Source organism: Rhinolophus sinicus, chromosome 2 (genome assembly GCF_057876585.1).
Source record: "Rhinolophus sinicus isolate RSI-liver-muscle chromosome 2, RSI-T2T, whole genome shotgun sequence".
Lineage (NCBI taxonomy): Eukaryota > Metazoa > Chordata > Mammalia > Chiroptera > Rhinolophidae > Rhinolophus > Rhinolophus sinicus.
The window spans coordinates 7,087,097-7,159,185 of NC_142502.1; the positions used below are offsets into that span (position 1 = coordinate 7,087,097).

General features: G+C 42.1%; 1 protein-coding gene across 1 annotated transcript; it reads left to right on the top strand.

Annotated features, from left to right (window-relative positions):
• Positions 1–14,086: 14,086 nt before the first annotated feature.
• Positions 14,087–27,287, top strand: SOD2 (superoxide dismutase 2). Its single transcript, XM_019749569.3, has 5 exons — positions 14,087–14,247; positions 14,657–14,859; positions 18,168–18,284; positions 22,312–22,491; positions 24,448–27,287. The coding sequence occupies exons 1-5, from the start codon at positions 14,225–14,227 to the stop codon at positions 24,591–24,593; spliced, it is 669 nt and encodes a 222-aa protein (XP_019605128.1). The 5' UTR covers positions 14,087–14,224; the 3' UTR covers positions 24,594–27,287.
• The last annotated feature ends 44,802 nt before the right edge of the window (positions 27,288–72,089 follow it).

Here is a 72,089-nt window from a genome sequence, read left to right on the forward strand (position 1 = left end):
AGTGGTATTAGTATTTGGTGTAGGATGAATTTTTTTTGTGTGTAGAAGTGTTCTGTGCATTTTAGGACATTTAGCATCGCTAGACCAACCCACGAAATGCCAATAACACCTCTCTATCTGTATGACAACTGAAAGCACTCTCTCTATATTTCCAAAACCCCTGGATTGTCAGGATGCCTCTGATGAGAACCCCTGGTCAATTCTGGGTACTGGGATCTTCTTTACCAAATCATTCTTCTTCCAGATGGAATTAGCCAGTTGACCAGTTCTGGCTAGGACCGGAGGAAATCTTGTGGGGTTTCTGAGAAAGATTTTCTTCTCTGATAAGAGAGATGTGCGTGAGGAGAAAGCGCTTTGTTCCCCCTCTGTTCCTTCTTGTCTCTTCACAGGCTAGGAGAGGTGGTGATGCTTGCGTCTATAGAGACTTATGATCATGAGGCACCAGGTGGGGAAACAGAAGCCAGCCTGCTGAGAAAGCAGAGTAGAGCGTGGAAATCCCTAATCCTGGTGACACTGTTAAGCTTCCAAACTAACCCTGGGACTGCCAGTCATTGGGCTTTTTATGAGGTAAAATAGAAATGTCCTTGTATTTTAAGCCACTGCCTATCAGGATTTCTGTTACCCGTGGCCAAACACCTTCTGACTTACACAGTTCGAGAAAAAAGAGTATTTACAAGATAAACAAGTTAAAGAAAATGGAAAAGTATCAGCAAAGCTGTGTTTTTCTCAGGAAAAAAATATATATAATAAAGCATTCACCTGCAGATAGTTGAATAGTTGAAGTCTCAGTATATGAATTGGTTTCCTTTACTGAACCCATGAATCAAAAATAATTGTTCTCCTTGTGGCATTTTGCTTTATTGTTTTTGCATTATATTATGATCACATCTCTTTGCTCAGCAATATGATAAAGCAAATATTTAAATACCATTATTCACTTCCAGAAAACCAAAGACCTAGCTACATTAAAAAGGTAAGGGGCTTGGACAATCTTGTTTTTAGAACTTTTCAAAATACTATTCTGTTTGCCTCTGCGGCTTGCTAAATGTGTTTAACCTAGCGTGCAACAGGTGAATTCTACTGGGTTGAACTCTCAGTGAAACCTCTTCTAATTTTTAAAACGGACAGCTCTTTATTCCCCGTAAATTAAAGGCCCACGAGCTCAGGAGACAGTCCGTCCAAAAGCCATGTGCCTGTTTCACCCTGGACGAATTGCAGGTCTGTACAGTTCAGAGAAGAGCACTGGGCTTCAGGCAGTTCTATTGAACATGCTGACCGCCTGCTAGAGACATCTGTGAGGAACAACATAAGACTTATGTTCATTGCTCTTTCTTGCCTTTACTAACCTCCTAAATATTTTCTTTGTCCTACTCTTCTGTGTCCAGTGCTACCAGCCACATCCAGGTCTTCATTTTTTCCCATGGGCCACTGCAACAGTCTTCTAGTTGGTCCCCTGCCACCCATCAAAACCTCGTTCCACACAGCAAGCAAACCTGCTCCTATTACAATTCTGGGAGGTTTCTAATTCTGGGGAAATGGAGTTCCTCTCATATAGCACATCCAGAAATCCTGGACGTTTTCTATGAAACAAGTACAAGGAGGCACACTGGCTAAGGACCCAAGGATGATGAGGTGAGTTCTCTGGGCTTTCTTTTTGCTTCATAAACCCAAGAAGTGGGCAATCTGGAAATACAAACACGCGTAGACAAAACATGTGCCCCAACAAAAGTCTAGTTCCTGTAACCAAAGGACCCAGGAAGGGACAGCCCAGCAAGAGAGAAAACTTTGGGCAGCAACCACTCTGTTTAGCCAACACAGGATTTTGGTCAAAGCACCGGTGACCCAGGAGGTGGTGAATCAGGGTGACACCAGGGCACAGTTATCTCACATCCTGGGCACCCTGAATCAGAGTCATTTGGTACACCTTTCCAACAAATTCCTAAACAGGAAGCACTTTATAGGACTCTGGGAAAGAGCACCTTCCAGTGATGGAACAAAAACGAAAAATGTAAATGCTGTGCTTCCGAGCCCTGGGTCAAATCTAAGACAAAATGGGCTCTTGGAAGATAACTACCCACACCCAGCCGGGGCCGGGAGACTGGTGTACAGTAAGCAGAAGGGACTGATGAAGCCCAAATGGAATGTGCTAGAATGTTCCAGGTCAAAGCTGGGCTCATCCCTCTTGAGGAGGGAAAAATCTAAAGACATGTCACCTAGTGGGGACTCAGGGAAATCTGAGGTCTCACTGTGTTTCTAGAGACAAAAAAGAATATGGAGAAAGGTGTAGACAGAAGGAGAGATGGGAAATGATGGCTAACACTTTGCTGGATAATTTACCTGTGTTGTTTCATTGCTTCTCACAACCAGGCATCTAAGGGAGTAAGGGCTTATATTGGTCCTATTTGACAAGTGGGACAGCGGAGGCACAGAGAAGTTGAATGACAGCAGATGGGATGGGGTAAAGCCTCAACTTGGATGAGTTAAACTTATTTCACAATCTAGTTTCAAACATACACGACAGTCTTCCCTTAGGGACACACGCAATACTAGAAACCTTTAGCAAAATAATGGTACAACTGCTGCAGAGAATGTGACTCAAAGGATGTTTCATCTCATCAGACTGATGTTATGATAAACACAAGTGTCCCTGTTTGTGATATCCTTATGTTGTACCCGTAGACCCTTGAGCTGAATAACAAGTCTCTCTCTCGGTGGGAGAAAGCTAAGACCCAGGGGCAGGGGATTTTGTCGTGTGCTTAGGAACTAAAAGCTCCATATAGCCAGAAGATCCAAGAAGTTTGAATAGCACTTCCGCCAGGAAAGAAGAATAACCAAATGTAACGAGGGCGAGTCTGGGTAGGAGGCAGCTAAAATGGGCTGCAGTGGCCACCGAGGCTTTCTTAATGAGGAAAATCACGCTGTCCAAGGCTATGTCCAGCAGGCATGGAAACTCCGGTGTGTTTAGGCAAACAAAAGTTTCCAGAGACGCTTTCCCTGAGCTGGACCCAGCAGCGAGGGAACCCTGGAGGTGCTACAGGATAGAGGTGGGGCCCTGTGGTGGTGTTGGCTAGATAAATCCAAGTAGGACTCCGGCAGGACGCCCAGCCACAGAGAAGGGGATCCAGCCCCTAGAAGGTTCTGGCGAGGGCCAGGAAGTATTCCAGGGCCTCAGACATTGAAAATAGGGAACGAGCAAGATATACTGGTTAATTGCCAGCAGATAAACATGCTTGTTCTGTGTAGGAATCTTTCTAGAAGGTATTAAAGAGATAATAAATATTTAATACTTTTATAAAGGATAAACCACTGTATGGCTTTGACCTAAGTATTTTCCAAAATTCACTGTGTGTGTGGCTTCAGCCTTGGCCTTTGGAAAAGCTGGAGTCACATCATGAGGGACAGTAATGACCTCAGTGGTAACCTAGCAGCTGACGTGCTGAGAAATTATTATAACCTCATGTTTAAAATTAATTTTAATCCAAACTACTACTACTAAATGTTGTAATAAGAGAATAATTTTATTTATTTTGACTAAAGCTTCAGATTTATTCTTGAATTTCTAAAGTTCATTCTGTAATGATGCTATTTGTCTTTGACCAAATATTCATCATACGTACCAATTGGCCATTTAGGCATTTAGCTAAAGTTTGCATTTATTGCGTTTCTAAATTCTTTAGAAAGTGACTGAAGGGGAACAGAATATGCCAACCCAAAATGTGCCACTTTGGCATGTAGATTATCCTGAGCTAAAGTCAATCAAGGCGCAGCAGGCTCGAGAAAAACTTTTACCTCTCGCTTATCTACTACCTAAAAGAATTTAGACAGGAGGCCTGGTCCAGAAAGAGAGCTATTGCCAGAGACAACTTTTTATCTGAAAAGCCTACCTGTATGGCAGGGCAAACATCTAATTACCAAACATCTCTTCTTATCATGCCGTGAATTACCCTCCTCCCCACGGAAGCCCCATTCCTTAGCTCAGGATGGCATATGAGCCTCGACTGCCTGCCTTGATCTTGACTCGCATATCTTTGGGCTTCCATGTGTATGAAATTATATTTTTTTCTCCTGTTAATTTGTCTTAGGTCAATTTCTGTATTAGACCAGCCAAAAGACCCTAGAAGAGCAGAAGAAACATTTTCCTGCCCTACATGACTAATAGACTTATGTCATCACATTTCTTGGTATCCTGTGAATATTAATTTGCATCTTAATATTTATTACAATCCTTAAATACACTTTGTCTTTTTTTGTGTGTGTGTGACTGGACTTGTTAAATGCTCACCAAGCCCATTTTCTCTTCTTCCTGGTCAGAGAGGTGAGCTACATGGTCCCACTTCTCTTGCAGTCAGATGTGGCCACATGGCTGAGTTCCAGATAATAGTATGTGAGCAGATGGGGTATATGACTTTCCAGGCTGGGCCCAAAACAGCCTTTCTCATTCTTTTCCTACCTGCCAGCTGATGGAGGGAAAGGCAGGGAACAGGCACGCTGGACTGTGATGGGCATGGAAACTCTGGAGAAGTGGGAATTTATCTGTCAAAGCAGCTAGTGTTCCTCTTAACACTCTTCTAAAAGAATTTCAAGAAACATTTGAAAACAACCCAGGAAGCCATAAAACGTCTACAAGAACCAATGTTATAACTTTGCTTACTATTTTCTAATTTTAAAAATCACATTTGTTCTGATTGGGGTTGGGTGCCCTTACGCAAGATGATGGCATAAGCTCTGAAATCCCCACTGAACTGACCCATGAAACAGACTCATAGGGGAAAAAAAAACAAACAAATTAGTGCTGGAAACCTGGTGGAATTCCATTCAGATACCAGAAATAAGGAAGAATTTCTGGTAAACGTAGTGTTGATGTGTTACAGTACATTAAGTACCAGTGATTCATCCATCATGGGATGTGATCACAACTTGACTTCCCTTTTGTCACCCACTGTCATTACATTGGCCTGGTGGGCTTGTTTTTTCCTTGCCCCTGGCCCAAAACGCTGGTCCCATGACTTTCTTTTTTTTTTTTTAATTTTTAAGTAATAAAAGGTCATATCATCTCTTTTAAGTCAGAAGGCAGGCTCAGTCTTAAAAGCCCAGTCCTACGTAATAAAACTCTGACTCTGATTTAACATTGAGACGTCTCCCGCTTCAGTGCAGCCCGAGGTGGGGGGGTTGGCAGGCAGCTCCTACCTTCCTGCCTTGTTCTTCCAGTCCTCTGCTTTCTGACTTTCCCAGGGGTTGAGCTGAAGGAGGGAGGAAGTGTGGGGTCACTGTCCATGGTAATGGCTTGTGGGGGTGCCTGCGGGGGGTGGGATCTTACTTTGACTACTGTTGTCTTGCCTGAGTTGTTTGAAGTGGACTCTTTGTCTCCTGGTTTTGGAGACCACTCTGTCACCGAGGGTTTGTCACAAGGAGTTCAGTCTAACAACTGGGAGACTACATTGTGCTCCAGGGAACCTTAAGAAGAGAAAACCAAATCTCCCCTTTGGACTTGAAAAGGTTACGGTGAAACTGAAAGAAAAGTAGGCCAATAGAAAGTCAAATTTTAACAAAAATAGACGTTACATCCAAAGACCAGGCATTTATTTTTTTTCCACTCTCTCACAATTTTGTCGACTATACCTCAATAAAGCTGGTAAAAAAAAAAAAAAAAAAAAAGATGGAGTAGCAGCGGTCTGCATATGAGTGCCATGGCCCAAGTGGAAAGACAGCTCAGACTGATCTGAGACACCACAGACCCCAGAATTTATACAACCAAGAGTTTTGTGTGCCAGCACAGACCAGACATTTAAACAGCTTCCAGGGTGTGCTCACGGAGATACATATTTGTTCTTCACTTAGCACTAAGAGACGACGTCTTTTTTTCCCTTGTGATCAAAAAAGTTGGAGTCAGAATAAAATGTCACATACTTACCTGAAACAATGCATTTTAACTTAAAACATGCAAATATATATTCATTCAATACTTTTGGGATGAAGAGCCAGAAAATGACTGTATCTACCTACCATCACCACACTCATAATGCATTATCTGTAAGTTACATTTTCAATTGTCTGAAGTGGGACCTTAAAGACACCAGCAAAGCAAGCTGATCCTCTAATTGTTTAATTATTTTCCCGATTTTATATATTTCTTTTGCCCACATCTAACTGAACACGATTATTTTTAGTGGCTTACCTTTATTGAGACTTTACAAAGCATTTCATTTAGTATTTGTTAAAATAACTTTTTTCAAACTCATTTCTTACTTAGATTACACAATTTCAGTAACAAGTAAAATTAGGCATAAATCTGTTTGGGAGACACCTACCTCTGACTCTTGGTAAGCATCCAACTCAACTGTTGGGGGCAGTAGTGAGTGACCAGGCCCTGATCATTGGAGGGCTATGGGCCTCTCTCAGTTCGTCCCACAGAGGACCTACAGTATGTCTGTTAATCTGGAAAGTCGTTGAAGTGGACTATGCATTAAAAAGCTTCAGGGGCGGCTGGCTGGCTCAGTTGGTTAGAACATGAGCTCTGAACAACAGGGTTGCCGTGTTCGATTCCCACATGGGTCAGTGGGCTGCGCCCTCCACAACTAGATTGCGGGACAACGACTTGGAGCTGACGGGCCCTAGAAAAACACACTGCTTCCCAATACTTCCCCATAAAAATTAAAAAAAAAAAAAAAGCTTCTACTATAGGTTGGTGCAAAAGTAATTGCGGTTTTTTTCAGTTATTTGTAACCTTTTAAACTGCAATTACTTTTGCACCAACTCAATATATTTATTCCGCCTGGAACAACATGGTAGGGTGGAAAAGCATGGGCCTTGAGATCAAGTTGACTTAGGTTTAAATCCTGTATTTGTTTCTAGCTCAGTGACTTGGGGGAAATTACTTAATCTTTCTGAATCTTGGTTTATTTGTAAAACTTGGCAAACTATTCATGAGGATTAAACAAAACCAATTAGTAAAGATTTTGGCATATAGGTATTCAATAAATAATAGCTGTTATTATTATTATTTTGTGTGTGTGTTGTTAATCTTCCTTCCCCCAATTGAATATCTCGTTCACTATTCTGGTTCACTATCCTGTTTCCCCCCTTTGCCCAATACCCAATATTTTGCACACAGCTGTTCAAACAATGCCTGACGAATGACATTCGTAATTGTTCACAACTGCATTTACCCTTTTGATTCAGAAAGTTGTGGGTGATGGAGTACATATCTTTTCATTTTTTTTGCAGGTACACAATTCTTTCCCAGATTGTTGTCATCATTCAGCCTAACTTTGTTATAATTTATTGGTTTTCACCAACTGTTTTTTCTTTGTAACAAGTTCTAAGCACTTCTTATTTTTCCTTAGAGGTTATTTGTCTTCCTATGAATCGTAAGCTCATCAGAGCAAACTTCAGGTCAGGACTGTGTTGAGGCTGAGTAGACTTGAACATGGAGAGCTGGAGTATTGTCACCTGCAGTGAGCAAACTGTGCCCCATGCATCACCCATCTGGCATGTCAGGGTGGAGCCAGACATTTCTCATCTTCTGCTGTTCCCTTCTTGGTCTCTGATCTTACTCCTCATTTTTGTAATAGTTTTACCTCTAGGACAGTGGTTCTCAGATGGGGGGGTGAAAGGAGGGGTTGTGATTTGGGGGGCAGGGGACATTTGGTAATATTTGAGACAGTTTTGGTTGTCAAAACTGGAAGTGGGTGAGTGCTACTGGCATCTAGTGGGTGGTGGCCAGGAAGATGGGTAAATATGCTACAATACACAGGACAGCCCCTGCAACAGAGAATTAACTGGTCCAAAATGTCAACAGTGCTGAGGTTGAAAAACCCTGCTCTCTGGGTTTCGTACTTTGAGCCCAGACTCCAGTCTTTGGGTGGCCTCAGGTCTTCCCGCCAGCACTCGCAGACACCACTATCCTTCCAGGGCAGCAGGCTCCCCGGGACTGTGACAGAGCTCCTGAGGATGGGAGTGATGGCTGGTTCTACACCTAACTCAGAACAGGCTTAGCACCCGGAGGATAGTCAGTACCGCACTATTCGATAAATAGCAGTAGAACATGAAGGCTGAAATCCTTTCTCATTCACCCTCCCACTTCAGCTAGTGGAGTCCCTGCTACTAAAGGCAAGATTATGGATTCCCCAAAGTCTGGCTCAAAGGTGGAGAGGCTCATGTTCTGGATAGGCTGTGCTTTCCCTTCAGGAAATATGGAAGGGGGCGATGGGGGCGAAATAAGAGCTGTCTGAGGCTTTACCAGAATGTTCAGCTCGATCCTTTCCCATTTTGCTCCCCTCTCATGCTCTTGGAGAAAGGGAGTCACAGGACCTCTGCACCCTGAACATTAGGGGTGAATTTGGACACTGGTGTCCCCTTTTCATCAGGACATTTCTAAGGTAGAGGCACAGCTGATCTTAGGGGTTACGGTGAGGAAGCATGAACGAGGGTGCCCCAGTGGCTGCACAACTGACCAAAGGAACCTGGCAAAGGGGCAGGCGCGCCGAACAGAGGCATGGACACACCTAGACAGGTGCAGGGGGTCTACATGACAGAGAACCTGTTGGAGTGAAGCTGAACCAGACCTATCACCTGTACAAAAACTCCCACACGTGGGTGCCATCAAAAAGAAGTTGAGACAGATCAAGATAGAACATAGCTCTTCTCTCTTAGTCCCTGACTATGGCTAGGGCTTGTGTCACTAGTACCTGGGGCCCGATGACTCCAAAACAGGAGCCAGCTGAGAAGGGCCATCTCTCCTGAATGCAGACCCCTCGTCCCCTCCCTGCAGGTGAGTACCAGCAAGCCCTTGGAAGGAGCTGGCTGTGGGGGGCCGTGCAGTGGAGGAGGTCCCAGGAGGGAAGCAGACCCTGTGATTCTGATTATAAACTCAACAGTGGCTGACATTTTGATAACCGGATTGGATTATAGAAATCACTGAACTGCTGTATTAGTTTGCTAGGGTTGCCATGACAAAATACCGTAGACTGGGTGGCTTAAAAAACAAATTTATTTTCTCACCGCTCTGGAGGCTGGAAGTTTGAGCTCACAATGTTGGCAGGGTTGGTTTCTCCTGAGGCCCGTCTCCTTGGCTCGCAGGTGGCATCTTCCTGCTGTGTCCTCTCACCTGTGTGCATGTCTATGTTCTTATCTCCTTTTAAGGACACCAGTCACACTGGTTTGGGACCTACCCTAGTGATCTTATTTTAACTTAATTACATTTTCAAGGCTCTATCTCCCAAATATAGTCACTTTCTGAAGTATTGGGGGTTAGGATTTCAATATATGAATTTTGGGGGAAACAATTCAGCCCATAACAACCAGATTTAGTTCTAAACTGGTCTGGGACAAAACTAAGATGTCTGCTCAAGGGGGCCTGGAATGTTCAGGGTCAATGTTGAGATTAAGAGAGCTTCTAGTTTGTACATCACCGATAGGACACTTCAAACACAATACAGGAGTAATCAGTCTTCTTGCATAATTAATCAGAGTACGTTGTGCCAACATATAGCTGATACTCTTAGGGTAAAAACACGCACAAGCTTGTGTTAGATGATTTTATCCAGTTTCCCACCCAGGGCCGGTACAGATATAAGCCAGCACCAGAGAAGGGTAACGTGGGCCAGGATGGGCTGTGTTCTGGGACATGCCTGAGATGGGACCCAATGTCCATACTGTTCCCAGTGGACCGAGTTCTGGCATGAAGCTCCATGGTATATGAGCCTACGCCTCCTGCATACCTACTCTGTTTCCTCAGCGTGGATCTCGTGATGTGGGGTGCAGCCCCTGGCATGGCTGGCCAGGAGATGTAGCCAGGCTGAGGTCCTTCTGCATGGTCACTGCTCTCAGGGGCCTGGATCAATTCAACTTGGGTAGCTCTTGAGAGTTATTCTTAGGACTGTACCCATGAATTCAGTCCCACTCTGTGATGAATCCTGGGAAACTAATTGGAATTTTTGGTATAATGACTGACAGACATCCCCACCCTTATGGAGAATGTATTAGCCATGTTATTTTTTACCTGGTATGATGGTTAATTTTATGTGTCAACTTGGGAGGGTGTTTTTGGATGAGATAAATGTTTAAATCAATGAATCTTGGTAAAGCAGATTACCCTCCATAGTGTGGGTGGCCCTCATCCAATCAGCTGAAGGCCTGCATAGAACAAAACCCAACCTCCCCTGAGCAACAGGGAAGGCATCATCCGATTGCCTTTGCATTGGAACTGCACCGTTGGCTCTCTGAGATCTCCAGTCTGTGGGTTCCACAGTGCAGATTTTGGACTTGCCAGCCTCTATCATCACGTGAGCTGATTCCTTATAATCCATCTCTCTCTGTCTTTATATACACCTCTGATTGGCTCCATTTCTCTGGAGAACCCTGACTTATATACCTGGAGTAGTAATGATGGTGGGCTTTTTGGGGCAGACGTTGCGGTCTTTATGGAGGGATCTGTTGGACTCTAAATATGGGATGACCTTTCTCTTTACCCTTTCTCTGTTCTGTTCTGGTTTCCCAGGTTCGTGGCCTGCAAGTCTGATTCTCTCCACAGACAAGGATGGGAAGAGTCAGTCAGGTGGGCCAATGCCAAGGGGAGCTCCAGGAAGCTGGGTCTTCACTGAGGCTGAGAAGCAAATGTGATTAAAGAGGCAAACAACCCAAGGTGAGAACTGAGGAGCAGTATCAGGCTTCAGTCCAAGGGTTATGACCTGGGTCATATGCAAGAGATGAAGCCAGAGATCAGTCAGGAGTTGAGAAGACAGGATGTGTTGGGAAGCAGCATGGGGGGAAAAGTTTCAAAATTTGGGCTATGGGTTGAGCTCAATTTTATTGTGTTCAAGGAACGTGGGAGAGCCGTTTAAAGGCACAGAGTGATGTCAGGGTAACAGAGAGCAATGCATTCAAAGCCCACCTCTGCTACCTACTAGTTCTGTGTGTGACCTTGGTCAGGTCACTTACTGTCTTTGTGCAAAAGAGGAATAATGAGCCATTTCACAGAGATGTTGTGTGAATTAAGATACAATGTAGAGTATTTGACCTGGGACCTAGCACATGTTGAGGGTCTAATCAATAAAGCTGTATCCACAAATTTATGGATACACCACACGTCTTGTTCAATAAAACACTTCGGTTCTGAGCCAAGCTCCCCTTTTCCTTTCCAGGAGTTAATGTGTTCTAATTAAAATTAGCCTCACGATGTGTGGAAAAAAGCTCACTTTGAAACCCTTGTTAATGATACGTATCTTTATCATCACTTTCTCTTTCAGCCTGAATCACTGATTTTATTTTAGCAATTTAAGTACTACTCTTGGTCCTATTAACAATCCAAGTTATGCAAAGGGAAAGTTGGTATAGCAATTCTCATTGAGATTCCTGCCTGGCTAAGATTTGTGATTCAAAGATGGAAAATGAAAAGAGAGAGGAAAAAAGAGAGAATGTAGCTAAGGTCATTCCAGTAATGGTCAGAGTTCATATCCAAGTATGTGGAAATAATACCTTGTAGAAGGAGGCATGGCCGAGACTGCTATTTTCCAACCCGTTACTCATTTTTCCTTTAGTTACAGAATTCCACTTTTTTTTTTTTTTAGATTAGAAATGTGCACGGCTAAATGAGTATGTTTCCCAACCTCCTCTGCAGCCAGGTGTAGCCTTGTACCTAAATTCTGAATGGCATTTGTTGGGCGACTCTACCACAAAGGATCCTTAAAAGGGAGACAGCTGGGGCCCAACCTTCTGTCCTTCCCTGATCATGGATAGGAGGTGAGATGGCAGGTGCTATACTCGTAGAAGTTGTCATGGATCGTGAGGCAACTCTGAAGACAGAGGAGCCTGGGTCCTTGAGGACTCGTGGCACTGTCATCCCCGCCTTGGACTGCCCACTCCAGATCTCTTTTACGTGAGGGAATACACTCTTCTGTGTTTGAGACACTGGGGCTGGATCTCTGATACTAGAATATAATAAACACAATTAATAACTGGCTCAAAATGATTTCACCTCAACCCACATTTTGCCTCCTCCACCAAGTATGTTGGCCTACACTGTGGTGAGTCTGAAAATGGCTGTGAAGTGACCTTCAGAAGTTTATTCAAGGGAAATCCACAGTCATGGAGTCCTGATATGGCCTGAGCTGGCTGGAGGAATTTGGGACAGACCCTAGTTAACTGTAATCTATTTAACTTCTTGGGCAAATTGAATGAGTACTGCTTACAGTGGCCACTTAAAAAGAAAGAGGTCTGTTTATTGGGTGTAGTAGACAAAGAAGCTAGGAAACTTTCTTCTCATTACCTCCTGTACCCACCAAACTCTTGGTCTCAGATACTCTCACAGTCGGGCTTGTTTCCTGGAAGGATGTAGCTGACGACAGGTATAATGTTAGAGACAATTCTACTTGACTGTTACTGTCAATTCCCTACTCCCTAATCTTTGCTGCTTGTTCAAAAGGGCATGTCCTGGGGGTCCATTTAAGTCTCAAAGTCTCATCCTCTGTACAAACAAGAAGTACATCAATGCAGCCTGACTGGGCTGTCTCCTTATATTTTGTCTCCTGTGATATTTTGTTCTCACCAGATGAAGCCCTTTTACTAGCGATGGATCTGTCACTGAATTCTGTTGTTTTATTCCTTTAAATCCTCTTTTCTTCCAAGTCCCATAGCTAGCACTCTAGAACTGGCTCTTGGTACCTCATGCTAGGATTCATGCAACAGCTTCCTAACTAGCCTGCCCCTTATGGTATCAATGCCAGACCACCTTGCCTGAAAAACTACTTTTGATGTGCTTCACTTCAGCTAAAAGGCTTCTCAATTTCCTGTTATCAACCATGTGTTTATTTTAAGGACATCCATAATTTGTTCCCAACTTGAATTTCCTCCTTCACCCCAACGCGCCCTTGGTTACATTCTCCTGACTGCCAGCAAGCCCCAGCCCTCTTGCTGGGAAGTCATGCTGGGTGATTCCCCCAGCTAGTCCCCTAATCCAAAGCCTAGTCATCCTTTGGGGGGGGGGGGGGAGGATAGCAGTGGGGGATGGGAATTGTGAAGCAGGTGGAAGAAAGAAACTGAAAGTATTAAGCACCTACTATCTGCTTCCTTTTATATTAATCTATTCAATAAGGGCCCAACTCAGGCCAATAACAAAAGCTTTCCTAACTTCTATATATAGGGAGGATTCACACAACTCAGAATTTTTTTTTTTAAATTGTTGAGAAAGGATTGGATATTTACAATTTATTGGACCATAAGACACTGGAGGAAAGAACCCTCTGCTGTACTTTTATATTCTCCCAGTGGTTGGTTCATGGAAGTCACTTCTATTAGGTTGGTGCAAAAGTAATCGCGGTTTTTGCAACTATTTTCAACCTTTTAAACCGCGATTACTTTTGCACCAACCTAATAAATACTCAAGGCTTGACTGGTAGGTCTTAGTGTTCAAGAAAGTATGAACTTTGGGTTCTAATCCTGATTTATTAACTGTGTGACCAAGGCAACCTGCTTAACCTCAGTGAACTCATCAACTGTCATCTGGAGTCGACCATACCTACCCTCAGGGTGAAACAAAGATAAATGTATGCAAACCCTGCAACGCGATCCGTGGCCCACCCTTAGTGTTCAGGAACACTACTATCAGGCCTGGAGGAGGTCCCAAGGCCAGTTCTCTCCGAACGAAAGGTCACTCGGGGCAGTATTTGAGGCGCACTGGTCCTACAGCTTCCCAGAGCCCAGGACCCACCTTAGGGACGCGGTGGCGCGTGCCAGGGCCGTTCTGGAAAACAAGAGTCTTTTCTCTGGGGAGTTCACCCCAACCACCTGCAGCCCTAGCACCGCCACCAGGAAGGTGTAGGGACCTTCCCGCGGACCCGGCGACCCCGTCTCCTCCCCTTGGCCGGGTTGGGCGGTGCCGACGCGGACGTAGCTGTGGACAGTACCATCTCGCACCGGAGGGGGGTTAAGGCCTTCCCTCGGGTGTCAAACCGGGAAGCACGACAGGTGGGCACCGCAGTTCCCTCATCCCACTGGAAAATGTCTCTTCAATCTCGTTTCTCGCGTTCCCTGGGCTGAGGGAGCGGGTCGGGCGAGGGTGGGACAGACCCCGGGGCCGCGCACCCCCCTGAGTGGGAGCGGCGAGCAGGGGGCGGAGCCTGCGGCGGGCGGCGGTGTCCTTGCACCGCAGCCTGGGTCGCGGCTTTATTCCGGGCGGTCAGCGCTGCGCAGCGTCTGGAATTCCGAGAGGCCTGCGGGTGGCGTCACCATGTTGTGCCGGGCAGCGTGCAGGTGAGTCGCCCGGGCCGCGCTGCGCGGCGGGGACGCGGTCCCGGCCCCACGGGCGAAGGGCGCAGGCAGCAGTCGGGCGGCGGGGTCCTCCACGATTCCCTCTCTCTCCCCGCTCAGCCGCTCCCGGGCTGGGACCCGGCGAGTCGAGGGCACTTTCGGGGCCTTGGTGTCGCGGGGCGGCGGCGGGCGGCCCTGCCCGAGGACAGGTGTCAGTTGAGCGCGTCCAGGTGCTGCCCAGGGGCAGGATAGAGGCATTAGTTTAATGCTTCAAACGCGGCCGGCGAGCGAGCAAACGATAGAAAGGCCCAGATGCGCTCCTGCTCCTGCAGCTTCGTCTGCGCAGACGGTCGCTCGCGTTAAAGCGAACTCGCGGCGTGAGCGGGTGGGTCTGTGTTTGCTCTCTTTCCAGTACGAGCCGGAAGCTGGTGCCAGCTTTGGGGTCTCTGGGCTCCAGGCAGAAGCACAGCCTCCCCGACCTGCCGTACGACTATGGCGCCCTGGAGCCTCACATTAATGCCCAGATCATGCAGCTGCACCACAGCAAGCACCACGCGGCCTATGTGAACAACCTGAATGCCACCGAGGAGAAGTACGGCGAGGCGCTGGAGAAGGGTAGGTGCGGGGCTGCCCGACACTGAGAAGCTGGCTGGAGGGAAACAGGAAGGCAGGCGGGTCTCCATAAAGAAAGGCTCCTCAAGGCAGTTTTTAGGTGTAACCTGCTGTCTTCTTAGGCCACCGGTGTTCTGATAATAAATGCTTATTCTATGGTTTAAAAAAAACACAAAGGAAAAAGAAAAAGAAATGCTCCTCTGGTCAGTAGAACCACTTCACGTGTTCCAGGCCGAAATTCACAAGGAAAAGACGCATTTTGTGGGAAACTGAAACAGGCTTGTGTTTATTTACTAATATTTACAATTCAATTAAAATACAATGTGGAGTTGCTTTTTTTTTTAAGAGCTCAGTTGACAAAACCAGTAAGTGTGTGGACTTTTCTGTGTTTTGTGTCTGGGGGTGTGTATGGGAATACTATGTTTTAATGTTTCTGTGCAAAAAACTTACACTTTTCAATGTACTAGTTAAGCAGTGTTTGCAGAGGAAATAATTGACAGTCGTGTTTCCAGACTAGATGTATGGCTTCATTGGCTACACAGTTAAAAAATGTGTTTTTTTCTTAATTATTCCCATTTTTATTGAATTTCAGTACTATGATATTTGTTGAGTAATTTTAAGACAGTGACAGGTTGTTGATTGGGGACATCTAGTGGAAAAATGTAAGAATTTCAGCCTGATTGTGTATGAGGTAAATGGCTAAAAACAAAAAAGAGGAGAAAGTTGCCACATTCTGGAAAATTTATTGTGACAGTGAGAAACCTCAAATACGGCAAAAGATTCTGAATACGGGAAAAGTTTTGGTGATTTAGGAAATAACAAATTCTGGAAGGATGTGGTAATAGTGAGGTTGGGGAATATCCCCAGTTGTGAAAGTGTTTCCTGCATGACAGTATCTGAAAACCTATGAACCTGTCTCTTCAATATTTTCAAAACAGCTTTCAATCCTTTTCTTGCGCAATTGAAGCTTTGCTTGTTTAACAAAAGCCGCCAGAAAAAAAAGCTTTACATTATATTCTACTACATTGCCCATAAATTAATAAGTATCTATGGAGGTTTCTTTTATTTAAAAAGTTATATTTTAAGAATTATTAAAGAGTTACATTTTCATGTTTGAAAATTTGGCAAGAAAGGAGTGTAAGTAAAATAACATCATCAATTTCATCATGTGTAAGTAACATAAATACTTTTCAAACAAAGTATTTAACACTTATTGCGTTTAACAGAAGAAAACACTGAAGTGAAACCAAAGGAAATGTGTTCAGAAAAGTGTTCTTAAAAGCAGATACTAAATCCCACAAGTTTCTATTAAAATTTAAAAATGAATAAACTTTAAGAAATTAAGATTATTAAACTATTTCTCAATAAGCATGTTTTTATTCAATTAGAAAAATTTAGTTATTGATTTATTAAAACACAATTTAATAAACCTACATTTATTTTTAGGGTTACTCGCCAAGAAAAATTAATGAGGGAGATACTGAACTGTAAGAAAATTATTTTGTAAACATAACAACAACATAAAGTTGGCATCTTAAAAAAACTCTCAAATATTATGTATTCAGATACCACGTGGTCCTCTCCTCCTTTCTGAACTGCTAACCGACTGGAGGTTTGGCCTTGTTTCAGAAAGCAATATTTCTTACGTATGTTCTTGCTGTGTGTCCTAAGAACAGAAGTAGAGAGCTTTTTTTATTATGTAAGCTCTGAGCAGAGCACTCGGTGGTTCTTTGTGTCCTTCTCTTTGCTGTTTGGTATCTTGTGAATAATAAATACTCAATATGTATTGAACAAGGGAATTCCCATTTTTCCTAACAGTTCAGTTCATCTGTAGCTTCTGGAAGGCATAGAAAAAATATTTTATTTCGTCTATTTTTTTTAGCAAGGTTGAAAAAAATGTCTTCAAACATGGCATTCTTTCTTTTGAAGTCTCATAGATGTCAGAGAATTCTTTACCTTAGAAACTACATTGAGTATATTCAATTATGTACTCAGCCAACAAACATTCATTGAGTACCTGCTACGTACGAGGCAGTATATCGGGCCCCAGGACATAGCAGTGCAGAAAAGTCCTTGTCCTCACCGGACCTTTCATTCTAGCCGGGAGACGGATGAACACATAAATATGTAGTGTGCCAGGAGTGGCAAGTCCTATGGAGAAAGACAAAGTAGGGGAGTTACCCATTTTACCCTGTGGTTAGAGAAGGCTTCACTGGTGAGGTTGACATTTCAGTAGAGACTTGAAGGAGAGGCGGAACGGAGCATGAGGCTGTGTCTGGGAAGAGTTCCCACACAGGCAGCAGGGGAAGCCCTGAGCTGGGAGCCTGCTGTACTTCTCATGTAAGTGCAAGGAGGCCAGTGTGGCTGGAGCCGGGCCAGCCGGGAGATGCAGAGGGTCACGACATCCATTTCTGTAGCCGATTGTAAGGACTTGGGGTTCACTCTGAGAAATGCAGCCATTGGAGGGGTTTGGCTAAAGGAGTGCCATGATCAGTTTGGGGTCTAGAGGAGCCCTGTGGCCACTGTGTTGAGAATAGACTGTAGGGGATGGGTATAGAAGCAGGAGACCAGTGCCAGACTGGCAGGAATGCAGGTGGGAGATGCTGCTGGTCTGCACAGGAGGTAGGAAGGAGGGATTGGATTCTGGATGTGTTTTAAAGGAAGAGCTGCTTTGCTGGTGGATATGCTGGTGGTTTAGACGGGGGGTGTGAGAGGAAAGGAGTCAAAAATGACCAAAATCTCAAAAATGTCCTGAGAAGACAGCTGGCACTTATGAGACAGGGAAGGTCACAGGAGGAAGCTTGGGGTTGAAAATCAGGAGTTCAGTTTCGAATATGTTGTATTTCTTGTTAATGTAGCATTGAAATATTTCCCGGTGAGTAGTTGTCTATCTGGAAAATGAGAGTTGAAAGTTTTCCATATAGCCCATATATAGAACCGTACAGTTTAGCATTCCAACATTTTCTTTCTTTTTTCTTCATTCTTTCATTTGCTGGAATTTTTTCTATTCAAGAAAACTGAGTTCTTGGAAGCTCCGCAGTGAATTTTCTACTAGCTTTGCCACACCTGCTGAGCCTCTCACTAGTTGTTTAACATGTTATTAATTGATCTGAAAAATCACTGGGGCAAATAATTTTGGGAGGGTTTTTTTTTTCTTTTGTAGGATCTTGAAAATGTGGAATTTTAGGACCTATAGGGATGTTATAGATAAGCTGATTCAATTACCTGACATTTTACAAAGAATAAAATAGTATATAGAATGGTTACAAAAGTAAAATTTTAAAAAATGTATTTGCATTTTAACATTTCAGGTGATGTTACAACTCAGATAGCTCTTCAGCCTGCACTGAAGTTCAATGGTGGAGGCCATCTCAATCATAGCATTTTCTGGACAAACCTGAGCCCTAATGGCGGTGGAGAACCCAAAGGTTGGTAAAAATTGGTGCATGCTTAGCTGCATTTTGTGTATGCTAAGAAGGACTGTTCATTTCCTTATGTTACTTTAATTCTCTCTGAGGTATCATAATGGCCTATTTTTCATAGCAAGCAGTACAACCAAGTTGTAACTGTCAGAGGGACATATGTAAGAATAGAGAACGCATTCAGGGAGTTGTGTCATCAGATTTTATACACAAACACAATATCATATACAGTGTCAATATCACATACTTTTCTACATTAGGGAAAGACAGAGAAACACTTTTTAGAAAAGATAAACTTTCACTTACTAGCTCTAGGACTTGTGAGATACTTAACCATTCTGTAGTTTAATTTCTTCATCTCTGATACAGAGATAATAATAAACTCTTTTTTTTTGTTTGTTTTTCTTTTTAAAAGTTTTTTGGGGTGACAATTGTTAGTAAAGTTACATAAATTTCAGGTGTACAATTCTGTATTACATCCTCTATAAATCACATTGTGTGTTCACCACCCAGAGCCAGTTCTCCTTCCATCGCCATATGTTTGATCCCCTTTACCCTCATCTACCACCTCCTTCCCCTCTGGTAACCACTAAACTATTGTCTGTGTCTATGAGTTTTTGTTTCTCATTTGTTTGTCTTGTTCTTTTGTTTTTGGTTTATATACCACATATCAGTGAAATCATATGGTTCTCTGCTTTTTCTGTCTGACTTATTTCGCTTAGCGTTATGATCTCAAGATCCATCTATGTTGTCACAAATGGTCCTATTTCATCTTTTCTTACTGCCGAATAGTATTCCATTGTGTATATGTACCACAACTTCTTTATCCATTCATCTATTGAAGGACATTTTGGTTGTTTCCATGTCTTGGCCACTGTAAATAAAGCTGCAATGAACATTGGAGTACACTTGTCTTTATGGATAAATGTTTTCAAATATTTTGGATAGATACCCAGGAGAGGGATTGCTGGGTCATACGGTAAATCTATTTGTAATTTTTTGAGGAACCTCCACACTGCCTTCCATAGTGGCTACACTAGTCTGCATTCCCAACAACAGTGTATGAGGGTTCCTTTTTCTCCACAGCCTCTCCAACACTTGTTGCTATTTGTCTTGTTGATGATAGCCATTCTGACTGGGGTGAGGTGATATCTCATTGTGGTTTTTATTTGCATTTCTCTGATGATTAGTGATGTTGAACATTTTTTCATATGTCTATTTGCCATTTGTATGTCCTCTTTGGAGAAATGTCTCTTTAGGTTGTCTGCCCATTTTTCAATTGGGTTGTTTGTTTTGTTGTTGTTGAGTTGTTTGAGTTCCTTGTATATTTTAGATATTAGCCCCTTATCGGAGGCACTGTTTGCAAAAATCTTCTCCCATTTGTTTGGTTGCCATTTTATTTTGTCGATGGTATCTTTTGCTATGCAGAAGATTTTAGGTTTGATGTAGTGCCATTCATTTGTTTTAGCTTTTACTTCCATTGCCTTTGGAGTCAAATTCATAAAATGCTCTTTGAACCCAAGGTCCATAAGTTTAGTATCTATGTTTTCTTCTATGCATTTTATTGTTTCAGGTCTTATGCTTAGGTCTTTGATCCATTTTGAATTAATTTTGTACATGGTGACAGATAGCAGTCCAGTTTCATTCTTTTGCACGTGGCTTTCCAATTCTCCCAGCACCATTTATTGGAGAGGCTGTCTTTTCTCCATTGTATGTTTTTTGCTTCTTTTTCAAAAATTATCTGTCCATATTTATGTGGTTTTATTTCTGGGTTCTCAATTCTATTCCATTGGTCTATGTGTCTGTTTTTCGGTCAATACCATGCTGTTTTGAATATTGTAGCCCTGTAGTACAAGCTAAAGTCAGGGAGTGTGATACCTCCAGTATTGTTCTTTTTTCTTAAGCTTGCTTTGGCTATTCGGGGTCTTTTGTGGTTCCAAACAAATCTGATGATTTTTTTTTTTTTTTTAAAGATTTTATTGGGGAAGGGGAACAGGACTTTATTGGGGGAACAGTGTGTACTTCCAGGCCTTTTTTCCAAGTCAAGCTGTTGTCCTTTCAATCTTAGCTGTGGAGGGTGCTGTTCAGCTTCAAGTTGTTGTCCTTTTAGTCTTAGTTGTGGAGGGCGCAGCTCAGCTCCAGGTCCAGTTGCCGTTTCTAGTTGCAGGGAGCACAGCCCACCATCCCTTGCGGGAGTCGAACCGACAACCTTTTGGTTGAGAGGACATGTTCCAACCAACTTTGTCAGTGGCAGCTCAGCTCAGGGTGCCGTGTTCAATCTTAGTTGCAGGGGGTGGAGCCCACCATCCCTTGCAGGACTCGAGGAGTTGAACCAGCAACCTTGTGGTTGAGAGCCCACTGGCCCATGTGGGAATCGAACCGGCAGCCTTCGGAGTTAGGAGCATGGAGCTCTAACCGCCTGAGCCACTGTGCCGGCCCCAATCTGATGATGTTTTGTTCTATTTCTTTAAAAAATGCCATTGGGATTTTGATGGGGATTGCATTAAATCTGCTTTGGGAAATATTGCCATTTTAACTATGTTGATTCTTCCAATCCATGAACACGGACTGTCTTTCCAATAATAGGCTCTTTTGAGAATTAAATAAGTAATTATATGTAGTGCATACAGTAGTACCTTTTGCTATTATTTTACCACTGTTGCTAACTGAAAAGAAGTCAGTTGTCCCGGAAAATCAGGTTTTCCGGGACAACTGCAGGTGATGAGAGGGGTACGGAGCTGATGGTCTGGCCTGCTCTCCTCATGTACTTGATTTCCTGTGTAGAGTGTGGAGGCCCAGATGACTAATTATCCTCCTCATCCCAGGGAAGGTATGGGGCACAGATACAGCTCCCTTCCTTTATTTCTGGGCTTCTGGAGTGTACCTTAAGTTTATGGGCTTTTTGTTTTTTTAAATTGTGTTCTAGAAGGCATCATATGCACTTGAAATAAGCAATTTCATTAAGAAGTAAAGATGGATGGGGGTGGGTAACATGGGAAGTTGGGCAATTTATTATTTGTGAGTTAGGTTTTCAGACCACGACCTATACTTTTTTTCTTTTTTAATTTAATTGGGGAATATTGGAGAACAGTGTGTTTCTCCAGGGCCCATCAGCTCCAAGTTGTCCTTCAGTCTAGTTGTGGAGGGCGCAGCTCAGCTCCAAGTCCAGTTGCCATTTTCAATCTTAGTTGTAGGGGGCGCAGCCGACCATCCTATGTGGGAATTGAATCAGCAACCTTGTTGTCAAGAGTTGTGCTCTAACCAGCTGAGCCATTCGGCTGCCCCGACCTAATACTTTTGAGGTTTTGTGAGTCACCAGAGTATCAGATACGCCCCTATTCAACCAACAGGTGTTGGTATTCTCTGCCTTCTTGTGTTATCTGTACCACTTTATTCCATCGTTTGTGCTTATAATATGATTACTTTTAAACCAATAGAATGAGAGAAATGATGTTTTTGGTCCAGTTGATTTGGTTGATGTGCTCAATCTAAAATTATAATTATATTCTGTTTTACTACAGAATAAAAAAGGGTTATGGCTCTTAAAGTGTACTCTTAGTTCAGAGAAGAAAATCACTCTTTTTAAAATGATATACTTGAGAGGGGAAAGATCTAGACTGCCTTGGAGAAGAACCAGATAGCAGCCATAGCATTTTATTCCCCAACTGAGACAGAGCAGGAAGGGTAGAAGTCAATGTAAAATTTTCACTAAGAGGACAAAAAGAAAGCTAATGGAAAATATTCTCTCTTTCCTGATGGCAATAGCACAGTGAGTGAAGAAACGCCCCCTAACATGCTTCAGTAACAAACATGTGAATTCACATTGTGAGACCTGTGACACTGGTGTCAGGGCAGAGTAACACAGTGCTATGTAGGCTCACTGGGTTTTGTTATATCTTCTGTATGATGTTGTCTTCTTGTATCTTGGGCCATATGACAAGATTATTTTAATACATGTACTACAGTATTTTACTGTAATTGTTGCCATCTATTCATTTATGGGTGTTCTTTGGATTTTTTTTTTCTTTAATAGGGGAATTGCTGGAAGCCATCAAACGTGACTTTGGCTCCTTCGCCAAATTGAAGGAGAAGCTGACCACTGTATCTGCTGGTGTTCAAGGCTCAGGTTGGGGCTGGCTTGGCTTCAATAAGGAGCAGGGACGCTTACAGATTGCTGCCTGTCCTAACCAGGATCCCCTGCAGGGCACAACAGGTGAGACTGCAAAACTGTTACACATTCATTTGGGAGAGATGGTTCACTCTAAAGCAGGGGTGTCCAAACTGCGGCCCGCGGGCCAACTGCGGCCCGCCATCCATTTTTAATTGGCCCGCAGCAAATTCCAAAAATATATTTAGTTTACTTAAATAAACCAGGTGAGGCAATACGTACTTCACCTCGAGTGAGTGGCCTGGCTGTTTGTGTATTTTACCACATATGGCCCTTGGTAAAAAACATTGAAAAACGTTTGGACACCCCTGCTCTAAAGCATTTAACTGGAAATAAGCAAAACCAGCAGTGTTTAAATCTATCATCTGCATATACTCATTTGAGCAAATCTTAACAGATATGCCCAGAGTCTTATGTGAGCTACAGTACTTTAAAAGTCCTTGGTATTTTGAAATCTTAAATCTTATAAAAAATAAGCACATGTAATTTTACAGATACATTAACAAAAAAATGTCTTAAACTCTGCTTCATTTGTCAGAGTTCATATCAGCTTACATGTTAGGTTGATGCAAAGGTAATTGTGGTTTTTGCAATTACTTTTAACCTTTTAAACCGCAATTGCTTTTGCACCAACCTAATAATTATATGCACTAAAAAAAACCCCTAAAGTTAGATAAACAAGAGTGAGGAAAAGATGTATGAGCTGAGTGTGACCAGACCTTGGACTCTCACTGCCTCTGTTGACACTTGTAGTCTAACTGGACGAGGGAGCTCGGGTTTCCAGAATTCTGCCTTCCTGGGGGGGTTTAGTCTATGAAAATATTTGGCTTAGAAGCATTAGGCTGGGCTCACCCAGTCCCTTTTCATGTTGAGCCAGATTGAATTAGAAGCTGAGTAGGAAGAAGAGTCCTAAGTTATCCAGCAGGTAGCTGGAACTGTGATCTTCAACGTGAAGAAGCCCAAGTGACACCTTAACATCGAACAAAGGTGGCTCTCAGCCACCTCTCTACCACTACACAAGTCAGAAGACTTGGTTCTGTGACTCACTTACCGATATACTCAGACTTTGCCAGCATCTAAATGGCTCTTTTAGGAAAGTGAGATACCACAGAATTTGTAAAAGCAACAAAAGACTTGTGAGCACTGGCTGCTGTAGAGAGTCAGGTACACCTGTGAAGGTACCTAACTGGAAAGGCTCTGATTTCCAGGTGAATCCTGGCAACATCTCCTCTCCCACTTGAAGAAAGCCCATGGGAATGAAAATAAGTGAGTCACAGCAATTTATTTGTGGGAAAAATCATTTGCAAATTTCACTACCTTAATAATTTATAATAAATTATTGGTGACATACCTCACAACTGATCGACATACTGGTTGAGAATTATTTTCTAGAGGAGAACTCTCATTTATTTAGTTTGAGAGTTTTTTTTAAAAAATGTTTTATAGATATAACTATTTCTTCATTTACACTATTTTGCTTCTGAAACCAGGATATCTTTTTCTTTAGTCCTATTCAGTTTTTCTGACTAACCTGTTCTTTCTATTAGTGTCTCATAAATGCTTTTATTCCCCAAGACTAACACTAGCCTTGCGGAGCAGCAGGGCAGGTTTCTCACAACCCCCTGTGGAAGGTCGTCAGTCACCCCCACAAACAACACACCCTTCCTGAGACCCCCAATGAGGATGGCTAAGAATGGGCTCTTGGATAAATCTGTTAGTATTTTAAGAACAGCTATTAAAATATTGTAGTTCATTGATTTTCCCAAGTCTACTTTAATTATTTTTACTGTTTATCACCTTTTCTTCCAAAGAGTGAAGTTTGAAATCTTTTTATAGGAATATTTATTCTTATGCTCATTTCCTATTTATATGAGAAACTGAAAAATGGATGAGAATGCTGTAAAGATAATTTTGTATGCATAGGATAAAGATTAAATTGAGAAGATGCAGTGTTTCAGATTGAAATTTATAGTTTTTGCTTTTTTCTCTTCTTTCCGATAGGTCTTATTCCACTGCTGGGAATTGATGTGTGGGAGCATGCTTATTACCTGCAGTATAAAAATGTCAGACCTGATTACCTAAAAGCTATTTGGAATGTAGTCAACTGGGAGAATGTAACTGAAAGGTACATGGCTTGCAAAAAGTAAAACATGAGCTTTGCACGGAACACATAAAGCTCTTTGTGACTACTTTTGTAGTAGTGCAGAGTACCCGATATACCCGTAAGCTGCTCTATTGTAGTGCTGAATGTAGCTTATTCAAATATTTGACACACATAATGTAGTGCTGTGAATCATTTCTTTGTTATTGAGCAACCGTTTGAAAGTGTTAAATGCTTTGTATGATTTAGTCTTTTGATTGAACATTTTCTTCAGAGAGCTGAAATACCTAGGAGGTTATGAGTGTCATCGTAAAGCCATCAAAAATATTGTATCCCTATTCTGTTGGGGCCTCTAGCAAAGGCTTTCTAATCCTGTTTTATTGCATTTATTGAAAATCTAGTCTTTTGCCCCAGTTGTGTAACAATAAAATATTAAATTTATTCCCCAAGAGATAGTTTTCTACTAAAAATTTATCTTTTTGTAAGTAATCCTCTGTTTAGGATATCACCCAGTGGTCTTTAATTATTTATGGTCACATGTTGCACAAAGTTAACACCATTTGTCGTTTAAAAAAACATAACTTGATTGCTAGTTGAGACTTGCTTTATTATGAGAAGGAAATAGTTGTGCATCTGAATTTTTTTATAGGAAGAAATACAAAGACCATTACATGGAATTTTGTCCTCAAACATATGGGTCAATTTGGGCCTAGTTGATGAAATCAGTGACAGGGATGAGGCCACCGGTCATTGGCCAGGTACTGGCCCCCTTCTTTCACGCCTGTTCTGAGCTGCCCTCTCAAGAGCACCGGCCTGGTCAGGCTCTGCCTTCCCAGTGACGAGAGAGGCAAAGCGGCTCCTAGACACGGTCAGCTGCGCCTCTCACAGTAACATTCATTGTCAAACACTTGTTTTAGAGTTACTCTATCCATTTGATGCTTTTTTTTAGAAAATGTACAATCACTTACAGGAGCTTTATATTGCTGAGTTTTTTCAATAAAGGAATACTATACGCGTAATACAGCGACACAGCATGTCAGATTATGTTCCTGTTCTGTTGTAAACGGAGCTCTTTCCCTGTAGCAGGGGGCCTTGGTGCACTTGGCTCAGTGTTCATCCCGTTTCAGCATCTTTCTCCTCACCTTTAATGGCTATATAATGTTTTATCAATTGGACATTTCCTACTTTATTTTACAGTTCTATTACTGAATATTACATTTGTTTCTAATTGTTTATTATAAATAATGCTGTAATGAGCAACCCACATAGGTTTTACTTTCGACTGGAATGTTTTTTCTAAATAGGTTTATTCTTAAACCTATTTAGTAACAGGATGTTTTCCCAAGTTTTTTATCTTTTCCCCACTTTATTTTCCTTTTTTTTTAAATGGAAAAATGGAGTAACTTAGCAATTTCAATATTGAAGACTGAAGTTTAAAAAATAATTAAATTCAAAGCACTTTTCTTTTAGAATTCAATTAGAAAAGCATTGAGGCCTTCTGAATTGTCAGGAGTATTGATGAAACTGATGATAACTGTGTGTGTGTGTGTGTGTGTGCGTGCGTGCGTGCGTGCGTGCGTGCACGTGTGTGTGTTTATGCTTATGGATTGAAAATACTTGAGAGACTTATCTTTATATACCAAAGTTAAATGACTTTCATGGAGGGCAAGTGGGAGTCATGTGATTACTGCTTACATATATAATATATATGCTTATATATTTATACATAAGGCATTGAACTCTTGAAACTGACCTTCTAGAAAAGTAGGACCTTTTGAAAGATGGGCTTTTGAATACAAGTAGTCTGCTAGATCATGGTTTGTATGGAACTGAGAAGTGCATAGACCACTGATTTATATAAAACTTTTTGACTCTTACTAAGCATTAAGATTGCAAAAAAAAAATTCAATATTGAAATTTCTATGGGGCTCCATTTTTGCTTTGGCTTTATGTTGAGGGAATGAGGGAAAGCACACTGTCCTCACTAACGTTTTGCTTTTTCCTCCCTGTCGGATAGATTTTAAGAGTCTAAGATAATTTACAGATTTTAATCATCCAGTGGAAAATGAGACCAAGATTCTGTTTAGCCCTGTGTTTCATAGTAGAAAAGAAACAGAAAAGGTGGAATAGCCGTTTCTTTTGAAAAGAGCATGTGTTGTTCATCCAGGAAGGCTACTTGTGACTGAATCAGCAGTGCCTGCTCTAGTCTAGATGTGCTTCACAAACCTTAGCATGATTTGCGCTGCAGGGGAACAGGACACCAAACAAACACGGTCTCTGAAATAGTATCTGTTGCTTGAACCATTGTGTAATAATTCAACTTTAATGTTGAGAAATTACAACTTGATTACACCTCAAATTCAGGATCTTAAAATGAGATTTGAATTTCTGTTGGGTACCTTTAAAAAAGTAGCATCAAAATTATAAAATTAAGATTGATGTGTGTTGTGAGTCATATCTAAAACTAGGTATAAACAAATTTTATTTCCTAAATTTCAAGGGTACTACTGTTTGGGAAACCTATTACATAACCTTTATAAATCACTATCACTCATCTTTAGTCATACCCTAATGATCCAGCAAGCTAGTGTCCTGTCTTCTAAGATACGCATAGTACATAATAAAAATCCAATAAGGTCCTGGATAGTTTTCACTTGATTATTCATTAAAGAAACATTTATTTTCCTATTGTAAGTGTGAAATTTTTTGATTGTTAATAAAAATCTTTCAACTGTCAAAAGAGGTCTGTGTTTTGCATGTGTGTCAAAACTTGAATCCTACATGCTTTATCATTTTTACTGTGGGAAGGGAATACTAAATGACAGGTAGTTGAAATTTTAGTCTTAAATCCCAGATAGGAACTCTATCTCCAGTCATATCTGTAGTAAGTCACCTGAAAATGTAATAGCATAATATTTTATTTTTTATTATTTTTTTACACTTTATTTAGACATTCAATATTATATTAGTTTCGGGTATACAGCATAGTGGTTAGACATTTCTATAATTTAAGAAGTGGGCCGGCCCGATGGCTCAGGTGGTTGGAGCTCCTAAATGGTTGCTTGAACCATTGTGTAATAATTAAACTTTATTACACTGAAGGCTGTGTACACTGAAGTCTATAACGCTGAAGGCTGCCGGTTTGATTCCCACATAGGCCAGTGGGCTCTCAATCACAAGGTTGGCAGTTCAACTCCTCGACTCCCGCAAGGGATGGTGGGCTGTGCCCCCTGCAACTAACAATGGCAACTGGACCTGGAGCTGAACTGTTCCCTCCACAACTACGATTGAAAGAACAACAATTTGACTTGGGAAAAAAATCCTGGAAGTACACACTGTTCCCCAATAAAGTCCTGTTTCCCTTCCCCAATAAAAAATAATAATTTAAGAAGTAATCCCCTTGACTAGTCTAGTACCCACCTGGCACTATACATAGTTATTACCATATTATTGACTATATTGCCTATGCTGTACTTTATATCCCATAACTATTTTGTAACTACCAATTTGTACTTCTTAATGCCTTCACCTTTTACACCTACCCCTCAACCTCCCTCCCATCTATCACCCCAATAAATCTAGTTCCCATCTGATACCATGCATAGTTACTAAAATATTGACTATAATCCATATGCTGTACTTTGTATCCCCATGACTACTGTGTAACAACAAATTTGTACTTAATCCTTTCCCTTTTTCACTCATCCCCAACCCACCTCCCATCTGGCAACCGTCAAAATGTTCTCTGTATCTATGAGTTAGTTTCTGTTTATTTTGTTCTTTGGGTTCCACATATAAGCGAAGTCACATTGCATCTTTCTTTGTCTGACATACTCCACTCAGCACAATACCCCCTAGTTCCCTCCATGCCACCACAGATGGCAAGAACCCATTCCCTTTGACAGCAGAACAATATTCCATTGTATACATGTACCACCTACTCTATCCATTCTTCCATTGATGGACACCTAGACCACCTCCACATCTTGGCCATTCTAAACATTGTTGCAATAAATACATGGATGCACACATCCCCTCGAAGTAGCATTTTGGGTTTCTTTGTATAAATACCCAGAAGTGGGATTACTGGGACCTTCTTTGTCTCTTGTTATAACCTTTGTTTTAAAGTCTATTTTGTCTGTTATAAGTATTGCTACCCCAGCTTTTTCATCTGTTTCCATTTTCATGGAATATCTTTTCCCCATCCCTTTCAATCTGTGTGCCTTTTGACCTAAAGTGAATCTTCTGTAAGCAGCATTGTAAGGGTCTTGTTATCTATTCAGGCTCCCTATCTTTTGATTGGAGCATTTAGTCTATGATAGATATGTAGTTATTGCCATTTTATTCATATTTTTGTTTTTTGTTTTTTTGTTTTTTTCCTTTTCATCTTAAGTCCCTCTAAGATTCCTTGTAATACTGGTTTGGTAGTGATGAACTTCTCTAGTTTTTTCTTGTCTGGGAAGCTCTTTATCTGTCTTTCTATTCTAAATGATAGCTTTGTTGGGTAGAATAATATTGGTTGTAGATCCTTGCTTTTCATCACTTTGAATATTTCCTGCCAATCCCTTCTGGCCTTCAAACTTTCTGTTGAGAAATCAGCTGATAGTCTTATGGAAGCTCCCTTGTATGTAACTAACTGCTTTTCTCTCGCAGCTTTTAAGATTCTCTCTTGGTCTCTAAATTTTGGCCTTTTAATTATGATGTGTGTTGGTGTGGGCCTCTTTGGGACTCCCCTTGTTTGAGACTGTCTGTGCTTCCTGGGCTTGTATGTATTTCCTTCACTAGATTAGGGAAGTTTTCCATCATTATTTCTTCAAATAGGTTTTCAATTCCTTGCTCTCTTCTTCTGGTATCCCTATCATGTGAATGTTGGTGTGCTTAACGTTGTCCCAGAGGCCCCTTAAACTCTCCTCAATTTTTTGGATTCTTTTTTTTTCCCCTCTCCTGATTGGGTTTTTTCTGCTATCTTATCTTTTAAATTGCTGATCGAACTCTCTGCTTCATCTAATCTATTTATTCCCTGTAATGTATTCTTCATTTCAGTTTTGTGTTCTTTATTTTTTTATGTTTTCTATCTCTTTGTTGAAGTCCTCCCTGAGACCACTGAGCATCCTTCTAACCAGTGTTTTGAACTCTGTGTTTGGTAGTTTGTCTCCATTTTGTTTAGCTCCTTTTCTGGAGCTTTTTTCTGTTCTTTTATTTGGGACATGTTTCTTTGTCTCCCCATTTTGGCTGCCTCCCTGTATTTGTTTCTATGTATTAGGTAGGGCTGCTATGCCTCCCGGTCTTAGTAGAGTGGCCTTATGTAGGAGGTGTCCTGTGGGACCCAGTCTCCCTTGTCACCTGAGCTGGGTGCTCCAGGTGTGTCCCTTGTGTGGGTTGTGTGTCCCCTCCCATTGTAGTTGAGCCTTGGTTGCTGTTTGCACATCAGTGGGAAAGACTGACCCTTACACTGATTGGTTGTGAGGACTGGCTGTGACTACAGTGGAGGAGCTGCAGTGCAAGGGCTGACCCTTCACAGCAGGGTTCACTTTAGCAGGTCTCTGGTGCCTGCCCAGTCTGCCCTTTGGGTGTGTTGTCCTTGGAGGTGGCTGTGTGATGCTATGCCTCGGTCCAAATCTGGCCACCAGGCATGCCAGCCCTGGGGCCTCCTGGGAGGGGACTTGCTGCAGGCCAAATTTAGCTGCAGCTTGTGCCCTGCCCCGGGCCACGTGATATGAGCCACACTGCGTTTGGAGGTGCCCGAAGAGGCCAATCTGTGAACTGAGGCTGGCTCTCACTAGTGCCGGTTTTAGGGCTGCTCAGCCAGAAGTACAGAACACACTGAAGCCAGATGCTGCTTGTTTGGGTTTTGTGAACCTTTGAGACATTTTAGGACAGTTCTGAAGCATGAGCTAAGACAGGTTGTTTGTGTGGAAAAGCCACTGGAATTGGCTTGCATGGCCCACTTGGGCGGGTCTCAGAATCACTAGCACGGGGCAGATGAAAGGTGATAGCCAGTTTGATGGAGACTCAGATGTGGCATCTATCTGCATCTGGGCACAGGGAGGGGGAGGGCTCAACAAAAAGCAATGGCTTCTGCCAGCTCCTCCCTCCGGGAGAAAGCTGCCCCTCTAGTCGTCACCCTGAAGTGAGACAACTCAGTCCCTCACCATATGTCCATGGCACATTTCGAGCTGTTGCCCAGTGCAGGAGTTCAGAGCAAGTGAGTCCGCCAGAGAGTTAAGTCCACATGTGGTCTGTTTAAGAGGAGCACCTGGGAGTGCAGCTGCCCTCCGTCTCACTCAGACACAATTTCTGCTGGTTTTTACAGCCAGAAGTTATGGGGACTTTCCTCCCTGACACTGAGACCCTGGGTTGGGGAGGGGTTGGGACCCCTTGCTCCTCTGAGGGCCTTCATATCTCTTTGCGTGTGGGACCAGCGTGTTTCAAATCTCTGCTCCTCCTACCAGCCTCAAGGTGGCTTCTTCTGTATGTGCTTAGATGTAGGGCTTTGGTTCAGCTAGACTTCCGTTGATTCTCAATGATGGTTGTTTTGTGATTTAATTGCAATTGATGTGGTCCTGAGAGGAGGTGAGCATAGCGTTTACCTACTCTGCCATCTTGACCAGAAATCTAGTATAGTGTTTTATATACTAAATTATAAAGTTATTATAACATCTTAGAACATTAACCAGATATAGAATATTGCCTTAACTCTGGAAAAAAAGAAGTAATCTGACTTTTATCACAAGATGTATTTTACATAAAGTTCTGGACTGGTGATATTTTGTTTACTCTGGTATGGGGAAGTACAAGCATACCTAGAGCCCCTTTCCCTGGACTGCTAGAAAAATGTCTTTGGAAAGCAAAGTGAGGTTCACCTGTGTTTGGTGAAGTCATGCTGTCTGCGGTTCCACGAGTGCTTATAAGAGTAAGTGCTTCTGCTCTCAAGATGCTTCTGAACACATTTTGAAAAATGTTAGTTTAGTTTGAAAGGGAAAGAGAATGAATGCTTTTGAGTTCCTGCTTCATGCTAGTCATTTTACTCTCATTGTGTCTCATTGTGGCACTCAGTACTTCTCTTAATGCACAACTTAGTGCTAATTCCATGTTCTTTTCTGCTCCCACTAAAATAAGCTTCAGAAAGGCCCTGGACAGAACGTTCTTGCTCGTTTGTGTGTCATTGGTACTGAGCACACAATTCTGGGCTTATATTCAAATACCTTTATTAAATAATGTGATTTAATATAATCATATAATATAAATAATAGGTACCCTTGAGGCTCAGAAATTAACATACCAAACCCACAAAGACATTTGACCACATAGCTGCTGTGACTGCGAGGGCCTTAGCTTACTCTTCTCCATGCCACTTGTCTTTACATGTGGCATGGAGGTAACCAGGAATTGGGTACTGGGAGGCCTGGGTCCTGGGCCCGGTGCTTTTACTCGGCACTGTGTGGTCATAATGCCTGATTTGGGTCCTATTCCGTTTATGTAAAATAATGGATTTGGAGCGAGAACCTTAGGTGCCAACTCTAGCTTTTTATAGATTTATTTGTGTATTGACTAAAATTATGGTGGATAAATACATACTGATGATGTTAAATGTCCATGTCATTTTAAAAAGGCGTTCAATTTATATCCTTTAAACAAGGGTTCTCCAACCAAGAGAATACTTACTGGTAGTGTTCACAGTTGGCTCCATCTTTGGGGCTCAGGGAGGAAAAAACCAAATGAATCTTTTTAGCTCCTAGTCCCCATCAGCATACGAGGGTTATGAAAAGCAGCTTTTCCTAATGATACCTCATGTGTGTTCATAGGGAGTGGCATAGCACAGGATGCAGAGCCAGGATGCCTGAGTTTACATCCCAGTTCCACTACTATTTTTAGTTAAGGTAAATGCAGTTGCTATACTGAAACTCCCCAAACAAATGATGCCTAAATGAATAAACTCTGGTAGAAGTAATTTCTCTCCTGTATAAAGCTCCAAGTGCTTTATCTGGTTGGTGGTCTACTTCCTTCCTATTAGTGATTCACATACCAAGCTTTCTACTGTGGCCCAACCATTTTCAGTATGTAGCTTCCAGGATTTTTGTACTTGTCAGCAGCAAGCTGGCAGGAGGGGAGAGAGCCTGGAGAGTTGCTTATGGGAAGTTCTAGGGTCTGGCACACAGCATTTCTGCTCACATCTCATTGGCTAGAAATTAGTCACATGGCAACACCAAACTGCCAGGGACACTGGTGGAGAATGCAGTCTTGCATGCCGGGGAAAAAAGGAAATGGGTGTGCTGGGCAGGTCCCCAGTGCCTTTCTGGATACCACATCTGTGTTTCCTTCTCATTTTTAGAGCACTTATCCCTTCTGGAAGGGAGAAAATGCAAAGTCCTGATTCCAACTGTACAATTTTCTCCATTAGATTTATTTGTGTGTCCTCCATCCTCCATGATCTAGTGACTTATGAACCAAAAAGTCAAGGTATCTGCCTGCCTTTCCCATCCCAACCCAGCATACATGGAGGTGCATGGACAGAAAACTGCAATAAAAAGTCCTATTAAGAAAAGGGGGAAGAAATACTTAGCATTCACCAGTACCTGGCTGCCACTGGGAGGCGTTCTCATAGGGTGAGAGAAGTTTCCTGACCAGACCCTGATTTCGCTCCCTGGGAGGAATTATTTGGTGCATTGTTCTCATGGCTGCTGGCTCCATGCCCCCAGAGGTTCTGATATGTGTGTGCTTCAGGATTCATCTGGAGTAGGTGGGCAGTTTCCTCTCCTGGAGGATGCACAGCTCTCAAGGCCTGATTTCTGCCAGTGCAAGTTTGGGAGGTCTGAAGGTTATTTTAAAACTCAAACAATAAAGTCCATTGTTTCTTTGGCAATACAATCCCCTTAAAACACTTTGTGTGTTTCCAACCTATTTGCAGCCAATTTCATGTGCCAGTATCCACTTCTAAGATTTTCAGTAGATATAATTCTCAAGATTGATTTAGATCCTTGTTTCCTCACCCCATCAAGGTAACTATAGGTACCTTTAACTGGTTAAAACCACAGACTCACTTCATCTTTACATTGGGGACAAGTCTTGAGCCTGGGTTGCTCAAAGCCTCTTTTCAGTGTTACATCTCTCTCTATTTGGAATATAGAAGCAGTTACCTTTCCCAACCTTTGAGGCCCCCAATTTCTGAACTATGTTCCCCTTCATTTCTGCTTGCAGACCGATCATTTCTTTCCTGAATGCACCAGTAACACCTTGTTTGCTAGTGGGGAAGATAAAAATCAACATGAAGTATCAGTCTCATTCTTCCCGAACACCTCTAGTGCTACAGTGGCCTTACCTTTCACGTTACTGCAGAAAACAGTTTTACCGTATGCTTTGCAACTGGGAAACACGACTTTCCATCTTGGCTAATTGCCCATTAAGCCAGTGTCACATTGTTTAACTTTTTTGCTGGGACAGCACCCACCTCGAGGTCCTAATTTTCAACTAATTGTGTAACAAACAAATTGATACTTTGACAACAAACCCCCAAATATATAATAGCTCAAATACAATAGATTTTTTTCCATGCATGTTAAAAATGAATGCTACAATGATTGTTTCCTGGTTAGCAGGGAGCTTTCCTCCAAGCAGCGATTCAAGGATCTAGGCTCCTTCAGTCTTACTGCTTTGCTGTCTCAGTAAGTGTCATCCAAGGTAGGTCTTGTCATTTTCCTTAAGCTGATGGAGTGCGACCGAGCATGACGATCTTGAGTATGAAGGTTTATGGGCCAGCCATCGAGAAGGTGCATCTGTTTCTGCTCATATTTCGTTGCTGACACCAATGCACCTAATTGCAAGGAAGGCTGGTAAATGTAGTTTAGCTCTACTCCTGTGTTCAGGACAAAGAAACAGGTTTGTCAATAGCCAGTCTCCCTATTTCTTTGGGACTTGGAGCGATGTATTTGACCTCTCTGAGCCTCCGTTTCCTCTGCTGGCGATAATGGGTTGTTGTGAGTCTTAGGTGCCTTAATATGTGTGAGGTGCTTAGAACGGTGTCTGGCATGTAGTAAGCACCATTACGTGCAGCTATACTAGCAGTTGTCTAATGTGTCTTCTCAATTTTCACCTTGTCTGGTTCAGTCACCCTGCAGGGAAGGCATGGAAGACTCAGGCCCAGGGCCCTGGTTCCAAGGGCCCGTTCTGGAATCCCCTGCCTGCTTTAGTGTTCTTCCCACAACAGTGTGTGATGGTCTGAAAGAATGCCTTTCATTTGTACCTTCAAAGTCAGAAGGGAAAAGCATCTTCATTTAAAAAGCTGCAATTCCCTGATTAAATTAAGCAAGTCCACTGATGTTTTGATTTACTTCTCTGTATACATGCATACATGTACCTCCCAGTACCAAAGTATACAATGGTTTATGGAAACAATCTTTTCTAAAACGCCTTATTTTTATGTGTTAAGGCTTTTGGTGAGAACACCTGGGACAAGCCAAGAGTGAATGTGCTCATCCCTGTAGAGAGAGTGGGTGGAAAGGTGTGTGGCTTTATTTCCATATTTTCACACTTAGCCACCAGATTGTTAAGGATTAAGATTCCTCACAGGGTCCTTGTAAGTAAAATGAGATGTTCTTTGTTTCAAAGTGAGACTTTTCAGACGAAATGGGACATTTGGAGGCAAGTTGTGGCCTGTACACCGTGTGTACTCTGATCCATTTTCTCGCTCTAGGCCTTTCCAACCTCCTCTGACATAGTGACACCCCTTGTCCAGGCCCTTCTCTGTCAGTTTTGCCCCTTTTTCCTTTATGCATCAACCTAGATCTTCTCGGAATGGTCTCTTCCACTGCATAGTCCCTTTCAAGACAAACTCCCAGAAAGAGTTGTACTTACAGTGTGTTCTCCCCTCCTATCCTCTGATCACACTGCCACCTTCGGGGATCCATCCCAAGCCTCTGATGACCCAGTGTCACATCCAGTGGGTGCTGAGCCCTGTGGTGAACCTTTGTAGATGTTCAAATTCTTCCTTATCTCATCCCTCCAGTGATACTCCATGATCTAAGATGGACTAACCAGTGTTCTTCTCTCATATTTTTAAGACCAGAATTTTAAGACAGATGGTTGCTTTCTTTATTACTTAAAACGATTAAGTAAATGTCTTCCCTTTATTTAAACCAATGGCTCTCAATGCTGGCTGCACATTTGAGTCCCCAAGGGGAACTTCACACAAGCAATGATGCCCAGGCTTCCTCAGAGATGACTCATTCACACGGCCGGGGCATGGGGATGTTTTAGAAGTTTCCCAGGTGACTGTAGTGCACCTCCAGGGGTGACAACTGTGACCAGAGCCCCGCAGCGGCAGAGAGGGACCAGCCCAGGGAAGTATGTGTATCACGTGGCTCCTGGGGAGGTGGGTCTCTGCTGCCTGTGTGTCTCAGCACTTGGCAGCAATGTCCTCTGCTCAATGAAGGGACAGGCTTCTGTCCCAAAGTATAGAGTTGTTGGGGGAAGTGGCCGCTCAGCCAGGCAATGCTTTTCCAAACCTTCCTCACATCTCCATGGGGCCACGTGACTAGTTCTGTATTGTGACCGGAGGTGGTTAGGAAGTGGGGAAGCCTTCTGGACCTTCTCATGTTCCTTCTGCCGGCTTGCTGGGCACGAGCGCTACGATTTTGAAAGCCTTTTGTTGGCGTGTTACTGAACTCAGGTTCAATGCCACTTGTCCCTATTGGTTCCAGAGTTTGTAATCCTCCTGAATTAAATGCAAATCAAATATGATATCTTGATTAATATTCATGTAGGTTGGAGTCACACAAGGACACGTAACCGGGTAATTTAGAATTGTAACTCTCTTCATGGAGTCAATTTTCTACCGGGAAAGTCAACACCATGTTTGTCTCAGTCGGCTTGGGCTGCATAACAAAATAGCGTAGACTGGTGGGTTAAACAACAGAAATTTATTTCTTACAGCTCTGGAGTTTGCCAAGTATAAGATCAAAGTGCTAACTGATTGAATTCCTGTGAGAGCCCTCTTCCTGGCTTGCAGAAGGCCACCTTCGTGTTGTGTCCTCACATGACAGAGACAAAGCGTTTTCTTTCTCTTCTTATAAGGTCACAGTCCTATTGAATTAGGGCCTTATGCCTATGACCTCGCTTAAACTTAATTACCTTCTTAAGACCCTGTCTCCAGATGTAGTCACCTTGAAGGTTAGGGCTTCAACATGTGAATTTGGGGGGATACAATTCAGTCCACAGTGATCTCTAATCTCTTTAAAGTCTTTTTTTAAAAAAATGATACCTCAGTATTCCAGGTGAGTAATGGATCTTTGTATGAATCATAATATTACTATAAATAGGTCCAGTCCTAATGATGCAAGAAATCTGGCAAAGGAAATACGTTTACGTTTTTAACCTTTAGACAACTGGATAAAACCTGTATTCAAACACCTGGTCTCTGTTTAAGGAACGTTTGCACTCAGAGAATTTTTAACATCGAGGATTTCTAGCCTCTTGAGGCTTTGCACTAAGCACAAGCTTAACTTGCTTTTCTCGATTTTCTTTTTTGTTACTGAGTATAAGATTTCTTGTACATTTCCTGATTACAGAGTAGGAAATAAAAGAAGTCAATACTTCAATTTTGTTTTAATTGAATACTTGTGAGAAGTTTCCTCCCCCCTCCTGCGCCCTGTATTAAAATTTAACCCAAACACCTGAATTTGTAGCACTGTAAATGCTGGAACTCTGTGGGTAGTTATATGCCCAATTTTCTATTGTTGTCTCTATTTTGGCTATATCCAGTTGTCATTATGATTATTGGTGAAACAGAGATGGAATTTAAAACAGGCTTGACTTTTTAGAGCAGTTTTCTAGCAGAAAGTACAGCGATTTCCCTTTTATCACCACCTCCACTTCTCCCACTGTCAACACTGCCCCCCATCCCCGAGTGGTACATGTGTTAACAATCAATGAACTTCCATTGACACATCATCACCCAAAGCCCATAGTTTACATTAGGGTTCACTCTTGGTGCTTATGGAAACAGAGGCCCAGAGAGCAGTTTCCAGGCTCTCGGCCTCACGTGGAAAGGTGTTGGCTCGGTAATTAGGTGGCCATCAGCTGTTACTGGTTAGCCATTGGCCACTGATATACCTGCCGTGGCTACGTTGGTTGGTTGGTTGGCAGAGAAGCAGGTTGCAGATTGTGCATCGTGTGGCTCCTGCTTCCTGTGTCTCCAGCCCAGCCGCCAGCGAGACTATAGTTGTATGACTCCCCTGTCTATGGCTCCGTGGGTGTTCCTTTTTGGCCTCACCATGTTCTGCGTTCTTATGTGGGGAGCGGGACCAGAGACCCCGCATGACACCCCACATGACACATGGCACAGCAAGCAGGGTACGGTGCAGGCCAAAGCTCTCTGAAGGGCAGTGGAGCAGTTTGTGCTCATGAACACTCAGTCTCAGGAAGACCAGGAGGAGCAGCTGCCGGAGAGCTGGACCCCATTGAGCGGTGGGAAGATGTGGACGGTTCCCCAACCAGCATAGGCCAGAGAAAGCGAAGGTTGTTGTGGCCCTGTGGGCCGGGAAGTGCTTGCTGAGGCCCTCACCCCCAGGTCGGGGAGGATTTGGAGCCCTCACCCTGCGGAGGGGGTACACATTGTGGGGCCAGTGCACAGCCCTGGCGAATGACTATGGACTGTGGGGAACTGCTGTCCATCCCTGATATGTTGGACTGCTTGACTGTTTGGGAACATAACACCATGCAGCTGAACCAGTGGATGTTTGCTTCCTGTGTCTTGACCAGCCGCCATCGAGAATATGTGAAGAACCCTGGCTGTGCCCAGGAAGACTGGCGGTACCCTGAGAGGCCCTGGCTGTATCCAGGATGTCTGGCTGTGCCCAGAAAGACTGGAAGTGCCCTGTGAGCACTGGCTGAGTCCAGGAAGTCTGGCTGTGTCCAGAGAGAGTGGCAGTGCCCTGAGAGGCCCTGGCTATGTTCAGGAAGTCTGGCTGTGTCCAGAGAGAGTGGCAGTGCCCTGAGAGGCCCTGGCTATATTCAGGAAGTCTGGTTGTGCCCAGAAGGACTGGTGGTGCCATGAGAAACCCTGGCTGTGCCCAGAGAGCCAGGCTGTGTCCAGGATATTGCATTCACCTCCAGGGTCCTCACACAGGGCCCCTTGCAGAAGACGCTTGTCAGGTAGATTGTGACGCGAGACCCTGCAGGGGTGGAGTGTGGGGACAGAGCCTGGAGTGCAGTTTCCAGGTTCTCGCTCTCATGTGGAAAGGTGCTCACTTGGATAGTAAATGGCCATCAACTGTGATTGGATGGCCATAAGCTGTGGCTAGTTGGCCGTCAGCTGTAACCAGTGAGCCATTGGCCACTAATATAACTGCTGTGGCTATGCTAGCAGAAAATGGGGGCTAGCAAGAAGATGTTGGCTGAGCTAGCAAGAGCGGATTGCAGTTAGCACGGCGGATTGCAGCTAGCAAGTGAGGTTGGCTGGCAGAAAGAATGGATGGCAGGTTGCGGATAGTGTGGATCCTGCTTCCTGTGTCTCCAACCCAGCTGCCATCAAGACTATAGTGGTATGACTCCCCTACCTATGGCTCCATGGGTGTTCCTTTTTGGCCTCACCATGTCCTGCGTTCTTATGTGGGGAGCGGGACAAGAGACCCTGCATGACACCCCGCATAACAACTAGAGATAGTGATTGCTGGATCATATAGTAAGATTATATTTAGTTTTGTAGAAATGGAGTTTAAAAAAATTAGCAAATAACTTTTATTTATTTAAAAAAAATTATTATTATTATTTTTTTAACTGGGGAACAGTGTGTTTCTCCAGGGCCCATCAGCTCCAAGTTGTTGTCCTTCAATCTAGTTGTGGAGGGCACAGCTCACTGGCCTATGTGGGAATCAAACCAGCAACCCCGCTGTTCAGAGCTCGTGCTCAAACCAATTGAGCCATCCGGCCACCCGACAAGTAGCTTTTAGATGTTTAAATGTTTACCCCAGGATACGGAGACTGTTTCCGATAGCCAGGACCTCTGCATGTGATTGGCAAGCTGAAGGGTGTCTGGCCAGGAGCATGAGCACTGGGCTGAAATCCAGCCTTCCCCCTGCGTTGGTGTGGGGCAGCACCTGCTCAGTTCCCACAAAGCTGCCCTGTGAGCTGGCTTAGACTTGCTAGCACTCTTCTCTCACCTTGGTTCCTGGCCTGGTACTTTATTCTTGGGGCTAGTTCTCCCATTTCTTCTGTGTTCTAGAGCATTCATCTTCTTCAAGGCTGCTGAGGGAAATTTATTGTGCCCCCTCAAATTATCCCTTCCTCTTAAACTCCCCATTCTAGAATATGCCCTGGGCTCATCTGAAATCCAGGGCCATCGGCCCACTGCTCCCAGGCTCAGGTGTACCTTGTCTGCAGCCTCAATGTTAAAAGACCATGCTCTCCAAAGCCTTCAGGAGTCAATCCCCATAAAAAGCTCTATTCTTCCCTCATCCAGAGGAAACCTGAGTATTGCCTTTTTTATTACCCTAAATATATTTATCCTAAAACCAGTAGGTGGCAGTATTTCTACACTTTTCTCCCACACTCCGCTAAAAGCAGGATTTAGGTAAGAGCAGAGTGGGTCCAGCATGTTGGAACAGTGTTAAAGGAGGCCCTCCAAGGCTCACATTACTTGGATCTTTTCTGTTTTGTTCATTTGAGAACAGATAACCTTTTACTTTTTTCATTTTTAAACTTTTAAATTCATTTTATTTTGAAACAATCTCAAATTTACGTAAGTTGTAATTATACGGGGTCGGAGAATTAAGTTCGCAAACTTGTTGCAACGATGTTTCTAACCTTTTTTGATATCAGAGGGATTATTCAGTATGAATTTGTACCAACTGGACAAACAGTTAACCAAGTTTACTATTTGGAAGTGCTGAAAAGGCTGCGTGAAAAAGTTAGACGACCTGAACTTTTCACCAACAATTCATGGCTCTTGCATCACGACAATGCAGCAGCTCACACGGCACTGTCTGTGAGGGAGTTTTTAGCCAGTAAACAAATAACTGTATTGGAACACCCTCCCTACTCACCTGATCTGGCCCCCCAGGGACTGCTTTCTTTACCCGAAGATAAAGGAAATATTGAAAGGAAGACATTCTGATGACATTCAGGACATCGAGGGTAATATGATGACATCTCTGATGGCCATTACAGAAAAAGAGTTCCAAAGTTGCTTTGAAGGATGGCTTCAGTGCATAGCTTCCCAAGGGGAGTGCTTGAAAGGTGACTGTGGTGACATTCAGCAATGAGGTATGTAGCACTTTTTCTAGGATAAGTTCATGAACTTAATTTTCCGACCTTGTAGTACAAGAACCTTAGTTTTCTCGGAATCTTCCGAGTAAGTTGCCTATATGATGCCCCATCACCGCGTAGTACTTTATCTGTATTTCCTGCAAACAACGACATTCTCTTACATAGCTACTAGACAGCCTTCAAAATCAGGAAATGAACAATTATACACTACTATCCTGTAATTTTCAGATACCATTCAATAATTGGTCCAGTAATCCCCTTTAGAGCAAAAGGATCCAGTCCAGATTCACCGCTGTATTTGGTTATCATATCTCCTGCCTTAGATGCTGTTATGGTGTCGTAAGAAGGTGCCCACATTACAGACTGTGTGCTAATGGTGATGCAGGAAAAAACACTCGTTTCTTTGTATCTCCAACACATTTGACTGGGTAGTTACCTACATGCACAGTCTTGTAAAGGCTCCAAACAGAGAACCGCTAAATTTGCCAGAGGTGGGTTTCTATGGTATGCCGATTTCAATTCACCATGATCAGTTTCCTCTTTGTTACTCATCTAAAAAATAATTTCCTTTAGGCAAGAGCTCATGCTTCATGTTCTTTTTTCAAAATCTGACTTATTGGTTCTGACTTTTTAAGTTACAAGAATGCCATCATCAGTTTTCAGACATTTTGAAGAGCAGCCCAACCAGAGTTGAGGAAGAGGGGTGTCAACCATGATGCTGCATATTGATTTTGTTTCTTCTACTTCCTGCCAGGGAGTTTCTTCTCATGAGAAGGTAATCAGATTTGTATAGGTTTTAATTCTTATTTCTTTAAATAGTTCATTTGTTCCTTCCCTCTCTTTTTCTTCCTGGGAAAATCCATTGATTCTCTAAGATTTAGCATAAAGGGGACTATTTTTGACATCCAGGCCAAATCGGTCATTCCTCTGTGGTCTGTCTGCTCTTCTCTCTGTTCTGGTACTTACTGGTTTATGTTGTAACAAGTTGCTTCTAGATCTATTTTCTCCATGAAGCTTCGAGTTTCTCCAGGGTGAGAATCAGGTCTTTATTAATTCTGTACCCCTAAGCTTATCACAGGGCTTGATACCTACCACATGGTCAATTTAAAAAGGGGGATACTTAACAGGTCTTTCCTTTAGATATATTTTTTTACATTCAATATTATTTTATATTAGTTTCAGTGTACAGAATAGTGGTTAGACATTTATATAATTTATGCAGTAATCCTCCCAATTAGTCAAGTGCCCACCTTGAACCATACATAGTTATTAGAATATTATTGACTATATTCCCTGTGCTGTACTTTGTATCCTGTGACTATTTTGTAACTACCTCTTTGTAGTTCTTAACACCTTCACCTTTTTCACCCAGCTCCCCAAACCCCCTCCCCTCTGGCAACCATCAGTTTGTTCTCTGTATCTATGAGTCTATTTCTGTTTTGTTTGTTCGTTTTTTGTTTTGTTCTTTGTTTTATGCTGTTGTTTAGATTCCACATGTAAGTGAGATCGTGTGGTATTTGTCTTTTTCAGTCTGGCTTATTTCACTTAGCATAATGTTCTTTAGGTCCACCCATGTTGTTGCAAATGGTAAGATTTTATTCTTTTTTGTGGCTGAGTAATATTCCATTGTATATATGTGCCACATCTTCATTATCCAATTGTCTATTGACGGGCACTGAGGTTGCTTCCATATATTGTCTATTGTAAATAGTGCTGCAGTGAACATAGAGATGCATGTATCTTTTTGAATTAATGTTTTGGATTTCTTCAGATAAATACCCAGAACTGAAATTGCTGGGTCATAAGGTAGTTCTATTTTTAATTTTTTGAGGAACCTCCGAACTGTTTTCCATAGGGGCTGCACCAATTTGCAATCCCACCAACAGTGCACAAAGGTTCCCTTTTCTCCACATCCTCGCTAACAATTGTTGTTTTTTGATTTATTGATGGTACCCATTCTAACAGGTGTGAGGTGACATCTCATTGTGGTTTTAATCTCCATTATTCTGATGACTAGTGATGTTGAGCATCTTTTCATATGTCTATTGGCCATCTGTATGTCCTTTTTGGAGAAATGTCTATGCAGGTCCTCTCCCCATTTTTTAATTGGATTGTTTGGTTTTTTTTGGTGTCGAGTTGTATGAGTTTTTTTTAAATAAATTGTAGATATTAACCCCTTATCAGATGTATCATTGGCAAATATCTTCTTTCATTCAGTAGGTTGTCTTTTCATGTTGTTGATGGTTTCCTTTGCTGTGCAAAAACTTTGTAGTTTGATGTAATCCCATTGGTTTATTTTTTTATTTTTTTGTTTCCCTTGTCTGAGGAGATAGATCAGAAGAAATATCACCAAGAGCAATGTCAGAGAGATTACTGCCTATGTTTTCTTCTAGGAGTTTTATGGTTCTGGGTCTTACATTTAAGTCTTTAATCCATTTTGAGTTTATTCTTGTAGATGGTGTAAGAAGGTGGTCCACTTTCATTTTTTTGCATGTATGTCCAGTTTTTCCAATACCATTTATTGAATAGACTGTCCTTACTTCCCTGTATGTTCTTACCTCCTTTTTCATAGATTCATGACCATATAGGCATAGTTCATTTCTGTGCTATCTATTCTGTTCCATTGGTGTATATGTCTGTTTCTATGCTAGTCCATGCTGCATTGATTACTTAGCTTTGTAGTATAGTTTGATATCAAGTAGGATGATACATCCAATTTTGTTCTTTTTTTCTTAAGATTTCTGTGGCTATTTGTGGTCTTTTGTGGTCCCATATAAATTTTAAGATTATTTGTTCTAGTTTTGTGAAAAATGCCATTGGTATTTTGATAGGGATTACATTGAATCCATAGATTGCTTTGGGTAGCATGGACATTTTAATGATGTTAATACTTTCTATCCATGAGCTTATATAATGGTATATGCTTCCATTTATTTGTATCTTCATTTTCTTTCTTCAATGTCTTATAGTTTTCTGAGTACAGGTCTTTTACCTCCTTGTTTAAATTTGTTCCTAGGTATTTTTATTCTTTTTGATGCAATTTTAAAAGGGATTGTTTTCTTAATTTCTCTTTCTGGCAGTTCATTATTGGTGTATAAAAATGCAACCAATTTCAGAATATTAATTTTACATCATGCTACTGTACTGAATTCATTTATCAGTTCTAATAGTTTTTTTTTTGGTGGAATCTTTTAGGTTTCCTATATATAGTATCATGTCATATGCAAATAATGACATTTTTACTTCTTTCTTTCCAATTTGGATGAATTTTGTTTCTTTTTCTTGCCTGATTGCCTGGGCCAGGACTTCCAATACAATGCTGAATAAAAACGGTGAAAGTGTTCACATTTTAAGGAGATGAACACATCTTGTTCCTGATCTTAAGGAGAATGCTTTTAGCTTTTCCCCATTGAGTATGATGTTAGCTGTGGGTTTGTCATATGTGGCCTTTATTATGTTGAGGTATGTTTCCTCTATTCCCACATTGCTGAAAGATTTTTACCATAAATTGATGCTGGATTTTGTCAAATGGTTTTTCTGCATCTATTGATATGATCATATGATTTTTATCTTTTGTTTTGTTTATGTGGTGTATCATGTTAATTGATTTGCAGATATTGACACAACCTTGCACTCCAGGAACAAATCTCACTTGATCATGATATATGATCTTTTTAATGTATCACTGAATTAGGTTTGCTAATATTTTGTCGAGGATTATTACATCTATCTTCATCAGAAGTATTTGTCTATAATTTTCTTTTTTTGTAATGTCTTTGTTTGGTTTTGGAATCAGGGTAATCATGGCCTTGTAATATAAACTTGGGAAATTTTCCTCCTCTTGAATTTTTTGGAATAGTTTGAGAGGGATCGGTGTTAATTCTTCTTTGAATGTTTGGTAAAATTCACCTATAAAGCCATCCCATCCAGGACTTTTGTTTGTTAGGAGGTTTTTGATTACTAATTTGATTTCATTAGTAGTAATTTCAGTGGTACTAATTTCATTAGTAGTAGTAAGATTTTCTGTTTTTTCTTGATTCAGTCTTGGGAGACTGTATGTTTCTAGGAATTTATCCATTTCTTCCAGATTGTCCAGTTTGTTGGCATATAATTCTTCATAATATTTTCTCATAATCCTTTGTATTTCTGTGCTGTCAGTTGTCACTTCTCTTTCATTTCTGAATTTATTTATTTGGGTCCTCTCTCTTTTCGTCTTGATGAGTCTAGTTAAAGGTTTATCAATTTTGTTTATCTTTTCAAAGAACCAGCTCTTGGTTTCATTGATCTTTTGTAATGTTTTTTTAGACTCGATTTTGTCTATTTCCACTCTGATCTTTATTATTTCCTTTCTTCTACTCATTTTGGTCTTTGTTTGCTATTCTTTTTCTAGTTCCTTTAAATGTAAAGTTAGATTATTCATTGAGATTTTTCTTGTTTCTTGAGGTAGGCCTGTGTTGCTATGAATTTCCCTCTTAAGACAGATTTCACTGTGTCTCATAGATTTTGGGTCATGGTGTTTTCATTTTCATTTGTCTCTAGGTATCTTTTGATTTCTTCTTTGATCTCATTGTTGACCTAGTCATTATTTAGTAGCATGTTATTTAGCCTCTATGTGTTTTTCAGTTTTTTTTTTCTTCTTGTAATTGATTTCTAGTTACATACCATTGTGGTCAGAGAAGACACTTGCTATGATTTCAATCTTCTTAAATTTATTGAGACTTGTTTTGGGGCCTAACATGTGGTCTATCTTGGAAATGTTCCATGTGCACTTGAAAAGAATGTATATTCTGCTGCTTTGGGGTGAAATGCTCTTAAATATCATTAAATCTATCTGGTCTAGTGTGTCATTTAAGGCTGCTGTTTCCTTGTTGATTTCCTATCTGGTAGATATATCCATTGATGTCAATGGGGTGCTCTACTGTGGATTCTAGGCTGCTGATAATGTTCTGTTTTATAACCTGAGTTGTGATTACATTGGTTTATTCACTTTATGAAAATTCACCAAGTTGCATACTTTGGAATACTTTTCTATATGTTTGTTATACTTCATATACAACACATGCTACAACATGGATGAACCTCAAAGACATTATATTAAGTGAAATAAGACAGACACAGAAGGACAAATATTGTATGATTCCACTCATATGAGGTACCTAGACTAGTTAAATTTATTGAAACAGAAAGTAAAATAGACAGTAGCAGTAGAATAGTAGCCCTGAGGGAAGGGGGAGTGGGAAAAGAGGATTCAGTGTTTAATGAGTACAGTTCAGTTTGGGAGGATGAAAAGTTCAGGAGATGGATGGTGATGATGGTTGCACAGCAATATGAATGTACTCAATGTCTCTGAATTGTACACTTCAAATGGTTAAAATGATAAATTTTATGTTACATATATTTTGCCACAAAAAAAGTGGTAATCGTAATGAAGTGTGATATATGTTTTTTTTAAAAAAGTACCCTACTATGTATTACTGTTGATCTCTCCCTTTATGTCTCTCACTGTTTGCTTTATATATTTAGGTGCTCCTTTTTTGGGTGTGTAAATGGTTATATCCTGTTGTTGGATTGATCTCTACATTATTATGTAATGTCCCTCTTTGTCTCTTATTATAGGCTTTGTTTTAAAGTCTATTTTTTCTGATATAAGTATTGCCACTTCAGATTTTTTTTTTGTTTCCATTTACATAATATATATTTTTCCATCACTTTACTTCCAGTCTATGTGTGTGTTTTGATCTGAAGTAGGTCCCTTGTAGACTGCATATTTAAGGGTCTTGTTTTCTTATCCATACAGCTACCCTATGTCTTTTGATTGGAGCATTTAATCCATTTACATTTAAAGTGATTATTGATAGATATATAGTTATTGACGTTTTATTATTTTTTCCCTTCCCCCTTTCTTCCACCTCCCCTCTCCCACTCCGATTCAAGCTGTTGGTTCTCAGTCTAGTTAGTTGTGTAGGACACAGCTCCCTGGCCCATGCTGGTATTATGATCCTTGTGGTGCCCCTGGCTGAGGCAGTCGGTCGCTGGTCATTGGTTGGCCGCTCACAGCAGCTCACGGCAGCTCTTGCTGGCTGCCGGCTGCTCATGATGGTTGCCGGCCACTCACGCTGGCCACCGGCCACTCATGGCAGCACACAGTAGCCCGCAGCAGCACACACCAAACTCTGGCTGCTCACAGCAGCCCAACTCCAGGGAGAGCTGTTGTTCATAATCTTAGCTGTAGAGGATGCAGCTCACTGGCCTATGTGGGAATGGAACCAGCAGCCTTCGGGGTTAGGAGCTCAGTGCTCCAACCACCTGAGCCCTGGGCCGGCCCCGATATTTTATTATTCATCTTTCTGTTCTTTCTTCTTCTTCTTCTTCTTCTTTTTCTTCTTCTTCTTCTTCTTCTTCTTCTTCTTCTTCTTCTTCTTCTTCTTCTTCTTCTTCTTCTCCTTCTCCTCCTCCTCCTCCTCCTCCTTCTCCTTCTTCTTAGAAGTACTTTTAATATGTCTTGTAATACTGGCTTGGTGGTAATGAACTCCTTTAGCTTTTTCTTATCTGAGAAGCTCTTACCTCTCTTTCAATTTTAAATGATAGCCTTGCTGGATAGGGTAATCTTGGTTGGAGGTCCTTGCTTTTCATCACTGTGAATAATTTCATGCCAATTCCTTCTGGCCTGCAGAGTTTCTGTTGAGAAATCAGCTGACAGTCTTATGGGAGCTCCCTTGTAGGTACTAACTGCTTTTCTCTTGCTGCTTTTAGGATTCTCTCTTTGTCTTTAATTTTTGCCATTTTAATTATAATGTGTCTTGGTGTGGGCCTGTTTGGGTTCATCTTGTTCAATACTTTTTGCACTTCCTGGGCTTATATGTCTATTTCCTTTCCTAGGAAAGTTTTCATCATTATTTCTTCAAATAAGTCCTTAATCCCTTGCTGTCTCTCTTCTCCTTCTGGTACTCTGATGCTGTGAATGTTGTTATGCTTGATGTTGTCCCATAGGTCTCTTAAACTATTCTCATTTTTCTGATTCTCTTTTCTTTTTGCTGTTCCAGTTGGGTGTTTTCTGCTACCTTCTCTTCCAAATCACTGATTCAATCCTCTGCTTCATCTAATCTACTGTTGATTCCTTCTAGCATATTCTTCATTTCAGTTATTGTATTCTTCATTTTTGACTGACTCTTTTTTATGGTTTCTATGTCCTTTTTTAATGCTTACTATTTCTTTGTTGAAGTTCTCACTGAGTTCACCTATTCTTCCTCTTAGTTCATTGAGTATCCTTATAACAATTGTTTTAAACTCTGTATTTAAATGGAGGTAGATTGCCTCCATTTTGTTTAGTTCTTTTCCCGGAGTTTTCTTCTGTTTTTGCATTTGGGATGTATTTCTTTGTTTTCTTAAATTGACAGTGTCTCTGTGTTTGTTTCTATGTATTAAGTAGATCACTACATCTCCCAGTCTTGGTTTGGCAGCCTTATGTAGTATGTGCCCTCTGGGGCCCAGTGGAAAAGTCTCCCTGGTCACCTGAGCTGGGTGCTCCAGGAGTGTCCCTTGTGTGGGTTGTGTGTGTCCTCCTTTTGTAGTTGAGCCTTGATTGCTATTGGCATATCAGTGGGTGTGATTGATCCTTAGGCTGACTGGTTGTGGGGTTTGGCCACATCCACAGTTTACAAGCTGCTATGTGGTCAGCTTACCCCATAGAGTGGGATTTATCCCAGTGAGCTCTGGTGCCTGTTGAGACTGCCCTTTGGGTCAGCTACTTGGAGGGCTAATTGGATGATGGTCTGAAGCTGATCTCTAGGTATATTGTTTCTGGGGCCCTTTGGGAGGGGCTCTAGTACAGGCCCAGGTGAGCCACTACCTGCGTCTATTCAGGGACTAGCTGGTAGGAGCCACAAAGCGGTCTGTGGTTGGTTGCTGCCCATGCTAGACCAGGAGGTGTGTGGGAGAGGCTACAATGAGAACTGAGCACAGCTGCCATGAGTACCAGGCCTGGAGTAGCACCGCCAAAAGCCCAGGATATCCTGATGCCTGATGCTGCCTGCTGGCTTCTGTAAGGCTCACCTGCTGATAAAGCCTGGTTAAGTATGTGAGCTCGGTGAGGCAGGTCTCAGGGAGTCACCAGGAAGGAGTGGTATTCACTAGGCTAGATTCTGGTTTGCTGCCATTGCTGAGCCCAGAGCTACTCTGCAAAAGTCCCAGAACACACCAAGGCCAGCTGCTACCCACCTGGGGCCCATGGACTCCCACAGTTGTCTGAGAAAGAGTGCAATGTGGGCAGCGCTGGGTGCTCCTTGAGAAAGTGCCTCTGGCATTGCAGGAGTTGGGTGGGGCGGGGTCCCAGGGAGTTACCAGGATGGAGCGAGCAGAGCTCACCAGGCCAATTCAGATTCAGATTTCAACGTGTGGAGGAGGGTTCAACACAGGAAAGATGGCACCTGACTACCGGCTGCATGGGAAGAGAACTGCACACAGGGAAAGTGGCAACTGTTTCTCCAGTCCTCGTCTTGAAGCCACACAACTCAGTCTCTCCCCATGTGTTTCTGATGCCTCCTGAGTCAATGTCCCTCTGCTGGAGCCCACAGTGAGAGCCTGCATGTGAGTGAGTCTGTGCATGGGCTCTTAAAGATGATGTCTAGGCTTCCTGAAGCCTTCTGTCTCACCTGGACTGTTGGAGTCCCCACTGTTTTCTCAGCCAGATGTTGTGGAGCCTCCTCTTCCTGGCACCAGTATTCCAGTCTGGGGAGCTCGTTGTGGGACTGGGATCCCTCGCTCCTAGGGGAGACTGGGTGATCTCCATGGCTAATATCTCCCTCCAAATTCTAAACTGTTACAGCAGGTTTGGGGTTGGAACATTGTTCATTTTTACCCCTCCTACCAGTCTCAATGTGGCTTCTTCTTCATATTCTTAGTTATAAAACTTCTGTTCAGCTAGACTTCAGGTGGTTCTCCAGGTTGATTTTTCTATACTTTGGTTATAATTTTAATGTCATTGGAGGAGGCAAGTACAGCATTTATCTACTCTGCAATCTTGGATCCTGTAGATATTTTCTTGTCACATTTTAGTCTAGCATTTTTCTCAATTTAGATAACATATGTCTTTAGTTGTGGAAAATGGAATATAAAGCATTATCCCATATACTGATGACATAGTTTTATTATCAATACCTAGGAGTTGTCTTGATGTACATTCATTGTTGTCAGAGAGCATAACATAAGATAGTCTCTTTGAAAACCCAGACTATTATTTTAAGGCTCGTTGCTAACCACATTACATAGTTCAATTCATTTAGTTTCTTGAAAGTTAAAATGTTTCAAGACATTTTTAGTTATTTGCTAAGAATTTTTTAAAATCACTACAAATAGCATTTGGTAAGTAAGAGTCATTTAAAAACACTTTCCTGGTGAGAATTATTGAGGGTATTCTTAATGGCCTACAACTTAGACTTCAAAGGTCCATTTGTCTGTGTGTTGAAGTCAACTTAGATTGTCCTTTGGGGACGATGACGGATCTACCTCCTGCTGTCCCCTGGGCCACCTCCCTGTGGAGTGAGTAGCCTTTTGCTTATGCACATTGTGGTTTATTCTATAAACCCCACCTCAGCCCAACTGATGATGAAGGGGTATAGACCTGCCTGTTTTTTGCAGTATATAATTTGCACTTCAGATTGTCAGAGTAAAACCCCCAACTATCTGCAGACCAATATTTATAAAAATAAAAAAAACATCCATAGCAGTTTGTTTGAGGCATAACTTGGTATATCACATGGACATTTTTCATAAGTGATAGGCTTTGCTCTCTTACAATCATTATCATCTGTTTCTTCCTCCTTGTATTATGATTATGCTTATGACAAAGGTGGTGCTGTCCATCTGTTCCCTAGATTTTGGTAGCTCCACTAAAAACTGCTTGGACTAGGCAGCCCTCTGGCTCACTGCCCATGTGCTCTGCATTCTTTTGGCCTCGTGTAGACCTCCATTTACTGAAAAGGTGAGCAGGGTATGAGAGGTTGAGAACTTGGGTTTTGGGGACAGACATTCCTAATTTTAATCCTGCTCTAAGACTGTCTCTTTCTTTTGCCAACTGTGTGACCACTGACAGATTACCTGATATCTCTAAGTCTCAGTTTCCCTGCCTGTAATATAGGGTAAGAATACCCCTGAAAGGCAACATTAAACAAACAATTCATGTGCAGCATTTAGCACAGTGCCTACCATAGTAAGTATTTAATATACATTTTAAAAATTTGACATAATTATTAACTGCAGGTTGGCTTACTATCACTGGCCTGCATGAGGGTAACATTGTAAGACAGAGGTCCAAGTCATGTTTTGTTAGAGGTTTGCCAAGATGTTCATTCATTTTTTAATTTAACAAGTATTTGTTGACTGACTATTACTGCCAGGCACAATTCTGGTTGGTGGTGATAGAACAATGAATTAAACATTACATAGTCCTGCCCTCAAGTTTATTTTAGCTGTTGGTAAGTGGGGGATGCAATGAGCAAAAAAAAACCAAAAAACAAACAAACAGTAAATTATTTAATACCTTATAAGATGACAGTGCTACAGAGTTAGAGCAAGATTGGGGGTGGGCAGAGGGTTTAAGAATGTGGTCATTCTAGGCCTTACTGAGATGTCGTTTGAGTGAACACTTGAAGGAAGTGGGGGTGTAAATAAAAGAATTTAGGAGACTTAGTTGAGTGTTTTGTTTTTTAATAATTTATTTTATTTTATTGGGGGATAGTGTATTTCTCCAGGGCCTATCAGCTCCAAATCATTGTTCTTTAACCTAGTTGTGGAGGGCGCAGCTCAGCTCCAAGTTACTCACCGTCTTCAATTTTAGTTGCTGGGAGTGCAGCCCACCATCCCATGCAGGAATTGAACCAGCAACCTTGTTGTTCAGAGCTCGCACTCTAATCAACTGAGTCATCCGGCTGCCCCTCTGGAAGCTCAGCGGCAGCTCGTTGTCTTCAGTCTAGTCGTGGAGGGTACAGCTCACTGGCCTATGTGGGAATCAAACCGGCAACACTGTTGTTAAGAGCTCATGTTCTAACCAACTGAGCCATCTGGCCGCCCTTATTGTTTTTTTTAAACTAATAATTTTAAAATTATATTTAATATGAATATGTAAAAATACAAACCTACATAAAACTCTATTTTTACAGGCCTTATACAACTATAAAAGCAAATAAATGCATCATTTAATGCAAACAAAATTATGAGACCAAATGGACAGCATCAGTGAAACTAAACCATACCTTTCTATATGAACATCACATGGGCTGCTCCCGAAACTTCTGTGTTTTCCTTTGTAGGCTTCTACACCATTCCCTGAGGTGATCCAATCCTCCTAACCCACTCATTTACTCAAAATATTGCAAAATATATATTCCTTCTGCCATGTGAAATGCAATAGAAACCTTTTACCTTTACTGGGTTAAAAATGCTTCATTTATCTGTGACAATGTTGACGAACCTAGAGGGTCTTAGGCTAAGTAAAATAAGTCAGACTGAGAAAGACAAATGCCATATGATCTCACTTATATGTGGAACCTAAACAACAAACTTAAAATGTTATTACCTGATGACCATGTAATCAATACGCATACTGCAAATGGAATCATCTTGCTGTCCTCAGACATAAAGCAGACTTTCAAATCACCCAGAAAATGTTTACATTAAGAGTTTTACATTACTACTGAAATTAAAAAATAAATAATTTACTGATTTCTGTAGAAAAGCTTGAGAGTATTTAAAAACATATCAGAGGATTGTAGCTTAAAAACATTAGGAGAAATAGTTATTATTGCCTATTCATTCAGACCCAAATAATCAATTTGGTATTTTTTCTTTGTGTGTGTGTGTGTGTGTGTGTGTGTGTGTGTGTGTGTGTGTGTGTGTGTGAGAGAGAGAGAGAGAGAGAGAGAGAGAGAGAGAGAGAGAGAGAGAGAGAGAGAGATTCTTTACATGTAATTTGTTTCTTTTAAATTTTGGTGGATATATAATCTCTCATAGAGATCTTTGAGGACAATCTGCCTCTGGTTATTTTCAAAGTTTTTAACATTAAGTTGGACTTCTGAGATGAAAGGTACTATGAGTTCTGGTAAATAAATACAAGAATTTGAGAATGCATGTCTTGGGCAAATGCCAAGACTATTGTTTTTTATTTTCCACTTAAGTCAAATATTTTAAAATTTACTTTGCATATGGTGTTTACCATTTTTTTTATATTCTACACTATTCATTAGATAGTTCATCTAAAACTTACTGATGTTTATTTAGATTACAATAATGAACAGGTTAATTATCTGTTTTTAAGTCTTTGGTAATTGTCATGAGGCCAACTTCAGTGAAAACGTCAAGCTATTTTCTTTTCTTGACTTTATACAAATGTTTTCTGAAGTGTTCTATGAATTCTTCAAAAATATAGTATACACTTTACTACTGCCAAAGAATGTATTTGTCTTAAATTTGAGTTTTTGAACTCTAACATCTGTGAACATTTGAAATGGATATATGTTTCAAAATCAAATTGTGAAATTTACGTCTTGAAAATGTATGAAAACCTCAATATTTAGATGACCATATTAACAAAAAGTGTAGGGACTTCAAATTCAAGTTCATGTTTTATTTTCTAGTTCTATTTATAAAACAATTACACTGGTTTACAAATAAAATATGTTAGATATTAATTGACAAAATGCACATGTGTTAAAATTTAGTTTTTAAATTTAATTCTGACTTTGATAAGGAACAAAATGGTATTATAGTTAGATCATGAAGTAAAAACTTTAACCTGTGAATATGAATTTCTATTTCATATTCCAAATCCATGACTGTTTGGAGACACCCATTATTATTAGATTATTTTTAGTTTTCAACCAGATGTTTGGTATTATGTGGGCCTAGCCCCAGTAACATAGCTAATAGACATATTTACTTGTATGGAAACTTTGCCATTGTGCTATCCTCGGTTATGCCTCTTTATTGTAAGTTTGGCTCACTATTTTTATTAGGGTCCTAATGGTTATTCGGATGGCTTTTAAAATCCCATCCTAAAACTTTACCCCAAAGCATTTAAGCTTCACTGCCACAGGAAGGTGCTGTTAAAGTAATTTTGACAAATTGTCATCATTCTCTCCAAACACTGATTTTTTTCCCTCCTAGTTAAGATCAACTAAGTTGATTGTATGTGTGTGCATGTGTGTGTATTTGCAGTTGTACATTTATTCTGTACATCACTATTTATTTTGTTGATACATTGTAGAGTATGCAAATACAAACTTAAAAATCATATGTTGGACGTTTCAATTTGCATTTCATGTTTTCAAGGTGTTTATATGGGGGTATAGACAAGCATGCACATTCAGTTAACCATTTGATGACAAGCGTGTTGAGTCATGAGACTGAAGGTTGGCTCAAATCAAGGGTGGACCAGTTAGGGTGTTATAGTTGCCAAAAAGAATCCCAATTCACACTGGTGTAACCAATGAGGACATTGAATGGCTCAGGTAACAGAAGCCCCAGAATATGCTAGACTTCGGGACTGGTCAATCCAGCGGCTCATTGTAGTCTTCAAGGATCCAGGTATTTTCTGTCTGTATCCTCCAATGTCCACAATATCAGCTTCGTGTGAAGGCTTGTTTTCTGAGTAGTTGTGGTCTGGCTGCAACTGAATCAGGGCTTTGTGCTTCTTTATCACATCCAGCAGGAGACAGGTCTGGTGTCCTGGGTTCTCTGAAAAGTGAGAAATCCAGAATGCCAAACTTCTTTTTTATAAAAGATTTTGATTAAAATATAGCTAACATACACTATTATATTAGTTGCAGGGGTATGCCATAGTTTTTCAACATTTATATACCTAAAGAAGTGATCTCCGTGATAAGTCCAGCAACCACCTGACACTGTACCACGCTATAACAATATTATTGACTATATCCCCACGCTGTACACCACATCCCCATGACTTATTTTATTTTTAAAATTTTATATTAGTTTCAGGCATACAGCACAGTGGTTAGGCATTTATGCAATCTATGAAGTGATCCCCCTGATAAGTCCGGTACCCATCTGACACCCTACATAGTCTTTACAACATTATTGATTATATTCCCCATACTGTAGTTCACATCCCTGTGACTATTTTGTGATTACAATTTGTAATTCTTATCTCTTCACCTTTCTCACTTATACCCCACCCTCTCCCATCTAGCAACCATCAGTTCATTCTCTGTATCTATTTCTGTTTTTTTCCATTCGTTTATTCTGTTCTTTAAATTCCACATATAAGTAAGATCATATGGTATTTGTCTTTCTCAGTCTGACTTACCATGTTTCCCTGAAAATAAGACCTAGCCGGACAATCAGCTCCAATGTGTCTTTTGGAGCAAAAATTAATATAAGACCCAGTCTTATTTTACTATAATATAAGACTGGGTTTTATCTAATGTAATATAAGACCAGGTCTTATATTAATTTTTGCTCCAAAAGACGCATTAGAGCTGATTGTCCGGCTAGATCTTATTTTCAGGGAAACACAGTATTTCATTTATCATAATATTCTCTAGGACCATCCGTGTTGTTGCAAATGGTAAGATTTCATTCTTAATGGCAGAGTAATACTCCATTGTGTAAATGCACCATAATTTTTTCATCCAATTGTTTATTGATGGGCATTTGGGTTTTTTGTATATCTTGGCTATTGTGAATAGCACTGCAGTAAACAGGAGGGTGTACATATTTTTTCAAATTAGTGTTTTGGATTTCTTCGGATAAATGGTCAGAAGTGAAATTGCTGAGTCATAAGGTAGTTCTATTTTTAGTTTTTCGAGGAACCTACATACTGTTTTCCATAGTGGCTGCAGCAATTTGCAATCCCACCTACAGCGCACGAGGGTAGAACCCCAGACTTCTTGCATTGCCTTGGTTTGGATTGAGCCACATGCCTGTTTCTGAACCAGTCTGTTCACAGATGGGCTTAGGCCTAGGTTCCTAAACCAATCTCTGCTAAGCGGGTTGGATTACAATTGCTTGGTGTAGACCAGTGGGAGCCCTTCCCTGGAGGTGCACCAATCCCTCAAAGCACAGGACTGCAAGGCTCCAGGAGAGTCAACCATAATATTCACCTCAGGATGGGGCGGGAATGGAGAAAAGACAGGTGAGGCATGCACATTGCTCCAGGCTAGGTGAAGGATGGGGCAGAGATATTGAAAGCAGAATCTTGTGGGCCTGGGTCCAGAGATAAGAATCCAGTCACTATGGTTGGGAAAATCAGAGAGCGGGTGAGGAATTTTGTCTCTGAAAGTGCTGGGGAAAGAAGGTAGTGGGACACAGGACACCTTCGGTGGGAAGAGTCGATGTCAGTTTCAGAAACCAGAGGATTCCAAGGATGAGCAAAAAAACCTGCCTTACTATGGAATGGATGGGATGCGACGTCAGAGTTTCTTATCTTCCTGCCTTGTTCTAGAATGGGGTGCAGAGTGGGGCTGAAGATGCTGGTTGGCTTCTGTGACCCCAGGTATAATTTGGAATGCAAGCCAAAGCACGACACTGCAGGAAATATGTGATATAGGCAGGGGGATTATTCTGGCCTGAACATGCTAATTAAATTAAGATGCAATGAAGAAATTTAGCTAATGAGATAGACTGCATTGAAGATAACATGCGGCAGGATGTTAAAATGGGACTCTTTTTTTTTTTTTTAATTTTATTGGGGGAGGGGAACAGGACTTTATTGGGGAACAGTGTGTACTTCCAAGGTCTTTTTCCCAAGTCAAGTTGTTGTCCTTTCAGTCTTAGTTGTGGAGGGCGCAGCTCAGTTCCAGGTCCACTTGCCGTTGCTAGTTGCAGGGGGCGCTGCCCACCATCCCTTGCAGGAGTCAACCTTGTGGTTGAGAGGAGGTGCTCCAACCAACTGAGCCATCCAGGAGCTCAGCGACAGCTCAGCTCCAGGTGCCGTGTTCAATTTTAGTTGCAGGGGGCCGAGCCCACCATCCCTTGCGGGACTCTAGTTGAACTGGCAACCTTGTGGTTGAGAGCCTACTCGCCCATGTGGGAATCGAACTGGCAGCCTTCAGAGTTAGGAGCATGGAGCTCCAACTGCCTGAGCCACTGGGCCGGCCCCTAAAATGGGACTCTTTAAATTCAGTTTCAGCAGAGGCCCCAATGCCAAAACCAAAACCCAGGTGCCAAGTACTCCTGTTGTGAAGTGAAGTGTAGAATGCACATGTGGGACTTGCAAAAGGCCCCAGATCAGTTCTGGGAGCACCTCCCACTTCCAGCCTAGATGAGAACTGAGGGGCAAGTGATGATCAAGAAGAGGATTTTTCTGGAGAGAGTGGTGGGAGTGCTGTGGCGTTTCTCCTCCTCATGCAGGCAGGAGTGGAGTTGGTGCCCCACCTCAGACCAGGTGATGGAGGGGGTGTATTACTTTCCTGGGCTGCTGTAACAAAATACCACAAACTGGGTTGTTTAAAGCAGTAGATATTTATTGTCAAACAGTTCTGGAGGCTGGAAGTCTGAAACTGGTGTTGACAGGGCCACACTCACTCTGAAGTCTCCAAGGGGAGATCGTTCCTCGCCTCATCCAACTTTGGGTGACCAGCAATCCTGGGCACTTCTTGTTTTGTGGCTGCATAACACCAATCTCTGCCTCTGTTGTCACATGGCCATCTTCTCCCTGTGTGTCTTGTCTCTTCTCTTCTCATCAGGCTGATTGGATTTAGGGCACTACCTACTCCAATATGACCTTATCTTAACTTGATCACATCTGGAAAAACTCTATTTCCAAGTAAGTCACATTCACAAGTGCCAGGGGTTAGTACTTTGATGTAGCTTTTTGGGGGACACAATTCAACCCACAAGAGGGGTTTCGAGAGGACCCTTGGAGAATTTGATACAGGTTCCCTGGAGGGTTTGGATCACATGATTAATGTCAAGTGCTTTATAAGAGAAGTTAAAAGGTGAGAGAGTGTGGCCGTTGCCCCCTCAAGTCAGTGCGGAGTGAGGAGGATGCTTGCTGCGTAATGATCTGGCTGCTCCTGAGTCAACAGCAGGGCAAAGGTGTGTGTTTCCAGGAAGCAGAAGTGGAACCTGCTGACAAGCTGGCCTGGGGTCTTCTTAAATTAGATCCCTCCACAGATGACACTTGCAGGGGTGCTGTAGTCCCCAAAGAGGGGTAGCTCACAATTTTTTTGGGGGGGTCTTGATAGCTTATTTTTTAAATTGCTGAATAATAGCCTACTACTGAATAATAGCCTAATAATAGTATGGATGTGCCAAAGATTATTTATCCATTCACCTATAGAAGTACATTTTATTGCATAACACATCTGTAAACATTCATGTACAGGCTTTTGTCTAGACACAAGTTTTCCAGTCAATTGGCGAATTCCTGGGTCATATGGTAAGAATATGTTTATCTTTGGAGAAACTGCCAAACTCTCTTTTAAGTGTCTGTACCCTTAGTAATCTCACCAGCAATGAATGGGAGTTCCTGTGGCTCCACATCCTTGCAAGCATTTAGTGTTATCAGTGTTTTGGATTTGGGCCACTCTAGTAGGTGTGTTTTGGGTATCTCACTGTTGATTTGATTTTCAGTTCCCTAATTACAAATGATCTGGGGCATCTTTTCATATGCTTATTTACTACCTGTGTATCTACTTTGGCGAAGTGTCTGTTCAGATCTTTTGTAGTTTTTAATCGGTTTGTTTGTTTTCTTATTGTTGAGTTTTAGAAATTCTTTATGTATTTTGGATTCAAGTCCTTTATCAGATATATGTTTTGTAAACATTTTTCCCCAGCCTGTGATTTGTCTTTTCATTCTCCTAACAGTGTCTTTCCCAGAGCAGAAGTTTTAAAAATTTTAACGAAATCCAACTTATCAATGTTTATTTCCTAGATTATGCTTTTTGGTGTTGTATCTAAAGAGTCATTGCCAAATTCACAGTCATATAGGTTTTATTTTATATTTTCTTCCAGAAGTTTTGTAGTTTTGTATTTTACATTTAGGTCTATGGTGCATTTTGAGTTAATTTTTGTGAAGAATTTAGTTTTAAATAATTACTCATTATAGTAATCCCTTTGTACCATGGTGTGACTACTTTGGGTTAATCTGTGATATTTTCCTCCATACTCAAGCCACTTAGGAGTTCATGGAACATACACGTTTTGTTATTATCAGTGTTCACGCTAAGGCTGTTGTTGTGTTTTTCTTCTAGGTCTCCTTCAAATTGTGTTCTTTCTCACCAGCTCAGTTGGGGTGAATGCTCTTTCAGTACGGTTGTGCTTATTAAATTAAAATTGATTCCCTTAGTCAATACCTCATTAAATGGCATCCTGTAGAGATAACTCTAGAGCTAGAGAACATTGGGAAGGGATTCTTCACTTTTAAATTTACATATTCAGGTAAAATAAAAATGGACATATTCAGGTGAGGTGATTCCTTCTGTTCGCATTGATAGTTTTCTTTCCTGATGCAGACTTCTGCCCACCTCCCTTCTTAACCTGGGAACCTGCATCCACTTGACCCCTGACTGTAGCTTGACCCCTGTCACAGATTCCTGGACAATCCTGTCTCTAATGAGGAAGATGCAGAAAACTAGTTCAAAAGCTCTGAGCTCATTATCTAGTTATTGTTACTGCTAGTTCTGTTCCAGTCTCAAGGTTGAATTGTCCATCTGAACTCTGGCAATTTTCTGCACAATTGCTGCTTAAATACCAGACACATTAAATTCAATTTACACCTTTGGTTAGTGGGAGCCATGTTTTCTCTTACTAATTCTTAGTGGGCTCATCTTTCAGTTTCAAACCTGCATCTGTTGTTGTGAGTTCCAATTAAAATCAGACAGTATGCTTATGCCCAGGCCCTCAGCTTTCATCTTGTCTATGGGACTGTGTGGATTCTGGTTCTAGTTCTGTCCTGTTCAGCCCATTCCACTCCATCTAACCCTGATGAGCTCTCTCTCTCTCTCTCTGTCTCTCTCTCTCTCTCTCTCTCTCTCTCTCTCTCTCTCTCTCTCTCTCTCTCTCTTCAGTCTCCAGCAGAGCTCCCCTTAACTCCCACAGTGCCTCTGTGTGGGCACAGCCTGTCACTTCTCTCTGGGACAATCTTCTCTATGGTCACATAACACCACTCACCAAGGAGGCCCCTGTTGGCCTCTTTCAGACCATTCTCTGTCTTCCTTGGATTCTATGCCCTCACCTCACTCCCGTACACTGAACTGTGGTGCAGTTTCCCAAATCTAGGAGTCATGCTCCATCTGTCCTCCTGGTCTTTGCATGGATGTCACTCCAGCGATCTAAATCAGGTTGGTCAAGCATCAGCTTTTTCTGGAAGTCACTCTTCGTCCTCCATCCCCCATGTCCTGTGCTCCAGGATTTCTTTTTCATCCCACTCACAGAGCCCTCTCTTCATGTTTGTTGATTGATTAACTGAACCAATAAACAAATGAATGAATAGATTTACTACTTTATTAACTTGCCAACTTGAGGACTTACGAGGTTTTGCTTCACGAAGTATTCACAGGTTATGAGATTCCCTTGTGAGCTGAATCTCTGTCTCCTGAATGCCAGGAAGTAGCGGGTGGGAGTAGGAGACCAGGTGAAGAGTGGAGATTAGTGAGGGCATAGGGAGCATGGGAAGTGGACACTGGGTGGGGGTTGGGGACGAGTGTCCGTGCCCTGTCCAGGGCAGCCTGGCAGGGAGCATGCTGGGGACTGGCATGAGGAATCGGTCATTTTAGTGGAATCCGTGGGCAAGCGGATTCCTCTGGTGTCAAAGGACAGACTCCACTGCAGTAACAGCTAATGCATGTATTCCCAACGGGAGTGGTGTCACAAAAGTTTTTCTTGGGAAGCAAAAAACCTTAGATTATTAGAATGGCTTATGTCCCTCCAAAGGGCCTCAGTTCATGAACAGATGGACAGTATGTCTGTGGTATTAAAATTTTACGGTAGGAACAATTGGGAAAACAAAAGGTCTAAAAAGACTTCCTGGGAGAAGGATGCTAATGCAAAGAAGGTTGATAAAAACTGGCCTAATAGTTGGTCTCGAACCTGAGGAAGAGGGATTCTGGCCAGAAATGCCCTGGGAAATGGTGACGTTTCTGCCCCGCCCAACAGTGCCCCGCTGAAGGGCGAGCAGGACTGAGGTCAGCTGCTTGGTGGTCCAGCCCCCGCCACGTCCACCACAGTAGGATCCTTTTATATGTGCACTCTGCAGCCCAGACTCCTGGGGGCCTCGTCCTGGCAGCCCTGACTGCTCGTGCTTGGGTCTGAGCTGGCAATGCTGACTATCTTTCAGACTAAATAAGAGCTGAATTAAGGCCAGGTTAGCTTGGTAGGGATCTGATTCACAAGGGCCCTGCACCATTGCTGGAATAAATCAGAAATATGGGTCATTCTAAGGACATGTGAATTCTTCTATAACTGGAGAATATTGGTCCTGCTCCCCCAGGTAGAAAGTGTCCTGGAACAAAGTGGTGGTGTGGGAGTGAAGCAACACTCTTGGTGACAGCAACTGTCACTGCGTTTTTGTGATATGGGGGTTCTCTGGAGGTTATCAGCTGAAAGTCAAGGCGAGTGAAAACTGATGCATGAGTTATTCTATTTACTGGAAATCAGTTATATTATCCTAAATCAAAACCTTCTAATCTTGAAATCATCTTCTGGAACCATCTAATCCTGGAAGTCCTAAGGGAAAACTGAAAAGAGAAAAAGAACTGCAGATAAGTGGGAAACTTGCCAATTTATTTTCCCCCTGAAATATTGACTCTGAGTTGGTCTGTGGAAATGAATTAATAACAAACCTGTTTATGTACAGTCATGAGTCGCTGAACGATGTGAATACATTCTGGGAAATGCATCCTTTGGCGATTTCGTCATTGTGCAAACATCACTGAGCACACTTACACAAACCTAGATGGTACAGCCTGCTACACACCTGGGCTATATGGCGTAGCCTATTGCTCCTAGGCAAACCTGTACAGCACGTTGATGTACTGAATGCTGTAGGCAATTATAACACCACGATATTTGTGTATCTAAGCATAGAAAAGGCACAGTAAAAATGAGGCATAAAAGATAAAGTGTGTAACTGTGTGTGTGTGTGTGTGTGTGTGTGCGCGCCCATGCGCACACAGAGCCAGACAGCGGCAAGCTCGTGGGCTTCCTACCTGCTCACCTCGCTCCTCTTGCTCCCTCACCAACTTGGGCCCAGCCGAGGGCGAGCACAGGGCAGGGAGACAGCACGCCCAGCCTTGTCTGTTTAAACCATCCAGAGCTGGCAGTAAATTCAACATCGTAGTCCATAGTCGCGTCCAGCTTTTTCTTTCAACATTGGAAACAACCTTTTTGCTTATAATTCATGACGATCTTATGGAACTACCATCATATGTATAGTCCATCTTTGACCAAAATGTTGTTATGTGACCTATGACTGTATACACAGAGACTTTCAGTGATAGAAAATCAATGAATAAATATTGGTCTCAGTAAATACATATGAAACAAACATTTACAGACAATCTGTTTGACAATGATAGGCACACACGGACATTTGCAATTTTGTGTTGTAGATTATAGGATGATGAAAGTGCTGACGTCCCTCTCCATGCACTAGTGGGCTGTCTGGAGCTGGTTAGTTCCGAGGGCCACAGAAAGGCACGGGTGAGGTCAGGGCTCTGGGCTCCCCTGCTGCGTGGCTGTGGGCTCTGCTCCATCCCACACCCACATCAAGCCCCTCCAAGGGCCATTGGGTGATGAGTGTGGGTATGCTGGCACAGAGCCACCACCCTGACTAGGGAACAGCTCCAACTTTCAGCTGTAATGAGGGTGGGTCAGTGAGGTAATTTTCATCTGAGACCAGCGAGCTTGATACCACGGACTGACAAAACTGTCTTTGCTGTTTTCTACAAATGGAAAAAATTGGATTGTTTATTTTCTTGTGGGAAGCCTGTTTAGTTCTGCTGGTGAGGATGAAAACTCTCTCCCCGAGTTTTGCCTGATCAGACATGATGCCTGGGTCTGTTGTAAATACGTATCTTGTGCTCAGACTCATTACTGTCTGACAGGGTTGAGCAGTGTGGTGGCCACAGTCACAAACATGCACTGAAACAGGCCTAGTCACACAGAAGGGCAGAGTGTGGCAGGAAGAGAGGAATGTCTGGGTCCAGAGTCCAAAGAGGCAATGTACATAAGCAAATAGTAGAAGTCAGAGCAATAACAGAATGGCCTTTTTCTTTTCATCCTCTCCTGCATCACCCCATTTTGGCTCCATCTCCTTTCTTAGCGTGGTGAGAATATGATTTACTTATAATTTGGAGCTTGTGAAGACAGTCTAGATCTTTCAAGGAACACAGATGATGCAAACTTTCTGGACTGTTGTTATTCTCCTCTTCCCCACTCCACCAAATAAAGTCACTGGGTTGGAAAATAAACATATTTTTAACTTTATTAGATAGTGCCAATCTGTTCTCCAATGCAGTTGTTTAAAATTTACCCTCAGGATTGTATGAGAACTCTCATTTCTCCATATCCTTCTCAACTCTTGATATTTTCACATCTTACATGTTTGCTAGTGTTATGAGTGAGAAGTGCTATGTCCTAGTTTTGATTTGCACGTCCCTAGCTACCAGTGGAGTTGAGCATTTTTTGTTGTTGTTTGTTTGTTCACTGTTTGGATTCTTTCCACTGAGGATTGTCTAGTCATTGCCTTTGCATATTTAATTGTATGTTGGTCTTTCTCTATTGATTTGTAAGTTTTAAAAAAGTATGTATTTGGATATTAATCCTTAGTTTGTTCTAAGGGCAAAGACCTTTTCCCAGCCTGTGACTTCTCTTTTAATTCTGTTTATAGTATCTTTTGAAAACTGAAGTTTTACATTTGATTAAGTCAAACATTGATATTTTTCTTTATTATTTATGCTTTTTGCATCTTAATTACCCTGAAGTCATAAATATATTTTCTTATATTAATAATTTCAAGCCATTTTTCTTCTTTCCACATTTGGTCTTAGATCAATCTGATATTGATTTTGGGGGTAGGCACCTAATTTAACTTTTTTTTTTTTCTTTTCTAATTTAACTTTTTAATATGAAAAGTCAACTGCTCTAATACTGTTGGATGGTTCATCAGTTCTCCACTTGTTGGTAATGTCATCTTTATTATCTTTATCATATACCAACTGTATACACATATGCAATATGTTATATATATATATATACACACACACACACACACACACAGAGGGAGCCAAAAAATGTATACACATTTTAAGAAAGGAAAAACCTGTATTAAAATTGTAATACTCAATATATACCAGTAACAAAAGATGAATACAAGTCACGTTTGACTTCTGCAATTACAAGAGGTGCTCAAAGTGGTTACCATCAGCATAATTTTAATACGTTTTTTTCCTTTCTTAAAGTGTGTATACATTTTTTTTGGCTACACACACACACACACGAATTTCTGGGCTATTTTTATTCATTGTTCTTTTTATCAATTCTGCACCAACACCAAACTATTTTTTGAACAGGTTTTATTGAGGTATAATTAACATACTGACACTGTATGTAGTTTTTAATTTCATTTGACTTATATGCTCATGAAATTACACTGCACTCAAGACAATGACCATACCAACTCCCTTGGCAACCCCTTCTCTTTGCTCCTCTCTCACTTCTCATCTACAGACAACCACTGCTCTGCTTTCCATTGCTATAGATTAGTTTGCATTTTCTAGGACTTTATATCAATGGAGTATATACTCACGTAGTATATACTCTTTTTTGTATAATTGATTTTATTTAGCATAATCATTTTGAAATTCCTTCATGTTGTTGTGCATATGAAAAGTTCATTCCTTTTTATTACTGAACAATATTCCATTGTATGGATATACCACAGTTTGTTGATCCATTCAAAAACATGTGTTATATACTTATAATATATATTATTATATTTAAAAATATATATCCCGTATGCACCTCAGCATGACAGTGACCTTAGAAGGCTTTAATTTCCTTTTGAGTTTGTCTTCTATTGTTACCTATTATTTTAGTCCCACCTTTATTATCTCAAAAATGAGTTATCTTTATTTTTGAGATGGATTCTTATTTAGATTCTTCAAGTCTTTTGTTATTTTTAGCTCATCATTGCTTCAAGCACTCTTCTCCCTTCTGGGCTAAATTTTCCTCTTGCTGAAGTAATAGCAGTAATTACTTTTGACTTTAAACAAATAGACAGCCAGCTATTTCTCCAGCAAAATGGGTTTATTCCAGAACAACAACGAACTGCATTTTGGGACATGCAGGTCTAAAGGCAAACCACATGAAAGTAAGTCCACAGAAACAAAGGAGAGGAAGGCACCATGGACTTGGGAGGGTTGTTGTAAATGAAGATTCCATTGGAGGAAAGTAAAAGTTCCAAGTATTGTGGCTTCTCATTGACTGAGTTCTGGCGGCCTCCCATTGGCTGAGCTGATACTGGGCAAGGAGGAATCTTTCCTTCCTCCTCCTGAGGTAGTGAAGTGGCATCACTTCCTGTCAGAGATGCAAGGTCTGTCTCTTCCTGTGGGGTCAGTGGTCTGCACTGAGTGGCAGGTATGTGAGAGTTGTTTCTCCCAGCCTCCTGACTCCATTTGAAATGAGGTTTCTGTTTATTAATTTTCACGTTACTCTTGGTGGGCCAGGCCCTGCTCTAAGTGTGGTCACCTATTGGCTTTTTTCATCCTGCTCCAGGTGCTGGGTACTTATGGAAGGGCGTTCCACCTGTGCCTCAGCCTCCTCATTTACAAACTGGGTAATTTTCTGCCCGCAATCCCTCTGTGCAGTTTTCTTCTTTGTCTTTTTGCCAGTATTTTTACTTTTCATGCTTTTGAGCTTGGCTATCTATTCGCGAATCGACCATGACACCCAGGTTTCTAAGTGTTCAAAGCAGGAAGGGCGGAGGGGAGGGTTCTCCAGCAGAACCCTACGTTGTTCTCAGAGAGAACTTTGGCTGAGCAGTCAGTCCTGGTGGCAGAGGAACTTCTGTGAAAGGGCTGCACTTTCTGTGACTTTGTTCTTTCTTCCTTATTTGAATATATGAGCTCAATTACAATGGAAACGAGTGAGAGTATCATGGGATTTAAGACTGGAATCAATGATTCTCACATCAGTTCCTACAGTTTTTCTGGGATGGTTGTTAGAAATTAGTACAATATTTAATCAGGGAATATCACTTCTGGTCCTTATCACTCACAATTGAAGTATGGTAATTCAGTTTAATATTGTGTTTTCCTGAAAATAAGACCGGGTCTTGTATTAATTTTTACTCCAAAAGATGCAGTAGGGCTTATGTTCAGGGGATGTCATCCTGAAAAATCATGCTAGGGCTTATTTTCCGGTTAGGTCTTTGTGGGGACAGAGCCAGGAGTGCAGTTTCCAGGCTCTTGGCCTCACGTGGAAAGGTGCTGGCTCGGGTAGCAGATGGCCATCAGCTGTGGCTAGTTGGCTGTCAGCTGTAACCAGTGAGCCACTGGCCACTAATATAACTGCTGTGGCTACGCTAGCAGCAAATGGGGGGCTAGCAAGAAGATGGTGGCTGAGCTAGCAAGAGTGGATTGCAGTTAGCAAGGTAGGTTGGCTGGCAGAGCGAAGAGGATGGCAGATTGCAGATCGTGTGGCTCCTGCTTCCTGTGTCTCCAACCCAGCCACCAGTAAGACCATAGTGGTATGATTCCCCTACCTATGGCTCCGTGGGTGTTCCTTTTTGGCCTCACCATGTCCTGCATTCTTATGTGGGGAGCAGGAGCAGAGACCCTGCAGGCCGCCCCGCATGACAAATGGCGCAGTGAGCAGGGTACGGTGCCGGTCAAAGCTCTCCGAAGGGCAGTGGAGCAGTTTGTACGTATGAACACTCAGTCTCAGGAAGACCAGGAGGAGCAGCTGCCGGAGAGCTGGACCCCCGTGGAGGGGTGGGAGGACGTGGACAGTTCCCCATCCAGCACAGGCCAGAGAAAGCGAAGGTCGTTGCAGCCCTGTGGGCTGGGAAGTGCTTGCTGAGGCAGCCCGGATGCAGGACTTGTAGTCCCAGGAGGAAACGCTTGCTGAGTCCTCTGTAGGAGATGCGGGTGAGGTCAAGGTCATCCCTCACCCCCAGGACAGCCCTGGCGAATGACTGTGGACTATGGGGAATTGCCTTCCATCCCTAAGTTAATGGATCTCTTGACTGTTTGGGAACATACCACCTGCGGATGTTTGCTTCCTGTGTCTTGACCAGCCGCTGTCGAGAATATATAAGCACCTTGGCTGTGAGCCACCATTGTTCCAGCATGGTACCCTGAGAAACTCTGGCTGTGTCCAGAGAGCCTGGCTGTGTCCAGGATATTGCATTCACCTCCAGGCTCCTCGTACAGGGCCCCTCGCGGAAGACGCTTGTCGTGTAGATTGTGAGGCGAGACCCTGTAGGGGTGGAGGGGTGGAGTGTGAGGACAGAGCCAAGAGTGCAGTTTCCAGGCTCTCAGCCTCACATGGAAAGGTGCTGGCTCAAGTAGTAAATGGCCATCAACTGTGATTGGATGGCCATCGACTGTGGCTAGTTGGCCGTCAGCTGTAACCAGTGAGCCATTGGCCACTAATATAACTGCCGTGGCTACACCAGAACCCTGGCTGTGCCCAAGAAGACTGGCTGTGTCCAGAAAGACTGGTGGTACCCTGAGAAACCCTGGCTGTGCCCTGAGAACCCTGGCTGTGCCTGGGGAAACTGGTGGTACCCTAAGAAGCCCAGGAAGTCTGTCTGTGCCCAGAATGACTGGTGGTACCCTGAGAAACTCTGGCTGTGCCCAGAGAGAGTGGCAGTGCCCTGAGAGCCCTGGCTGAGTCCAGGAAGTCTGGCTGTGTCCAGAGAGAGTGGCAGTGCCCTGAGAGGCCCTGGCTGTGTCTAGGAAGTCTGGCTGTGCCCAGAAGGACTGGTGGTGCCCTGAGAAACCCTGGCTGTGCCCAGACAGCATGGCTCTGTCCAGGATATTGTATTCAGCTCCAGGATCCTCGCACAGGGCCTCTTGCAGAAGATGCTTGTCATGTATATTGTGAGGCGAGACCCTGTAGGAGTGGAGTGTGGGGACAGAGCAAGAGTGCAGTTTCCAGGCTCTCGGCCTCACATAGAAAGGTGCTGGCTCAGGTAGTAAATGGCCATCAACTGTGATTGGATGGCCATCAGCTGTGGCTAGTTGGCCGTCAGCTGTAACCAGTGAGCCATTGGGCACTTATATGACTGCCATGGCTACGCTAGCAGAAAATGGGGGCTGGCAAGCAGATGGTGGCTGAGCTAGCAACAGTGGATTGAAGTTAGCACAGCGGATTGCAGTTAGCAAGTGAGGTGGGTTGGCAGAGCGAAGAAGATGGCAGATTGCAGATCGTGTGGCTCCTGCTTCCTATGTCTCCGACCCAGCCGCCAGCGAGACTATAGTGGTATGACTCCCCTATCTATGGTTATGTGGGTGTTCCTTTTTGGCCTCACCATGTCCTGCGTTCTTATGTGGGGAGCGGGAGCAGAGACCCCGCAGGCCGCCCCACATGACAGTCTTGTTTTCGGGGAAACAAGGTAGTAAGTGCTGTCAAAAAACAAAATTCAGCTGAGTAAAATGTGAAGATTTTATTGGCTTAATACAGTGATTCATAAATTGGGCAGCATCAAATCTAGCAGAAAGAAAAGAGATCCTAAGAGCCATAAAAGGCAAGAGATTTTATAGGCAGAAGGGAGCAGGAAGAAGCGGATTGGTTACTGTGAGGTTATTTTCCTTGATGGGGGATGGCAGGGGTTTATCAGGCAGATTACCTAACTAATGCTGAGCAGGTGCTTCCTGATTGACTGGTTTAAGATTCCATTTCTGGGGGATCCAAAACTGTAATTAAGTCTCCCCTTGGTGATGTGAGGCTCCGCATAAGTGACTACGCTTTGGGCCTGTTGCCTTGTCTTTAGCAGTGCTTACGAATACTATTCATAAATATAGGAGACGTGTGTCACGCGGGGTGGCAGGAGAGGTCTCTGCTCCCGCTCCCCACATAAGAATGCAGGACATGGTGAGGCCAAAAGGTGACACCCACGGAGCCATAGGTAGGGGAGTCACACCACTATATTCTCGCTGGTGGCTGGGTTGGAGACACAGGAAACAGGAGCCACACTGTTCACAACCCTCACTGCGCCGCTTGCAGGCTCAGACACCATCTTCTTGCTAGCCCCCATTTTCTGCTAGCATAGCCACGGCAGTTATATTAGTGGCCAATGGCTCACTGGTTACAGCTGATGGCCAACTAGCCCCAGCTGATGCCCATCCAGTCACAGTTGATGGCCATTTACTACCTGAGCCAGCACCTTTCTATGTGAGGCCGAGAGCCTGGAAACTGTACTCCTGGCTCTGTCCCCACACGTGGATCCTGGAATACATTTGTACCCCAGTGTTATCGAGGAAGGAATTTAAATTGAGAGGACAGGCATGTGTATTTATGTCCATCTTTGCCGCTGAAATATAATTAGGTTGGTGCAACAGTAATTGCAGTTTAAAACGTTAAAAATAATTGCAAAAACCGCAATTACTGTTGCACCAACCTAATACTTTTGCCTTTCGCATGTATTTCTTCTGTAAAATAAGGCCAGGCACAACACTAGTGTGTCATCAAAATAGTGATGTAAAAAGTTCTCATGACTAAAGTCACTAACTGAAAGAATTTTAAGGAAGGCAGGCTAACACTTGTTTTGTTTTTTAATTTTTCCATTACAGTTGACATTCAATATTATATTAGCTTCAGGTGTACAGCACTGTGGTTAGATAGTTATATAATTTATGAGGTGATCCCCCACCTGATACCATGGGTTATTACAGTATTATTGACTATATTCCCTATGCTGTGTTTTTCCGTCTCCATGACTATTTTAGATATGCTAACACTTGCAATTAAAAGATGGTAATTTAGGCCAACTGTAAACCTACTGATTAAGAGTGAACTTTGCTTTTACTTTACAGCATGGAAAGCTGTTAAAAAAATAAAAACAACTAGCCATCTTAATGATCGAACGGTCTCTAACGCCAGAATATTTCCCATTCTGTACTTGAGACACTCTGGCTCAAAGCTGTCTATGATGTCTTCCTAATCTTGGAGTTCCCCTTCCTGGTAAGCACATTGTTTATCTCCTAGTGTTATGTAACACCTACTCTTAGGATTGTTGGGGATTTGATAAGTTAATAAATATAACGTGCTGAGGACAGTGCCTGGAGTATAGGTCAGTGCTGTTTAAGAGTTTGCTATTATTATTGGGCATTACCTGGATGTCACGTGACATCCTGACACGAATACCTGAAAAAAATAATCTATTGAGGATCCAATTAATATGGCAAGTCATATTTTAATATGTAGAAGAGGAATGAAAAATGTATTGCTTAGCTTCACAAGTAGGAGAACACATCTGAAAGCAATCAAGGGAGTTAATAAAGAACAATTGGGTAAATTATCTGTGAACAATGGTTCAATCAAATATGCCATTATGAAAAACTGGCTTTGAGCAAAAGGGTGAGGGTGAGTAAGAAAGGAAGTGGTGATTGGAATAGGCTACAATGGATAAATCAAATTGGTTCTTATGGAACATGAGTCAACGATAGGATCTAAATACCATAAAAGGCAAAAGCCACATTTGGACATGGTAACAAACCTGGCCTGAATAGCAGAACATGCTTCATTATTCCATTTCCTTTGGCTCTTGCTGTGCCCCAGCTAAAAAAAGCCTATTCAGACTTTCTTTTTGTTACATTTCCAAAAATCACATGTTGCATAAGGTTGAGAGGAGTGCAGCAATCTTGACCTGGAGTTTGGAAAAAAGGAAGCATATGAAAAATTTAGGATAAGTACCCAAACTAGCTTGATGCTGACTTAACAACCTGTGGCTCATGTTTGGATAGAGAGGCTTCGATTACTCTAATTAGTCCAGAACGGTGGTATAAGAAACCACAATGTAGAACTGCCAGCAGGGGGAAGAAATATTGAACACTAAGAATAACCTAACCACAAGAATGAATTGGCCAGTGGGACCGGCGGCCAGTGGAAGCTGGGAAAGATGACGGGAATACTATGGGTGCAGACAATTGCCTCTCAGGCTGGCTTTTGCATAAACATGAGCTCAAAGTTGCCCTGAGAAAATATTGTGCTCAGCTAAGTCCAGTGAGCCTCTGTCTGTCCTCAGTATTTCTCTGGGTATAGACTTCCCTTACTGGTCCCCAAGCCAAGGATTGCCAGGGGAGAATAAAACCTTGTCAGGAACTAAATGAAATGCAGGAGTGTGTCATTTCAGGCATCTGTAGCCTTCTTACGCTGATGGATAGTGATAATTCCACTCTCCATGGTTTTCCTGCATGAACAATTCTTTTGCTTTTCATCTGTATTCATTCCACTTCATGAGAAAACCAAGAGGGGTCGCTTCCACTACTATTAACATGTGTGGTCTACACAGACTGGGAGGAAATAGGACAAACTGGAAACAGAATTAATGCTGACCCGTGAAAGGGGCTTGTCACACTGGCCAATGTCTATCCTGGAGTCAGATCAAATGTCACCTTTTCAGAAATGTCTTTCCTGATCTCTCTTATTTATTTTTATTTTTTTATTAGTTTTAAGTGTACAAAACAATGTAATAGTTAGACATTTACATCCCTCACATAGTGATAACCCCCCTCCCCCAATCTACTACCCCTCTGACATCGTATACAGCTGTTATAATTCCATTAACTCTATTCCCTATGCTGTACTTCACATCCCGTGACCATATATATATAAAATTATAGTTGAAATTTATTATTATTCAGCTTCAGGTGTACAGTGCAGTGATCAGACATCTACACCATCCAGGAGGTGGTCGCCCTAATAAGACAAGTGACCATCAGATACCCTACCAAATCTTTACAACATAATTGATTCTATTCACCAAACTGTCTTTTGTATCCCTGTGACAATCTTGTGGTTACCAATTGTGCTTTCTAATCCCCTCACCTTCTCCCTCATCCCCACCCCCCTCCCATCTAGCAACCCTCAGTTTTTCCTCTATATCTCTGAGACTATTTCTGATTAGTTTGCTTATTTATTCTATTCTTTCAAGTCCACATATAAGTGAGATCATATGGTATTTGTCTTTCTCCGTCTGACTTATTTCACTTAGCATAATGTTCTCTAGGTCCATCCATGTTGTTGCAAATTGTAAGATTTCATTCTTCTTTATGGCTGAGTAATACTCCATTGTTAAATGTACCAGTTCTTTAATCCA

Excerpts from the sequence above, each read along its gene's own strand:
- SOD2 (XM_019749569.3), top strand. The coding sequence starts at position 14,225 with ATGTTGTGCCGGGCAGCGTGCAG. Across the intron at positions 14,860-18,167 it reads CGGCGAGGCGCTGGAGAAGG|GTGATGTTACAACTCAGATA; the intron begins GTAGGTGCGGGG and ends TTAACATTTCAG. Across the intron at positions 22,492-24,447 it reads TCCCCTGCAGGGCACAACAG|GTCTTATTCCACTGCTGGGA; the intron begins GTGAGACTGCAA and ends TCTTTCCGATAG.